This window comes from Amblyomma mixtum, chromosome 1, assembly GCF_055824585.1.
Source record: "Amblyomma mixtum isolate Tamu chromosome 1, ASM5582458v1, whole genome shotgun sequence".
Classification (NCBI taxonomy): domain Eukaryota; kingdom Metazoa; phylum Arthropoda; class Arachnida; order Ixodida; family Ixodidae; genus Amblyomma; species Amblyomma mixtum.
The window spans coordinates 126538000-126610088 of record NC_143012.1 but is presented as its reverse complement, the minus strand read 5'-3'; the positions used below and the strand labels follow the sequence as shown (position 1 = coordinate 126610088).

General features: G+C 47.0%; 2 pseudogenes; one reads left to right on the top strand and one right to left on the bottom strand.

Moving 5' to 3' along the window:
- Window positions 1–6631: 6631 nt before the first annotated feature.
- On the bottom strand, window positions 6632–16000 carry LOC149367574 (uncharacterized; annotated as a pseudogene).
- A 14138-nt stretch (window positions 16001–30138) lies between these two features.
- On the top strand, window positions 30139–55088 carry LOC149367573 (uncharacterized; annotated as a pseudogene).
- Window positions 55089–72089: the final 17001 nt, after the last annotated feature.

Sequence of the window (72089 nt, the reverse complement as noted above, 5' to 3'; positions counted from 1 at the left end):
ATGCTACGTGCATAATTGTGTTATACTTCGACATAATTTTGACAGAACAATAGAGTGGGATAAGGTTCTGACGATGTAGCACGTGTGTGTTCGTGCTTTTCGGCCTCTTCATTAATTTCCATTTGTGCATTATGGTGGCCAACCTACCTCAGATGTCAGTTTCAGTGTTGTGGTACCAAGTGTGTCTTCATGTTGAAGTACCTGCTTACTGGTTTAGTGGCATTAAATAGTAAAGGACAAAGCATTGTGTATGCAGAGCATCCTAGCCTTACCAAGAATGTCCACGTGCATGGTTATGCAGACATTTAGAGCCTGCATTGACAGCAATTTTTTTAGAACGTACAGCACATGCACTCATCCCCTGTGATAATGGCTGCAATGCTTAGCGTGGTGGTATAGTAGTTTGCATATATGGCACCAGCAAAACCAACTCCATGGAATTCTAATTGCCGCATAATCTTGTGTAAGGGCCGCAGTAATAAATGGGGTGCGCCTCATTTTGAACTCGATAATTGAGAAAAACATGGTTATACGTTTTTTAAATTCATATACAGGCCCAACCTTCAAAATTCACAACCAAATTTAAAAAAAAAAGTGCGGCCCTTACACGAGTTTATCACAACCAAATTTTACGCAGAGGTCTGTCAATAACGAATAGATTTTTCTCTCAGTGTTTACATGAAATATAACAATTCAGCTTGCGTCCTGCAGCCACAGTTTCCGTTGTTAGCTTTTTTCTTTAGTGAAGCATTACATACAGTTTCCAATGTGTCTCTTTCTTCTGAAAGTCCATTTATTGGTGATTGGTTTTGGTGTGTCTATTTGTTCATTTTATGGCATTGGTGCCCATGTCTTCTGTTTTAGCAGGTGCAACATTCAGGATTTTCGATACCACGGAAGCATGCATCGCAGATGTCACCAAAAGGTGGCTTATGTTCGCGGGGGACCAGGAGGGGGGCCGGGCCGCAAGGCGTTGTGCAGCCATAATGGCTACATCCGGCGCATGAAATAGCGCTGTTGTTTATAGAAAAATAAATCCATGAAGTGAATGTACTGCCTGAATGTAGCTGTGTATTTCGTAGTGCTCATCTGTTGCCTATAGAGTACAAAACAATATTCCTGACGGATGTGCAGAAAAATCATGGGAACATTATTGCAGCTATACAAGCTAATGAATAGCAAATCTCGGGCTGGATGGTTATGCCTCACTCGTACATGCAGTATTGCAGCAAGACTGCCTGCTTCTGGAACGTCAATATCTGTGACTGCCTGTGTACAGGGCTGTTGAAAGCACAATGGCTTTTTTCTGCCTTTCGATGCCTGCTGTTAGTCCCCTTCGCCTATTTGTACACAAGGTTTGTTAATTTTATATTGCACAAAGTTTGATTACAGCATTCGCAGACATCTTTTTTTTCCTTGTTTATCTGAAAAACATCTTTCATCGAGATACAAGACATCTCATGAATTATCTGTTGCTGGTTGGCTTAAGTCGCTGCAGATTTCTGGCATTCAGTGGGGCAGTAAGAATACAAAATGCAACTGCAGCATAAGACTCCAGAATGAAAAAAAAATGCATTTGCAAGCGGTGTTCCCACAGTTTTTGATTTCACGGTGCCTTACCACACTGAATAGCGTTGTAACTGCGAAGCAAAAAAGAGATGCGTACAGTCTTCGGCAGTTTTACAAAAATGTGGAATTCTTAGTATGCATGGTCCAAATAGTACTTTGCACCTTTCTTTGCAGAAGTCTTTTGCAGCAATGCAATCAGCTGCTATACTGCTGCATTTCTCACTATGCTGTCCAGTGGTGATATTGGCGTTTTTTTGAGAACGTCATCTCCTAGAAGGGATTCTATATATTTGAGATATTTGACAAGTGATGACCCCAAACTGCTGTACAGTTAATGCCTCAAAGAAATGACCAGGGAGCTAGAAGCAGCTGCAGTTGCTGAAAAACAGGCGCTAGGAAAAAGCTAGAATATTGATGGGCCAACATGATTGGCCTAAAATAAAAAGAATTGCTTGGATTTTGCATGGTGTTGCAGTTCAGGCCTTATGATGATCCAAAGCATTCCCAATGATTGTCCATGCTTGGCCTTTTGTAGAATTGTAAACGGTTGGCTTCACCACATCCAAGTACAAACATTGATTGATGTCCAGCATTTTGCCAATTATGGAAGCACTGGCCACTGGTGATTTGCCTTGCTTGTGCCAATGAAATTCTGCTGCTTGGGAAACGTCTATACATAAGAGAAAGTCGCCCATCAGTTCGGCACTCGTTCGTACACTGTTGTATTCGCTCACGAGTGCACATACTTCGTAAGGTAGCGTATTAGCTTTTGTGAATGGCCTTTAAAAAGCAGAAACCCAGTGCCGAGGTCTGAAATAACCCCCTTGGCAACGTATGTAAAATCTTTGCCAAAATTAAACAGAATGCCGGGTTTGCTTCTCATTCGTATAGTAGAGCCTTCACGGCTTCCCTTACGATCAAAAGCTTCTTTGAAGGTGAAGACAAGGGTTCTCCTTACCATACAGAGATTTAGGTCGTGAGGGCTGGCATAATAGCACTCAGAACCAAACAGTGCAGCCTGGTTACTTTTGGCAAAGACTGTACCTACACTGCCAGGCCCCATGCATTCAAGCGGCTTTCAGTGTCTGAGCACTCCACGGGCCAAGCTCGTTCAGCTAGGTGCGCGAAAACAGAAAGCCAAAGACAAGCTTCAGACCGTGACGTCACGGAGATGGCGGCCGCACTGGAGTCATCAGTGACTTTCGTTGTGTAGGCAAAAGCCGATACCGCGTGTCTTGGCTATGCCACGCTTGAGCGTTTTTGAACGCATTTTGCAATATTCCGGCGAGTTGTGGTGCGGGTGGTTGAACCGCAATGCTGAAGGAAGGCAGCGGCACAAGTTTCCACAAGTTTATCGCATTTAGATATGGGCCAAAGCGATGCGCAGCGGCCGTGGAGCGGGAAAAGTTCGGCGACGGATCGGCTGCGCGGCCAGTATTGCAATTCTGCATCGAGATATGATAGTCTGCGTCTCTTAATCCGCATGTTTGCAATCCAGTCGCGCGGCGAAGAGTGCAAGAATCAACGTATGCAGCTTGTTCGCGTTCTCTCGGGCTCTCAGTTTGAGAAGTCTAGACGCGACATGTCATGTGGGTGTGACCGTAAATTGAACGCAGGGGACCGTTTTCAGGTGGCAATCACCCGGACTACATCCTGGGCATCTCTTCGAGCTAAAAAAAAAGAAAAAAAGAACAGCTGCTGCCAGTAGCCTTCAGTATTCATCGGGCCACTAAGCGCGGCATTTGAAGCAGCACAGTAGTCCGGTAGTAGGAATATACGACGCGTAGTTTTTTTTTTCTATTTTCGCTTCCGCGAGCTTCAACATGTACATTTTTTCACCGCCTATCCTAGAAAACGATTGTACGTCGTTAAGGTATCGGCAAAATTATGCAGTGCTATTTTCCATATTACCTGAATTTTACAATTGCTGGTCAATCAGAACCTGGCGAAAACAGCAAATACAAGACAAAAGACTGGTTATCAAGCAGAATAAGGCCTGCAAGCAGAATAACTTGAAATATTTAGCTCTGCAGAGCAATCGAAACTTCATTGTAGATCGAGGTAAACTTCTATCCATTCGCCTATGCAGCTCTCTTAAAGCCAAGCGAATAAAAAAGCATTTTTTCAGACATTACCAGTGAAGATCGTGTTTTCATGACTCATTCAAAGTAGCTGCATGGCTTCAGTGTGCAGTAGTGCTCGGCGTTCTCCGCACTGAAGTGGTTAGACGAGAGCAGGCACATCGCAAAGGTTCGTCATTGGAAAAAGCTGCCTCGCGTCGTGCATCTCGTCGTCCTTCTTCTGCGCACTTAGCGATCGGGTATGTTGTATCTTCCCAAATGTTGAGACTGCAGACATTCCTCATGCTTTCTTGGTTTCATTTAATGTCATCCTAGTCGACCGCCGTAGCAGATCCGTTGCTGCCAAGTAGAGGAGCGCAGAAGGAAGCCTATGCAGCGCTTCGCCATATAATTCCGTCTGGCGAACAGGTTGAAAAAGTGCTGAACTGCTCTCTCCGGTCACCAACAGAAGTGTTTCTAACCACAAGCGACACGCTGGCTTTGAAATATGCGCGTACGCGAGTTGGCTTCGAAGGCAGCATCGCTTGGCGCGAGGTGGGCATGCTACGTTTTTGTCTACACTCCGCGCCACTGCCGAACGTAGCGCCACCTTTGTTTACAAACATTGCACTCGTCTATAGCATATCGTTACCGTGTTTATGTTAAAGTTTGCCGTCTTTCAAGAAGCCAGATTTCCGGTCTGGGCTGCGCGCGCCAGAAAACGTTTTAGCATACTGCCTCTCCCGTAACAAGTTACCGTACGGCGATAACGAGTGATGATGATGACTGATGCTTCAGAATTGATTCCTGACAAAAATGTGCATGCATTGCAAGCATTTCCATGCACTGAGATGCTACATACACTTCAATATTATTTTATCTCCATCTAAAGACATACACGCTGCTATACAGCCGGCTGAGCGACTTTTCAAATGCGCCCGTGAAGCAAGCCCCCATCCTAAGCTGGCCATTCGTCAATTTTACTACGCAGTAAGCTTGAGTGCGTAGCGCACGTTGTGTTGCGAACACGGTAAAAAACACTACTACGACATCTTCATTGTGTCGTGCCGCAGCGCTGCTTCCTTGATGTTTGGATGCCAGGTTTGTGTGTATATGTATGTAAACACAGTAGCGCCATCTAGTGAGGGAATCAATGCGCTTCAATTCTTGACCGCAGAAGCTTTTTTTCTGCCTTTACTGACGAATATAGCAAAGACATTACCAAACTGTATTGTTTTTTTCAAGGAAGAGAACTATGGAAGTAGAGGAAAATGTTAAAGATAGCACAAAGCTGCAAAACTGCAGTGTTATTGCTATTTTGGCTATGTACACGGTCGAAAATCTCCAACTGATCTAAACCATATTGGATAGTTGTCACTTCAACTTTGGAGCGTAGGTGAGAGTACGTGAGGTAAAAGTGAAAGCCTTCACTTAGAGCGAGAAATGGCGCCGAATAATGCGGTGGCGATGCTGTATTTGGTCCGAAGCGGCCGGGCAGTGCTCTGCCATGTTTGTTTACGAGCGAACGCTAACTTCCGTAAAGCTAAAAGAGATCGCGTGAAGTGCTACCGGCCCTGTAACGGCTGCTGCTACGCAGATGTGACTAGCCGAGCCCGGTAAACGGCGGTATCGTAAAGACAGTAAAGTTATGCTGTAACTTTCGAATATCACCAAGGTGAGCCGCACACTTTGAGGACATTTTTCCAGTTGCCAACCGCTGATGGGTCTCAGTACTGCGGTACAGAGTACATCATCTAAATATTGTAATTGCAGAATTTTTAACAGAAAATACACGCCGTCAAAACAACTCCGCGATGCTAAGACCAGACCGGAAAGGCCGCCTTTGCCAAACAAGCCTATTTTCATTAGGCGCGCCCACGGGCTGCACTGACATCACATTATTTGCAAAGAGGAACAGGTCCATTCCATATTCGTTTCAGAACTTAAAACAGCTTTCATCGAATCGTATTCACGAAAAAACTGTCGCGATTATTTCGCAAGCCATTTCGGTGGGAGATAAATTTTTCTTTAGGCTCAGTCAAAATCCATTCGTTAATGAGTTCTGTTACGCAAGTAATCCGCTTGTCATAAAATTCACCGTTTCGTAGAACAGAGACAGTCTAATAGGAGAAACGGAAAGAAAAACAAACGATAAGAAAAAAGTCACAAAATCCTTGCTGCTAAGAGAAACAAGAAGCACCTGCAGCAACGTAGAAACTCCTGTGCTCAGCTGCTATAAAAACTATAATTTTCAGCGAAAATATTGACCTCTCTTCTTGAGGTGCGTTCCTTTTTCGGCAGTGCTGCCCAAATATACACGTGCTACCGCGCTTGCTACTGATTCTGTGTGTTCAAAGCTTATAAGGACGAGCGCTTAATTAGTGAAAAAGAAATCGTAGAGTGCAATATATATATTTATTGCCAGAAAAAACACCATGAGGGTCTTGAGATTTAAGTTTGGTTTGGTTTATTGGGGTTTAACGTCCCGAAGCAGCTTAGGCTATGAGGGACGCCGTAGTGAAGGGCTCCGGAAATTTCGACCACCTGGGGTTCTTTAACGTGCACTGACATCGCACAGCACACGGGCCTCTAGAATTTCGCCTTCATCGAAATTCGGCCACTGCGGCCGGGATCGAACCCGCGTCTTTCGGGTCAGCAGCCTAGCACCGTAACTACTGAGCCACCGCCGCGGGGCTGAGATTTAAGTGCCACATTAAGTTCGCGAAAGATGACTGTGGCGTCTGTGCATTCATGAGTAGCATGGAACTAAAGCGGAGCAAGCAGCACGAACACAAAGTAGAAAAAAAAACAACAGAAGCAACTGTTACGCTAAACATACACATGAATAACATAAGAGACCAATGAATGTTCAGTGAAAAGTGGGCAAGTCACACTGCGCTACTGGAATCCAACTACCAACAACCTCAACCAACCTCAACAACCTCACAAAATTAAAAGTGCGAAATAATAGTCGGTGTTGGTGTCAGTAAGGAAACAGCTTTCTAACGCATTTCAAGCTGGTCTACAGCGTACGCCACGCACAAATATTGGCGCAAGTGCAGCCAGCAAAGAAATGGCTGCGCATCGAAGCCAGGAGGACCGCAGACGACGCCTTCCCGGACAACACCGGCGGCTCTCATGAAAGTGTTCATCTCGTCCAGATCGTAAAGGTTTCTTCAGATCACCTCCACTGCTTCTTTTTGACCAACAGACGTTTCTCGGACTTTGGAGACTACTACGAGGTCCGAACCGAGTAATTGGAGAGCATCTGCTCCCGTTTTGTTTTATTTTATTTATTTACACATACCTTACAGGCCTCTGTAGAGGCATTGTGTAAGGGGAGTCAAATACAGAAGTTTGTGTAAAATAGGTTAGAAACAAAAAGCTTACGAAAAGTGCAGCAAAACAGACAAAAACAATTGTGTTCAGATAACATATCGCAGTTCACAAAAATTGGTAAAGGTACAAGGCAACTATGCGTCATAGAACAAAAATGGTGAAATGCACAGAGTTACACAAAAGCAAAAGAAAACATTTCAGGTATACATGAGGGTAGCTGCGCATGAACAGAACCAATGAGGCAAAAGTCTCAAGCAGCTGAAAACATAGCTATATGAATCATGATTATGTAAATGACGTGCTAAGTGTTATCAACGGAGTGTTTCGGTAGATGCTCGCAAAAGTTTTCTGTCGTATCATATCGCGATAAAGGTTATCGCGAAGTCCGCTCGTTGCTTGTCGCGTTCGCCATGCCTTGCTGCGCTTGCGCCGGCAGCTCACCAAGTATATTTAACCCCGTGCGGATGCCATGCACGGTTGTTGTCGGTTCGAGGCTGCCAGTGAGCACCTCGTTATAAAGCTTTCCCGCTCCCTGGCCGGCGTCTGGTTACAACAAGTGGCGACGAGGACAACCAAGAAACCAGAATGGCCGCAAGCGTCGGGAAGCTACCGGAATTCCTGCCGGAAGGTGGCAACTTCGGAGTGTACCTGGAACGCTTCGAATGCCAACGACATCAAGGATGACAAGAAGCTGAAAGTTTTCTTAACGGCTGTTGGCGGAAAAGCCTATGTCACGCGCCGGAGCTTGCTGTTGCCTGCGACACCTGCTAAGTCTTCATTCAAGGAAGTGGTAAGTGCTCTAAACAAGCACTACGCTCACTTGTCACCGAACTCTATCGGTTCAACCAGCGCAAGCAAGAAACCCATGAGACCACTGTGGACTTCTTTGTCGAATTGGAGACTAGCTCCAGCCAGCGAATTTGGCACGTTTCTGACCGAAGCTCTGCGGGATAGGCTTGTCGCGGGATTGCGCTTCGAAGCTATACGGCGCCGACTGCTAGCCCTTCCTGATGATAAGATAACATGGGACCGAGCGTGTAGAGTTGCCATAGTCATGGAAACTGCAAGCTAGGACACGAAAGACATGCTGACGTCGCCGAGCAGCAGAACAGCTTCGCCGGACCACACCGTTCTACTGGACACGAGAGACAGGGAAGCAGCGTGAAGCGGATAATAGAGACGCCTGTGAAGGAAACAGGCAGAGAGTCCAGTTCAAAAAACGTCACAAGGGACTAAAGCTCCATGTCACCGATGTGGAGGTCAACACTTACCGTGAGTTGACCTTTTTTAAACAGCCGGTGCTAAAAGTGTAAAAAAAAGGGACACGTTGCAAAAAAAGTGCAGAACTGAAGTAGTGCTCTCTGTAGAGCCGGATGATAGCAGTACTGAGCTACTGACTCTGTGTCAAACTGCCCAAAAAGCTGTTGCACCTGCTGTTGTCATTGTGGTCACAATAAACGTGAGCTATTTCGATGGAAATTGATACAGGAGCCATGTCTCAACCATGTCGTAAGTCGAGTGGGCGAAACACTTTCGTAATGCCGGTTTAAGACAAGCCAATGTGAAATTGGTGACATACAACGGCATGTCTGTGCCTATTGCTTAAATTATGAACGTGAAAGTGAAGTAAAAGATCAGTGCTTCGAGCTGCCTCTGTTATTGCAAAGGAAACGGAGGGCACGAGAATGCCCACGTTATTCGGCCGAGACTGGATTTCCCAGACTAGGATCAATTGGAACGAGATCATGTCTGTGCAGGCATTGGAAAGTAACACATCCCTTGCAAAAAGATGCAGCCATGTGTTCGACTGAGGTTCTGGCGCTATCAAAGGGTTCAGAGCTAGCATTGTCTTGAAAGAAAATGTTACCAGTGTTTCGTAAAGTAAGCCCAGTTCCTTACTCTTTACGAGAGCAAGTCCAACAGGAATTGGCACATCTGGAGAAAGTTGGCGTCGTGTATCGGGTCAGGCACAGCACTTGGGCAACGCCCCTGGTCATAGTCCCTAAAAAGAACAGCAAGGAGTTTCGCCTTTGCAGCGATTACCGGGTCGCCGTAAACCCAGCAATGAAAGGTGGACCATTCTCCCTTTGCCGCTGCCTGAATATATTTTTGCCACTTTACAAAGCGGAACAGTGTTTTCTGTTCTTGACATGTCTAAGGCGTATCTCCAGCTCGAGCTAGACGAGCAAGCTCAAGAACTGCTTACCATAACCACGCACTTGGGACTTTTTAGGTTCCGTCGCTTGCCGTATAGGGTAGCTTCTGCACCTGCAATGTTCCAAGCAGTCATGGATCAAATACTCTATGGTATGCCGGCTACGGCCTGCATCTTGGATGACTTAGTAATCACAGGCGAGGGCTACAAGCAGTGCTACGAGAGAGTAGAGCAGGTTCTCCGGCGCCTGAGCGAACACGGTGTGCGAGTGAATAAAAAGAAGTGTGCGTTGTTTCAGCAGCGCATAACGCACATGGGCCATGACATTTATAAGGATGGGTTGCATCGCACGCCTGAAAAGGTGGTGGCCGTTAAAAATGCCCCTAACCATACCAACGTGACCAAACTGAAGGCCTTTGTGGGCACGGTGAATTTTTACGTCAAATTTTTTCCAAACTTGGTAACGGTCTTATGAGAACAAAAGTAACTGCGCAAAAGGACGGGACAAGAGAAAGAGAACCACACGGGACAAACGCAGACTGACAACTGATTTATTCCACCTACTCCTCTTTCCTTCAGCAGCAAAGCGCATGCGCACCAACCACAAAAACAAAAAACAGAAGCGACACTCATCTCGTGGAATCAAGGATCTCGAACTCCTTGCGGTACAGGTGTACTGAAGCATCGCTAATGCACTTATCAGGCCCTAACCTCGCGATTTCCAGGGCCTCGATAATTTCTCGTTCTTTCTTATCCCTCGAGCGTCCGATAATCTTAGTCCTATCGAAAAGCGGATTACAATCTCTGTCATCATGCTTGCAAGTGTGACAATGCTTAGGCAGATGCTGCCCCCTTGAATCTTCTAAGGAATTTGCGTGCTCTAATAATCTAATGTTGACGCAGCGGCAAGTTTGCCCTATGTAGAACCTACCACAACTCAGGGGAATCTGGTAAATTACATTGCATGTACACTGGACGAACTTATTCCTGTGGTTAATGCCACACTCAACCTTCTTTTGCTTATCTTTTCTCGCCAAATTGCACAAACGCGACAACTTGCAAGGTGCAGAAAAAATGACGTCAACGCCGAATTTTCCGGCGACTCTCTTGAGGCCGTGCGAGACCCTGTGAACATAGGGCACAACTTCATACTTCCGCCTCTCCTGTGCATCCGCCCCCAGAGGTTTTGAGTTTGGGCGGAAGGACTTCAACAGGGACTCAGCGACAGCCTGAAGAAGGGCCAGCGGAAAACCAGCAGACCTAAGGCGATCAACCTGAGCCTCAAAGCTAATCTGAACTTTATGTGGACAGGACTTGGCTAATGAAGCCCTGAGGCAAGTTGATACAATACCCCTCTTGACCAGCTTCGAATGGCACGAGTTAAAGGGTAAGAGTGCCTTTTTCGACCTAGGCATGTACGCCCAGCAGAGGTGGTCAGGATCGTTAAAAAATAATTTTAAATCTAAGCATTGCAAACAAGAGTTTTCAGGAAGTTCAATGGTAAAATTAAAACTCGGAAAGGCTGACTTAAAAGATGCTAAAACCTCCATTGCCACCTGGGCCAAGTCGTCGTTGTGGTCAATATTTAAAAGGATTAAAAAGTCATCCACGTATCGGAAAACTCGAACGATACGGTCGTCAGATAGTACCCGTGTGGTTCTCTTTCTCTTGTCCCGTCCTTTTGCGCAGTTACGCCCGTGTACTGTGCGATGTCAGTGCACGTTAAAGAACCCCAGGTGGTCGAAATTTCCGGAGCCCTTCACTACGGCGTCTCTCATAGCCTTAGTCGCTTTGGGACGTTAAACCCCATAAACTAACTAAACTAAACTTTTGCGCAGTTACTTTTGTTCTCATAATGTCGTACCAACTAGCCCCTCACCGCACTCTTCTAGATTGGTAACGGTCCTTGAACCACTGCACAACTTGCTCCGTAAAAAAAAACCAGACGGCACTGGTCGTGTCACTGTGACGAGGTTTTCACATTATGTAAAGAAAATTCTCAGAAAAATGAGCAGCTTTACGATAAGAAAAAGGTAATTCAGTGATGGTTCTGTGTACGGGCTGGGCGCAGTACTGTCGCACGTCGTAATTGAAAGTGAAAAACCAGTAGCTTTTGTCTCGTCGTCATTGTCCGCATCAGAGCGGAACCACAGCCAATAAGAAAAAGAAGCCCTAAGTATTGTGTTTGCACTGAAAAAAGTTCACAAGTACCTTTATGGCCGAGTGTTTAAGCCTTGACTGACCATCAGACGCTCACTAGTTTGTTTTTTTTTATCCGAAAAGACAGGGCGGTGCTGTAGTTACTACGCGAGCCAATCATTGGCTCGCATTTTTGGCGAACTATTGCTACCACATAAAACATAAGCCGGGATCTGCTTTCAGTCATGCGGACGCAGTTTCTCGCTTGCCACTACCAGACACGGGTGACCAGTGTGATGAAATGTTTTATTTTTCGTCTTCGAATGAGTTACCATTGACGGCAAAGGATGTGGAACGAGAAACAAGGCGAGATAAACTCCTCAGCATTGTTAGGGAAATGATATGGCATGGCTGGCCAAAAACTGTCTGAGCTGAACGCGCCGACTGGAGCTGAGTATAGACGACGGATGCCTTGTATGGTCAAGCAGAGCGGTCATTCCCGAGTCGTTGCAGAATCTTGTGTTGGGGTTGTTGCATGGGCAACACCCGGGCCAGAGCGGAAGCTTGGGCGAGTTGGGGACGGTTCACTTGACACATAGCGCTAAAGCGTAATCCGTAAATGGTGTTCGACAAAAAAGCTGTCTCAGTGCTTCCATTTTTCAAGGTTTTTTTCCTCTTCTCTATTAAGAAAGAGCTTATATTGCCTGGTTTCATGCAATAAACTTCAGTTGTAAGTTAGCGCCCGTCCTGTGTGTCTCCCTGTGGCCCTGTCTATTTAGCACTATGTGCTCAGTGAACATGTGGACATTTCTAGAATGAAAGCAGTAGCTAGATCCAAGGTATGGTGGCCTGGCATTGATGGCGCTCTCGAGAGAATAGTGCGGAATTGTCAAATATGCCAGTCAGTTCTCTCCTCTGCACAGCCCGTACCTTTGACACCTGGCAACTGTGTGAAAACCCATGGGAATGAGTACATTTGGACTTCGCGGAAGAAAAAGGTAAACTGTTCCTTGTCGCGATTGGTGCTTATTCCAAACGGTTGGAGGTCAAGGTAATGAAAGTGACAACTTCCGCTAAAATGGTAGACTGTGTTGTTTGCGTCACATGGACTGTCTGTGGAAGCAGTAACCGATAACACTCCGCAGTTTCGAGCAGCTGATTTCCGAAATTTTCTTAAATCGGAGTCAAGCACACTCACGCCACCCAACCATCCTCAGTCGAATGGAACGGCAGAGCGTGCGGTGCAAACAGTCAAGAAAGCATTGCTTAAGCATCTGCTGGAAGACGAAGAAAGAGGAACTTCTAGGTCGCTGCAGCACAGAATTGATCATTTCGTCTTCTCTTACCGAACTACACCTCACACTTTCACGGGACAAACACCAGCTGAATTATTACTGCGAAGGAAACTGCGGACTCGTCTCTCGTTACTGAGGCCAAACATGGCGGAGGCATTGAGTGCGAAGTCTGCCAAAATTAAAACATCTGCTGATAAACGCAGAGGTTCGCAGCGAGTCTTTGCTGTTGGTGATCGTGTGTGGGTTCGCTCTGTCAGAGACAGAGTGCTGTTTGTGCAGGCGGACTACCTGCGACGATCCAGCATCCCATCAAATGCAGGATCGAACGTTCACCCACACGTGGACTGAGCCATGCCAGTCTACCCGACCAGCACAGCGAGCAAGCGGCGAGCAACCGGTGCCACTACGAAAGAGCACCAGGGAGCAGCATCCACCTGACAGTTTGACTTATGCTTGTTTTTAGAACTGTAAAGGGGAGGAAGTGTCGTATCGCATCGCGATAAAGGTTATCGCGATGTCTGTTCGTGGCTTGTCGCGTTCGCCATGCCTTGCTGCGCATGCGCTGGCAGCTCACGAAATGTATTTAGCCCCGTGCGGATGACATGCACGGTTGTTGTTGGCGCGCGGGAGTCACGGAGAAGTGTAAAGCATGAGTACTGCCATAAAAGCGGGCATAGCTTCAGTTATTATGTAATCTATGAGTAGGAGGGACGTTGTACATGTGCTGGCGGTGTATCAGTGGCATCGACGCATTTATGAAAGTGAGATAAAAGGGAAATGTCGCGACGAATTTTCAACAGATAGAACGAAAGTTCGATCTTTAGTTGAGTTACACTGAAGTGATAACTGCAATTTTGCGAATTGAGACAAGCACTATTCTGGACAGCTTCCAACTTCTCTATTAGGTATTTCTGATCAGGTGACCAGATGAATTAAGTGTACTCTGGCTGCGGTCTGAGAAAGGTTGTGTAGGCTTGTTCACGCACGTGAGAGGTAGTGCTTTGCAGGTTACGGCGACGGAAGCCTATTGACCGGGCAGCATTAGCGAAAATGTTTTTATGTTCAGCCCAAGAAAGTTTTGGTGAAAGATGAACGCCTAGATACTCATACTGCGTAGTTCGAGCCAATGTATGGTTACCAATGTGTTAGGGGAAATGCGAATTGGGTGGCTTTCGGCTGAAAGAAATGATCTTACACTTAGAACTGTTTAAAGTCATTAGCCACGTTTTACACCAGTCTTTAATGCGATCGAGGTCACTTTGAAGTGAAAGGTGGTCATTAGAACTTTTCTTTGGTCGATAAATAATGTAGTCGTCAGCAAATATGCGTATACAAGAAGAGATGTCAAGTGGCAGGTCATAATGTAAATTAAGAAGAGTAATGGACCGAGGACGCTTCCCTCCGGCACGCCCTGTGTAACGTCAGAGAGAGAGAGGAATAATTATTGACAACGGTTAACTGCTGGCGATTAGAAAGAAAGTTACGGACCCATGACAAATTTAAAGAACCTAATTTGAGCGCAGAAAGCTTAGATATTAGTCGGCAATGTGCTACCGATCAGATGCATTGGTAATGTCCAGAAAGATGCAGTCGGTTTGAGTTACTGTGCGGCCAGTAGTAAACCGTGCGGCGCGGAAAGGCAGCGCATTATTGCATGCAAGGATATCCTGAAAGCGGTCTAGGTGTCTGGCTGCAGCATGCAATCCAGGCGCCTACACCGACAGTATGGTGCAGTTGGTCTTGATATGCAGAAGAACACCAGATGCGCTTTCCCGCTTTGAAGGTTGTACGTGAAAGCACGAAGCCTCTTACTCGAGGTGGCTACATCGAAGAGAAGTCGTGTGGTTCGCTCACAGACACCAGCCCTAAACGACGAGGAAAGAGATGCTGGTGTTGTGCCTGAGAGCGTCCAGCAGCTCGCGGGACTGCGCGGGTTCTGCTAAGAAGTTCATTTCGACCTCTTTCAATGACTTGGTCTCCTTCACGAACTGAGAGAGGATTTCAGCCTGCTCGGCTTTAATGATGTTCACCGAGTACGTGTTGGGCACCCTCACGGTTGACAACTCATGGAGCGTTCGTATCTGCGTAAAACGGCGGAGCATTCCAGCAGTAGATTCTGTTTCGACGACAGGCGAGCAGAGGCTACGAGCTTTCCCTCTATCTAATATGCTGTCTGACAGCGGGTAGTAGTCATAAACTCTTTCGATTATCCATCCGTTGCCAATGCCAGTGTCGCGAATGACGCTGTACGGCTCCCTGCAGACAACGAAGCGCACTTCTTCGATGGAGCCGTTTTTGTTCAAAGCCTGAAAAAGCGCCCAGTTGTCATCCAAGGTGAAAGCGAAAGGCAACCTGAGCTTCCGCAGCGATGTCAGGGTACGCACCACGTGGAAAAGGGGCTGGCCCCTAGTGCATATTTGAGGCTACAAGTCATATTCGTATCCTGGTCTTGAAATTAGCACACGTGTCTCTTTTGGGAACCAGAAAGAGCAGGAAACGTACGCCAGCTGTTCGACTATCCCGCCACTGGATAACGACTTCGCCAGGGTCCAAAACTCGCTGAATTTGGCGCGAAAATCAGTCAGCTGTAAGCTAATTAGTGTTCGAGGCTTCCACCACTTCTGCAGCCGCAGCCACACTCGAGGCGCTCGTTTCGTGCGTAGTCACCAGGTGCAGCGACATCAGGGAGTTTCAGAACTTCACAGAAACGACGGTATTCTTCCTTTTTCAGCATGGTAGCATCTAGGCGGAGGTCGCTGACGATCGCGTTGCCCCTGAGAGCTGCTGTGATGCACGACATGCCTGGTGGCTGCCACCACCTCTACATTGGCTCATCAAGAAATCGCTCGACCGCGAACCGATGTAACTTAGCATTTTTTTACTATCAGCTTTGCCAGGAGAGATGTTATTTCCCTCACTGGCGACGTAGGCTGTGCGGGAGGTGGTCTCCTCGATGTCGGGCAGAGACAATTCCACTGCAAAACTGCTCGCCGCGCCAAGTTGAAAACACTTCCGCGCACAACTGTATACGCTTCTTAGGCGAGTGCACTTGGCCACACCGTAGCAGAAAATGGACAAGTACCGCGGGGAAGTACCGCGCGTTCACGCAGCTGTGATTCGTGAGCAGCCAGAGGAAGAGAAGCGCCGCGCGTTTTTTGCGGCAGTCGCGATCCTCGAAGCTGTCGGAGCTGTCAGAGTTCTCCAGAGCTGTCCCGTATCCCGAGCTGCACGTTGATCTGAACCAAGACTCGTTTCCATTTTTCCAGCTGATTGTACAACTCGCAGCCGTGCGGGCTGCTTGTAATGCACTGCGCCTTCAGGTTGGCCCCGCGGCTCCGCAGTATTGCCTCCAGCTCCTGTAGTCTGGCGTACTCTCTATCGGCGGAAGAGAAGAGCTCCGGGCACGGATCTCTCAAGCAGGCCGCCTGCTCTTTTTGAGCCATCGTACCCTGCAAGAAAGCAGAGCGCGTTCCAATGAGACATTGTTGAATAACGCGCTCTAGACTAATGCACCATTTTTTTTTCTGAGAAAAGATTATCAAAAGTAAGAAAAAATGGAACAGCGAAGCACCAGCAAAAGAAGAGCTGACGCTGTATGCCTAAATTTTGGCACATTTTCTGTCTGGCTATTTAAACTCCGGAAAACTGAAGTCTTCCGAAATTTTTTTCCTAACGAAGAAAAAATTGTACGCCTTGCACCTATTAAAATTTATGCTTCTGTCCCAACATAACAGGGTATTACATCGGCATATGCCGTTCATCAACATTATCATCATATATTCAGTCCATGAAGACCATGTACAGGGTATTGCATAAGGAGGAGGGTGGGAAGCTTCTGCGTAAAAGTACACGAGGTGAGAGATGTTGCAACACTTCACAAATCAAAATAAAATGCTTCCAAAAGTTGCAAACAAACATGGAAATATAAGAAGAAATGAGTTGCTAAAAGGCACTTGTAATCGAAAGGGAATCTACGTAATTATAGAGTTGAAGTGACATAGTAATGGCTCTTTAAACTTAACAGGATCACTTCAATGAACTGAGTATGGTAGCTAATTTCTTTCGTGAATTTCTGTGGGTATAAGTGATTAGTTAAATGCAGAAGCTTATCCTACAACAAAAATTGTCGCAAAGGTACCGGTGCATGTAATTAGCGATGATGTTGTTATTAATGATGATATTAGTGATGTTTCGCGTCAGAAGTGCAATGTGGGAAGATGGAGTCATGGTTGGCTGCTACTAATTTATATTTTGTGGCCAAACTTTGAAGGTTTAAATTGAGCGAGCCGCGAGAATTTGGACAGATTCTAATGCGTTATTTAGGAAAGTAAGATGTAAATACTCAATTGCAGATGTGTATCAGTTTTGTTTGGAAAAATCTTTCATAGGGATAATTCCATGCCAAACGCCCCAGAATTTGCGCTCGAAGCATGCCGACTATTCTTAGAAAATTGCAGCTTGACAGCACTGTCTAAAGTGATTTCGCGCAATATTTCGGGGAGAAAAGAAATTTTGGTCATGCGGCATCTGTTGTGTACGCATTACTCAGAAGCGTGCCGCGGCAAGCACCGGCAACACGGCAAGGAAAGAAAACAGATTCATTCATCCGTGGTCCGTGTACTCGTCAGGCCACTACCGGATTAGACGAACATTTTTTGTTTCGCTACTGCGCGGAGCTTAACCACGCAGTGGTTTGCCGCGTTATGTGTTCATATGATTGTTATCGTATATACTGGATGAAACACTGTTCCATTTGTGTAGCAGTCGGATTGTTGTCATTGTAGTAAACCGTTCAACTACGCCTTCTTCTCAATTTTCAACATCTTTTTCAGTTTTCCATCATCAGCAGCAGCCTGACTACGGCCGTAGCAGGCTAAAGGGCTCTCCCATATCTATCCACTTAAACGGGTACTGTGCCAGCTGCGGCCAATCTATCGCCCGCAAACTTCCTAATATCATCCTCCCGCCTTACTGCTACCCCCTGCTATGATTGCCTTCTCTTGCATTAAATCTGTTGCCGAAAACGCCCGTTGGTTACCTTGCCTTCGCATTATGTGCGCTGCCCGTGCCCACCTCAGCTATCTCGACCTAAGCTCAACCTAAAATAAAATTTGGTGATCTCAGACAACCTCAACGTCAACCGTCACCTCATCATCAAGCTGAGGCGTCCTCCGCCACCCTCACCTCACTTTTAAGAGGCCAGTAGCAACCTCAGTTAACCTCTTATTGTGAGCGGACGGTGGCTACCACGGGAACCAAAAGGGGGGCAGTTACTCTAGAAAGAGGAGGACGGTGACTGTGGAAGGAGGTTGGAAAGGCTTGAGCGTAAAAATACGTATAAACGAAGGTTGGTTACCACGGCAACCATTGAGAGGTTCGATATGGATGAAAGCTGCGGCTTAATCAAGGAAGAAAAAGGGAGGAAATGTTGCGGATGACATTTTGACATTTAGCTTAGTTTCTTTCACGAGATGGCACAAAAGACTGACATATCCAAAAGCACAATCTTTCTGGATACTTACCTCTGATTTGCAAAAAAAAAATGGAGCTTAGAAAATAAAATGTGTCCGCAACATTTCTTCTATTAACTAACGAAGAAAACTGAACCACATTTAGACACGCTATAGCTTCTCAAAGTTACCATGTGTTTCGTACGCACACTGTTACTGCAGCTGCCTTGTCGCCTTTTTACCGGGAGGCTAACGGTGAACGGAAAGCATTTCTGGTGATATTTGTACGTCCACTGTACCTCGCTCGTTAGCTTCATAGATATGTTTCAGGCGTCTCCAAAAAGGCAATTTTCTCTGCTTTCAAAAGATGCATGTGGTTTAACGATACCTGCAAATTTGTTTCAGCTATAAAAGAAAACGCAAAGGTGAAAAATGGAAGTCCAGCTCAACTTGTCTCAGGAAATGCAATGTTGTGAAAAACCTCTTGTACCTAGAGAAACCTCTCTCGAGATACTTTGAGATATGATGCTGATGAGCATGTTTAAGCATTTAAAAATATGTGTATGGGTTAGTTTATTAGCCACGAGTGTTTGAGAAGCGTAGAAAAAACAACAATATAATATGCAACAACTTTTGGGATATGCATTGTCCTGCGGAGACTTTTTTGCACAGTTTGAGATCGTGTAATCGTTCTTCCTTTTTGAAAATATCAATCATCTGCCTCATTTAGTTCAAAAGTTATTCCTAATCAAAATTAGCGTTTTCTCAAAATAGTTGCAAAGGAAATGCTGTACTGTTTGAGGTAACCAGCATTTTACAACTCTGAGATTTTGCGTGAAGAAACTTAGTACTTCGATCTACATGGCTCAGAATTGCCTTTACTCTACGGCTTTTGGGGAATGTGCACTGTCTAGTTGATTCTATCTACTTTTTTCGTTGTCCTTATGAAGGGCACAAGCTCTCGAAACGTTCCGCGGCTTCTTTTTATGCGGAGCATATTAACGTAGGTTTCGGGCCTTCGCGCGACGCCCGGCGGTGGCCACCATTCACCCTGAAGTGGGGTCACGTGACGTCATGTCACGTGACCCCACTTCACGTGACATGACGTCACGTGATGACGTCACACCGGCTGCAGATGGGGCCTCATATCGCGCCGTCGGTCACCTCGCGGCGGTGGCCACCATTGACCTTGAAGTGAGATCACATGATGTGACGTCACGTGATGACGTCACACCGGCTGCAGATGGGGCCTCATATCGCGCCGTCGGACGTCGCCCGGCGGAGGCCTCCACGCTTCGGTTCGCGCCGTCGCGCGTGACGCGGCGGCGGCGCCACCATCGCTGCATCACGTGATATGTGACGTCACGCCAGGGATGAAGCGGCGCGCGCCCGCCGTCGCGTCAGTCTCTGTGCCCGCAACCACGCCAACGTCTTTGCGCCGGGTGTGTATGCGGTCAAGATGCCTCCAAACGCTAAGGACGTTAATAATAGGAATGCAAAACGAAGGCTGCATCGTGCTACGGAAACCGATGAAGAACGCGAAGAATAAGTGACGTGCAAAGCAAGAGCCATGCATTTACGGACCATAAGAGTGTGTTCGTCGGGCTGCAAAGAATAAAGTACGACCATTAGCCTAAAACCACGTCTCCGTTACTTAGCCCCATCCACACTGAGGCAGCTGCTTAACATGCTTCGCATCCACTGGGCTTAACCTTGATAAGCCTCCAATTTTTTCTTCTCAGGTAAATATACCCTTAAAGTATCGAGCTCTCATGCTTTTAATCAACTTGCAACAATTACCAACTAGAAAATCTACAAAATACAATAATAGCAATACCACAGCGACATGCGATAAATGTAGGCTGCCTGGATGCGCGCGCATCCAGGCACCCTAGATGAATGTAGTAAGTAGAGTCATCTACATTAGCACACAAATACTAAATGGTCGCAGTTCAGAAAAATGACAAGTGTGGCGCTGCCGAACACCTAAAATCAAGATGTGTTCACGAGAGGGAACGATTTCCGTACGATATTTGCACGTTGCCCTCCATTTTGCCCACTGTAGTGTGTGTTGAACATATATATACGTTGAACTTCCAAGCAGATTTCCACCATATTGCTTTGCTGGATTTCTTCTTGCGAAAGCAACATTACGCGAGTCGCCGAGCCATTTCGCGGACCTGAGGAAAGGCCATACTTCCCATGCACGAGGAGCAGTGACGTCACACGGCGCACAGATGCATGGCGCGCCGTCACTGCGCATGCGCAGTAGCGGCGCATAGCTAGCGTGCCGGGGCCGCCGCCGCGCGCTCTCCATCGCCTGTCTTTCTCTCTCCCCTCGTTTTTTTCGCCATCCTCTAGGGTTAAACCGCTGCCAATTTTTCACCTGACGCTACGAAATGCATTCTAGGCGTCGTCTTATTTTTCGAGGACAGCTTTGGCATTGTTAAAGAGGGAAAGAAACAGGCTTTCGCTCCGTGCCGCCGGTTGTTCGTTGTTCCGGCTAGCGCTGTGGAGGGGAAGTTGGAGAGCGTTCGATTCGTCTGCACTCGCTGCACTATTTGGGCAAAGCTCTGCGGCGGTGTCGTGAGTGTGTAGTGCTAGTAGCGCTAGTTCCGGCAGTTTGAGCGCAGTTTGGCCCTGTCTGCTTACAAAATGGATGGTCGAGTGCAAGCCTGGTCGTCTGCTAGGCTTGGCGACACCAGTGAATTGCAGCCAGCTGTTTCTGTTCACAGCCCAAATCAGCGGCTGCCAATATCTCGTATCTCGGGAAGGAATGTTCAAACAGCACATCGCAATAAAATGTTGGCATGAACCAGCGCTGACGCGTGCGTGCGCACCTCGTGACAGCTGGCGCGAAACAAAGCGACTGAACTGTGTCGATGTGCATCATGTTGCATGCACATCTTTGCCTTTTACAGTGGTGTCAATTACATGTAGCCGTTTCTTCCGAGAACTCGAGCAGCGTACTAGCTTGTTGACGAGTGGAATTACTTGAGTCTCCGCCTTTTCTCACAACGGGCAAACCATCATCTGCCTCCATGGCGGGTGCAGTTGCGCTATTTCTTCACTAACCACCGAGAAGGTGCGCAAATTTCCTGAACTAGACTCGCACTGCTTTCAAACGAATGTCGCCGTTCAGAGCGCGCCATGTTTCACCGCTGAAATGAAGCCATGTGAGGTGCAGCGCCGCGGGAACCAGTTCGTGTGGTGCAGGTGAATCGAACGCACCTACAAGTCGGGCACAACTCAAGAACGAAGCAGCACATGCCCATCAAAGAAGGTCGCGCAGCCAAGCGCGTCGACCGAACAGTTTTCTGTTCGGTCTCAACGGTGCGCCGCGACAGCACCGGCGGAGACTGAAGCCGCCACGACCGACTGATGCCGAACACGACCACAACGAGAACATTCAGCGCTTTCGCGCGGACATGTGCGAAAGGTGAGAGCCTCCGCAACTGAAGTGGTCAGTGCAGTCGAGACAATAGACAGGGGTGCCATACCTACTACTACCCTCTCCTTTCTCCCTCTCTTTTCACGTTTTTATTTCCCTCCTACCTATCAGTTCGTTCCTCCTGCAGGCGGGCTAGACTGGTAGCGCCAGGTATAAACGGCACAAATTAGAAACGTCTTGCTTCTCGACGCCTGTTTCATCTCTATCGTGTAGCGACCGAAAAGGTGCCTGTTTTTACATATGGTTATTAGGATCGATGGTGTTAGCGTCAACCTCGCGTGAATTGCTTCTGGTGAACCGTAAACAGAGAGAAGGCATGGCAAAGAACCGTAACCAGCCTCCGCCGAGGAAAAAAGGACCGAAAACTCGTCGAGGAAGGGCCAAACTTCCCGCGGCAGCACGTTGTAGGTAAGCCTTTCTTTTGTATTGGGATCATTTCCGATTACTATTTCCCTCTAGCTCCTATTGCATGTTCTGCTTTATATTTAGCGGTTAGCGGTGACGTCGCATTGCGCAGTCCTCATTCGCTCATCCCCATCCCCGCCTTTTTTTTTACATGCGCAAGATAGTTTGTTAAGCAACGTGCAATGTATTCGTTGTCAGGAGGTTGTCCTCGTAAGCCGGTGTCAACACTCATACGAGTGTCAAGAGTTCGGCCCACACAGACCAGATGTAATCAAATTTATAGTTCTCGAAACTCTAGCGATCCGTGCACACGAACGTTAAAATCACACTAGAGGTCTAACACCTTCAGCATGTGCCGTATTGGTTCAGTACTCGCTTGTACCGCGGATTCAATTATTGTTATTCGTTTGTTTCCAGTTCTTTGTTACTTGCAGCAAAGTTTTATTCACTGTATTTTTTGGGGAACGTACTAGCCCCTCGGGTCTCGACGTCCTTTTTCCCCTTGTGTTCAACTGAATTTTTCAGATAATTTGCCTGGAGGTTATAGTTTTGTGTTTGTAGAACGCTAGGCAAAGCCTTGCCAAAGAAAGCTTATAACGTTTCAAGCTGCTACCCTTTGACTTTTTAATTATACCTACGACATCCTATTGTTGAGGTTCGAGGTGCTTAATGTTCAGGCTGCAGTTCCTCAATCTATAGATTCATCGATAGAAACAAATCTCAATCCTAAACGCGCCAGGATGCTTTCTGCTGGCATGCGATGGTTGAAAAGCAGGCGTCGGCAGTATATGCAGAAAGTCGGCTGCTATAGGGAAGCGCACCTGAAGTTTGCTCCCACTGCACCAGCGCCACTTCTCCCCTGCCGGTCATTTTGGCGTTTCCGTCCGGGCACTTCGCCAGCGGAGCGCATTGAGCCAGCAGCCTGTCGACTGGTACGCGCGTACTCTCTCTTTCATTGTGAGCACGTGCCGTCCTGCTCGCGGGCGCACAAAAGTGTTGTTGCCGCTCGCTGTGAATTCCGCGACGTTCTAAGAGTGGTGAAACCTGTTGTGCCTGGGGCTGTCACAATAGTTCTCTGAACATCGACGGCCAAGGACTGCCCGTGGAATTCTGCAGATTTCCTGGAGATGTCCTACATTCTTGGGGGAAAAATTTTAATATTGGAAAATTGTAACGTACAGTAACGGAAATATTGAGGTAATGGTCCACCCTTTCTATATGCAGCAAGATCTTAAATACTTTTCATCGCTCGTATCGAGCAGTTGACGATAGGAAAAACGTTAATACGAAAAAAAATGCAAGCCTATCGATGGGAGATTGCTATAGTGAAATCTTCCAGTATATTAAAAAAATGCGTTCATACACTTTTTCCTATTAAAAAATGTTTTTGCCCGGAATTGTTGGGTATGAACTGGATGAGAACGAGAAACGGCAGGCCTCGGTAACTGCTATGGGCAGGGTGAAGTAAGCTTTTTCCTGTTGCTAAACACGTTTGGCATGTTGCACGCGTAATATTATTTCTGAGCAGTTTTTGCAGTAATTCACTAAGCATGCAGTGTTTAGTAAAGCTCGCGCTAACGAAACTCATTTCTTTTGCCATTTTTTATTTTGGAGACTGACAACAGCTAGCAGCATTATGCAGACGCGTGTGAAGCAAGGTCAGTGATCGCCTCAATGTTCCGACTTGTGACGCCTGGCTCAATTTTCGAGGTTGCTTTACATGCAAAAAATTTCTAAAAACGAAAATAATCAAAATGTTTGCTTGCATATGAATGAGCGTTTGCATATGAGCGATGGCTCTGCAAATAAATTGTTTTGGGGATGCGCGTGCGCTGTAATCAGCATTAAAATAAATATACCAACCGCTTATCTCCGTTGTAGCAATTGACCAAACTAGAGCATTTTTTCTCTTTGCCGTATATAGCAAGAAGCTGGTAGGCGCATTTCGTGAGTGTTTTCGTTTTTCTCCTCAGCCTCGCGTGTCACCTTAAGGCCACTTTATTTTAAGTTAAAATAAAAATTATTTCCATTATTATTCAGCGAAACAAGTAACAAAATCCTTATTATTTGGCCAACAAACCTGCATGCACCTAACTGCTCAGCCACCCAACGAAATTAAGCATCTTGCGAAGATGGCCGCCCCCCCAAAAAAAATGGTATTTACCTCGAATTCCACGTCTTAAATGACCTCGTCATTTACTTGCGATACACATTTAGCCGTTACGGTACCGGCTTTTTCGTCAACAATCTGTTTCATGTAGTGGGCCTGACCCACTAGCAGTTCATTTTTCAAGTTTGCGCAGCGAAAAAAAAAATTCACTGTCGACTATTTCTTTTAACCTACATCTCAGAGCGTACTGCCGCGACAGAAAGAAATGCAAACAGCGCAGTGCCTAGGCGCTCGGCTGTTGGAATTTATTTTCGTCACGCTTATACTTGGCTCGCAACACAAATACGCTAGAGACATCCGTGATACAATAATGTATCACTCTAGCGTCTTTTTGTTACTACCGAGATAAAAACGCATTGAAGATAAATTCCGACTGCGCAGCGCGTGGGCGCCGTGCTGTCCGCATTTTTTTTCTAGCGCCCCTGTACATTTTGTCAGCTCGTCAGCGTTCAAGCACGAGGGAAAAAGCTCACGACTGCACAAAGAGATTTGCAGGCTGGCCAACACGTGCAAAGTACGTGCAGAACTGGCCTTTTTTTTTTTCAGGAGAAAGCGCGCTGCTCGCGCAGCTACTCAATGGGAGGGAGACCGGTTTGCCCGGACAAAAGTGCGGAGTCGGCCGGAGAGGGCGCTTTTCAGTGGCGTCCGCAGCGCCCCCCTGCTTTGCAACCGAAAAGTGTCTTTCCCAGACGACACTCTTGCATTCTTTTTACAAACGTAAAGGCTCAAGTTAGTTCGGGTTCGGGCCAACCCGAAAGCCCCAGCCGGGACATGATCTATCTTGCCGGGCCAGGGCCGGGCCCGGGCCTGAATTTGCGGGCCCGGGCTCGGGCTTAAAGCTGCGGACCCGAGTCGGGCTTGGGTCCGTACAGAAACGGCTGGTGTCCGACTATTCATTCACTATTGCAGAGTTAAGTACATAACTGCGGCATTGGAGCAGCGACACGGATGAGCTATGGGTTATAGTACTCGCTGAGAAGAAGACTAAACTTTATTCATTGATTTATTTATTTCCTTATTTCCACACCGCGGTGGCTTAGTGGTCAAGGCGCTTGATTACTGAGCCGGGGAACCAGGGTTTACTCCTAGCCTCGACGGCCGCATTTCTATTTATGCGGCAAGCATGACAGCCATGCAATTTGTAGTATCATTGCTCGTTGAAGAAACCCAGGTGGTCGAAATGATCCGGAGCCCTCTGCTTCGGTGTCTCTCACAGCCTGACTCCCCTTGGGCCCTTAAGCATCAAAAACATAGCTTTTATTTTATAGCTACATTTTTTATCATGTGAGAAAATTCACAAACAAAAGCGCGTTTGATTTTCTTTTTGATCAGCTGACCGGAACTTCTCGTAAATGAAATAGCCACAAAAGCTTGCGAGAGTTTGTAAATCTCATCTCATAACCACATCTATCCCTCCTCGCTTCTTCAGCCTGGTTGTCATGACAAGTGTTTTGCCCTGCAAGTTATCACGTGGTTCGCGCATTATCTTCTGCTCAACCGGTAAGAGTAAAATTCAACCGGTCTTAATTATCCATTGATCGTTCGTCATCTCAAAACATACCTATACACCATTAGAAATGCATACGGGAAGAACATATTAGTTTAGGACACTTATAGTCTTCAAAACACACATTGTGAAATACTCAAGCCTTTTAGCTTTTCGTTTCTGCTGAAAGCCGACCAGTTCGGCTATGAGTTCAACATTTGTGATCGCGTTCAATAAAAAAATGTCATCCCACTGGTTGCAATGCAGCTTTAATGTTTGTACATCCGGGTGGCAAAATATAACTGATTAAAATCACGGGGGAATGCAAAGTAGTCTATTGCGCGCGTTTGCAGCCTTTTTATTTGGTTCTCGGAACTTGCGAGTTAATCGTTGCGTACTTACACGAGATCACTGTCCAAAAGACGGGCCTGGCGAGCACTACTCTCAATCACTTCCTTCTGGGTTAAAAAAAAAACTAACTTTCTGCAAGCCAAACTGGTTTCAGAACCTTTGTCGTCCATTTTCTTATCGGTCTAGTAGCAGTCTACTAGATCAGAGTGAGCAGTATATCTCAAGCGGTACTGTGAAACGGGCCGGGCCGGGCCCGGGCCGTGCTTCATTCCGGGATTCACGGGCCGGGCCGGGCTCGCTAGAGCGATAATTTAGCGGGCCTGGGCCGGGCCCGGGCTTGAAGCCGCGCGCCTGGGCCGGGCTTGGGCTTCAGGTCTCGGGCCCGGGCCGGCCTTGGGCCTCAGATTGAGGCCCGTGCAGTGCTCTAGCTCAAGTACCCCTTTCGTAAACTGTGGATTGCCGCAAGTTTACCAAAATGACTCCGCGCTTGGTTCCTAGTAAATGACTGGTTTTGGACGATTCGCAGCGCTTCGTACCTGGAGAGGGAAGGAGGAAGCGCAGCTGCCCCCTTCGGGCACTCCAGGGAGTCGCGCTGTTCTAAACAGGAAGGGAGCGTAACAAATCGGTCAAAACTAGTCGCGCACAAGGAGCGAGGCGCAGGACAACCATCCGTTCCCTTCCTCCGACTGCGAAGGGGTAGCATAAACCATTGTACCCTTGCACACCTGCCTGCCCTTTCGACACTGTCATTGTCGACTGGCGACATTCCAGTGCCCCTGTGTGTGTCGTTCCTTGTCGTCTCGTCCTGTCTCTTGGGCTTTTACGTCTGAGGACATTCCTCAGTTTACGCAGAAGGGAAGCTCAACCCTTTTCGTTTCCACAAAGAATGTGAGGGTGTCCTTGGGAACAATACCTTTTTAGGTAGAAACCAAGCATTGCGGAGAAGCTGACTTAGATTTCCGCAGATGGTTCAATTTGGTTGCGCTTGAACCATGAATCTCTTGCCCAAACATACTCGAGTAACAGTATGTGATTGGCCTTTTCCAGAAACAAACCCTACGCTCAAAGGTAGAAAATGCCGGACTGTTACATGTTGAAGCACCCCGACCCCTCCCTATCCTAACTTATGAATGACGTAATTCGCATTCATGCTAACAGCATACTGCAGAAAGGGCCAGAAGAGAAAAACGACAGGGCGAGTGCTAGTTTTGACATGTTTCTAATCTGCGTCGGCTCAACACTGTTCTGTTATTATCGTAATTATAAACGTACACACATCCTTAGCCCGTGTCTCACAACGTTCATATAAGATAGCAATGTATTTGCTTTTTCTACAGTCCCTTTTTTTCCGGCGCGGTATTGAAGTGTCGTGCTTACTAGCGCAGTCAGCCCTTGTCATCTACAATTCACACGAGGTTTACCTAAATTGCGATGCTGGCCAAAATTATTTGGCATCTTTGTTTGCCTTGTCACATTTTAATAATCTGTTTGTTTCATTCCTCACAATGTGCTTTACAGAAAACAGGCAGCGCTACCGGCGAACAGCAGCCCTGCATCAAGCAGAAAGCACTGCACATCACCACAATCTGCGTCATGTGCTACCAGCTGCGAAATCACAATGACTGACCACTGGGATGGCCTAGGAATCCGTCTTTCAGAGGGACTGCAGCTACCCGACAGCGCAGGATGGTGGCATATGTGGAAGAAGAGTTGTGCCTGTGGACCACTTCATAAAGGCGAACACCGCTGCTCTTGTCCTAATGGAGGGCGCTCTGAGTATAAAGAGGAAAGAAGGATCGGCCTGTGGTCGGAGTTCGAATTCCAGTGCAATGGTTGCCATGAACTCAGAAGAGTCGCTACCGACCCTTTTGCAGAGCAAACGCCTCTCACAGACACGGTAGCTCTTGGCATAAACGATGCTATCGTGTGGGCATTCACAAGCATCGGGTCCAGCCATTCGCATCTGGAGGAGGCAATGGCGGTCATGGAGCCAGATCCCTGTCATGGGCAAGAGAACGTTCCTGCGTCGAGAGGAAGCACTAGGAAAGGTATGAGCACCAGTGGCGGTCCTAAGGGGGGGGGGGGGGGGGGGCGGAGGGGGCGGTAACCCCCCCCCAAAAGCCTTTGTACATTTTCCCGAACGTTCGTTTTCGGGCTCTCATTGGGCGAAAAGTGATTTTTGACGTAGAAATGGAAAGCTTTCTCGTCTGTGAAGCGCCAAGTAGTCCCCTGCTTTGTACGTTCACCGTGTTAGATGCCTTAATTATTTCCCTCAATTCTACGTTCTAAAGATTTATTGATTTATTTATTTTAGTCCCTGAATTTCCCCACACAAAGGGGCATTACATGAGATGTGGGTTTACTGAAATATTAACAAGAAAGGAACATATTCTGTACAATGCAAACATCAAGGTTCAAAATACAAATTAGACAGGCAAACAGCTCCGAAAATTAAAATGCACAACGCTCAAATGCTTTCGAATACAAAAGAAAAACAAGACAAGAATAAAAACCAGGAGGAAGCGCTGAACGGGTAAGAATTCAATAACGGATTACAGAACAGTAAAAACCGCATAATAAAACAAAGCGCAATAGGTCAGCGTTTGAGGGGAAAGGTACACGAAAACCTAAAACGTGCCTAAAGATTTAAGCTTATCTTTGAATTCAAGCGTTTCTTCTATTACTACAACGGCGTTGGGAAGGCCGTTCCAATCTTTTACTGTTCAGATGAAGAAAGACTGCGCATATGTTGGTTTTTGGGCAAGGGTATGACACCTGCTGACTGTTTTTGTGACGAGCTAAAGACAGGGAAGCTTAACAGGGAGCTTAACGAAAATGAATACTAGAAACGATGAAAAAAGGCTAAACTGTCTAGTTTTCGACGGTGCTTTAATAATGGCAAGCTGGATCGGTTCTTAAGATCGGTAACACGTGTGTAGGATGAATAATCGGCATGAACAAATCTAATGGCGTGATTTTCATAGCTTCTATGCTCCAAGAAAGGAATTCCTCATTTGGGTTCCAAATGGCGGCTGCATAATCTAATTTTGGGCGCATTAATGTGGTGTAGGCTAGTAATTTACTATATGCTGGGGAAACTTCATTGAGCATTGAAGATAGCCATAGGATCGGCTGTATGCTGCAGTGATGTGATTGATGTGCGTTGACCACGTAAGATCGTCAGACAGGTGCCTTATTTGTATGCTTTAGTAGCATGTAAACGAGAACCGCAGATAAAGTAGCTATGTGGTATTAAGTTAGAGCGTCTATAAAAACGCATGACCTTACACTTAACAATATTTCAAGACATTTGCCATTTTTCACACCAGTTTCCTGCTGCTAAAGTAAGTCATGCAAGCTAATACTCTTTTACAACAGTATTAGTTATATAACAGGTTGGTAGTTATACGAGTTCAATTCGTACGTGACTGTCGAGGTATCGTGGTCGTGTCGTAACCTCACAGTTACTCTTGCGCTTCATGACTGACACAATCATTCAGTTGGAAATATTGTGAGATAAATATATCTGTTGTGTTTGAGTTTAACGTCTCAAAGCGACTCAAGCTATGACGGACGCCGTAACGAAGGGCTCCGGAAATTTCGACCAGCTGGAGTTCATTAACGTGCACTGACATTGCACAGTACGCGGGCCGCTAGAATATTTCCTAAATCGAAATTCGACCTCCTAGTAAATATACATGAATTATATAAGTTAATTGTTACGTGAGCAATATTCATACATAAATCATAAACAGATATGAATTACATATGAATATTGTTAACGTTGCCGTTAGCATTCAAAGCATGAGTTATGGTATAACATCGTATCGTAAATAAAAATCGCTTTTTTTCTATTTCTTTTTCATGTTTTGTAGGCGAAAGTCAGTGCGCCGCCCCCCTTCCCCCCCCCCCCCCCTCCCTAGAACCAATCGCTGGGACCGCCACTGACGAGCACTGGCATATTCCTAAGTTTTGTTTCCATGCGACTTTGTATGTGTAGTGCGGAATATTCCACTGTGTGCAGCTGTTGCTCTCTTTGTCTTTTGTTTTGTGGTTCCTGCCTGATTTCGAACTATAAATGTTTTAGGTGCTGATGATTCACATTACATCTTTTTGCGCTGAATTAGAACAGACAGCCAATGCACATATGCGATAAACTTGCGAAGACCTCAGCACTCATAAGTTTTATCAAATTGAAGCACCGGAAAACATACACAAGAAAAGAAAATTACCGCCACACAGATAATTCAGCCTTTTCGTTTGTTCCAATGCACGAATCCTCTCAAAAGGCCGTCATCTTAGGTAAGCGCACAAAAAAGCTCCTATACTAGGGGGGAGGAACAAACTGTGCAGCACTTGTGAGTTCTTTGCCAGGAAAAGGAAGAAGCACACATGCTACAAAACTGGGACCAAAGCTCAGGTGTCCTTGTTGAGGGTTTCCAGCGAAGCATGGAGATGCACGGAGTTCACTGCCACACCTTTATAGGAGATGGAGATTCGTCTTTTTGCTACCAGATGCAGTCAAAGGTTGGCTACGGTCGTTTCATCCGAAAGCATGAGTGTGCTAACCATGTTGTCAAGTGTTACACTTCCCGCCTCTACGCCATTGCTAAGGAAGCCCGGGTGGTCGGCCAATGTTATCAGGCCCGATAATAAAGCGCATAGAGAATGTTGTGCGCAAGGCTGTCCGTCACTATGCCGAAATGTTGCGAAAGGATGCTGCTGATGAAAGACAGCTTGTTCGTGATTTGGCCACTGACTTGAGAAATGGCCCAAAACATGTGTTTGGGTGTCATAATGACTCTAAAAGCTATTTCTGGGACCCCACCAAGGGTGAAGACTTATTCTGGACGCTCCCTACCATGCTGAAAACAAAGATAATGACTGCAGCCAACAGTATTGCGGAAAAAGCGGACACAAGCAACATTGCGGCAGTCCTCATGTCTCTTGTTGCTAAGCTTTATGGCGGCAAGCAGATCAACCGGTGCCAAAAGGGTACTTATGAGCATCGCTGCGAAGCTGCTGGGCTCACCTGGGGGCCCCAGTGGCACGCACAAATTAGTAAAGCTATGATTTGCCATATCCCCGGCGCTGTCTACATGAAGTATCCCAAAAAGAAAATGGCTGCAAAAGACCGGCGATTGCCTAGGAAAAGACGACTTTTTGACAGCCAGCATGAACAGAAGATCCGTGCCGCTAGCACCTCATCACCTCATTATGGGGCCAATTGCATGAAGCCAGACATGTCACCTGAGGAGTTAGCTGAGAAAGCAGAAAGGCAGCTACAAGAGCTCCAAGTTGATAAGGAACGATGCGAACAAAATGAGGCACAAACACGGGGGCAGGCAGACAATTCGAATTGGTTCGAGCAAAAGGGGCTTCGCCTCACTGCTTCAAATTTCCACGTTGTATGCGTAAGAAAGGACTGCGCACCCTGTGGCACACTGGTCAAGGCCCTGCTTCACCCAAAGAGCTTCACAAATTCTGCCACGGAGCACGGCAAGCAGCATGAGAGCGTTGCACTCCAGCTATATAGTGACGAAGACGAAGCTGGCAGTGGCGCGGGACGGAGCGCTCGCGCTAGGCCAGCGGCCATTAAATCATCTCATAGCCATGGTTCACCACGTCTCATTCTTCGGCTGGCCGCCGCGTAACATTTGGTGTGAGGTGCTGGGGTCCCTTCATCGCCATCCTGGTCACGGAGCTTCAGCGTCCTGGGCCTGCCGTGGACGTCGGCCGTGAGTACCTGGTCAGCGCCGCACGGCCGTGCCCCAGCCCGCCCGACCTGAACCGACCTCGACGCTGACCCCAGCCCCGTCCCCCGCCCGGACCACAGTACACGACGACCCAAGACCCTACGGACCCAAGACCCCACCGACCCAAGACCCCACTGACCCAAACGTGAAGACACCGTCCCCCTGCCTCTGCCGTTCGGTGCGTCCAGAGACCTCGGCCGTCAGCTCCTGGCACCCTACGGCCCGGATGCTTCGTGGACCGGGACTCATTCTCTCATCTTTCTCATCGTGGCGGCCAGCACTGCACCATCTTCTACATCCTGTTCAACCCCCCCCCCCCCCCCCCCCCACTCAAGACCATCGCCATTTCGCCGTCTGTTCATCACCGATCGGGACGATCGCTCGGAGGCCCCGGGTAGTGTGACGAAGACGAAGCTGGCAGTGGCGCGGGACGGAGCGCTCGCGCTAGGCCAGCGGCCATTAAATCATCTCATAGCCATGGTTCACCACGTCTCATTCTTCGGCTGGCCGCCGCGTAACAATATGGAGCACAGATGAGCAGAGTTGTTCAACCATGTATGCTTTTTGTTGGCCTTGAGCGTGGATTCCTGGCAGCGTCACCTGACAGGATAGTTGACGAGGACCGAATAGTAGAGGTGAAATGCCCGTTAACTGCAAAGGAATATGAGCCCCAGGAAGTAGCGCAAAAGTTTTCAGAGAAAAAGCAAAAAGAAGGTGGTCCAGTGCTTAGACGATCGCACAGATATTTTTACCAAGTGCAGGGCCAGCTTCATGTCACCAGAAGGAATATCTGTGGCTTCGTAGTGTATACAAGAAAAGGAATACAAGTGCAAGAGGTACGCCGAGATGACAATTTCTGGGCGGCGAAAATGAAGCCATTCCTGGTACATTTTTATAGAGACTGCCTTCTTCCAGAAATTGTAGACTCCCGCGTTGCTCGCTCCATGGAAGTGCGCAGCCCAGGCTGGAACAGAATTGCTTTTGAGGCCAGGGAAAAAGGAAAAAAAGCACTGCCTGAGGTAACCAGCAGGCAGCCCAGCAGCTAGAATGACTGCCTTGCCTCTTGACATGCCCTGCCTTCTGTGACAGATGTGGTGCGGCGGAAACGGCAGCATAATCGCGCGGCAGCATAATCGCGCAGAAATGTTTCCATGACTGATAAGACTGAACTCTGAAATCGCTTTGTGGCACCCGGAAGTTGTTTAAATGATCTTGGACAGGTCAGACATACGAAAAATTTTAAGCAATGGCGAGTTTTCAGCTTTTCGTGCAAAAATGCGGCCGTTTCGAACCCAAACAAATTTCCATCCAACCTCGCGTTTTCGCGCCACCGCGCTTCCGAGGAGCCTTTTCAGCTGAGGACACAGATGCTCATTGACATAGACGGTGTCAGAAGTGTCTAGACCAAGGTCAGTTCCCACAATGTTAGCTTTACGAGCCTTTTCCAAGACTGCGTCACGTTTCTTGCGGTGTACAAACTGGACAACAATGTTTTCATGGCTAGACTTTTTGGCAACTGGCACACGGTGCACAATTTCGATGTCTGATGCATCGATTGGCTCGCCGGCCTTTTCGCCAATCTTGCCGAGAATGTCTGCAAGATTTTCCCATTGTCGCACAGGGACACCTTTGATCTCTAAGTTGCAATTTCGGGAGTATTGCTCACACTGAGTCAGCCTGTCCTCATCAGTTTCCAGTTTCGTTTCGAAGGCCTCATGCTTTGCGCTCAGGGATTGATTTTCTTCTCGCAGTTTTTCATTTTCTGCTTGCGTAGACTCCAGCAATGTTTTACTTTCCTCGTACTTTTCACTGAGGAATTCCACTGTTGCTTTAAGCTCCGCTATTTTATCTTCCATTTCCTGTTTACACTGTGCAAGGTTTTCCTCGAATTCAAGCCTTAACTCTGCAATAGCAGCCTTCGACATATTAGAGGTCTACAGCAGGTAAGAAAGTTTCACACAACACTGTCAAGAGTTTGATGTGCGGGGAGGCTGCTAAAGGCTATGCACAGAAAGTAACATGGAAGCACAATCAGGCAGCAGCAGCAGTGGCGAAGGTGCACTAAAACAGACAGAGTAAATATAAGGTCACAAACCTGCGATGTGCAGAGTGAATGGGTCAGGTATACAGCGCAAGTGCTGTGCCCGCTGCCACTGCTGCCAAGAAGCGTTGACAGTAGATTTTCCGGTTATATAGCGGTAGTCCAAGATGCCACCCACTGCAAGGGCCAATGGGCGTTTCAGCTGCCGGCTGGCAGCGCCGCAGGACGGTTGAGAGCTACCGCTGGCCACGGGCAGAAACAGTCGGCGTTCCGTGGGATAGTTCCGTGATACGGTGATGCTTCGCTATCAGGAATCCGAACAGCCTGCGATGTGCAGAGTGAATGGGTCAGGTATACAGCGCAAGTGCTGTGCCCGCTGCCACTGCTGCCAATCGTGTGCCCGATATTCCTACCACCGTATATCTGTTCTCTCTCGCGGCAACAAAACGTGCATTATTCCTAAGCCCGCCATGATTGAACCACATGACGTTGTTTTTCCCCAGGAAGGGGGGAACTTTGGTTTTTTCCATTGTAATGTACAATCTGCAAGGACATATCGCAATTTCTTAATGAATTCTCTTTTAAATTTCAGATTGTAATGTTAACTGAAACTTGGTTTACAACTGAATATGATGTCTTGACCCTACCTGGGTACACTACCTATTATTTAAATAGGCAAAGCAAACGCGGTGGAGGAGTACTACAACTAGTGGAAGCCGGATTGCCCGCAAGCTTACTATCAGATTTTTCAATCTCAAATGAAAATTATGAGGCACTTTCTGTCGTTTGTGGCTGCAATATGTTTACAGTTATATACCGCCCACCTTCTGGAAATCTAGATGCCTTTTACCAGTTCCTGGAAAACATGTTCTCTTTTGTCAATAGCAACCAATTAAAACTAGTTATAGGTGGTGACCTAAATATTAATCTTCTTAAACATAGTACGGCATCACAGGATTTCACATTACTCCTTGAGTCACACGACTTCAAGAACTTCATTACAGAGCCAACACGCATCACAGTAGAATCAGAATCACTAGTAGATATGCTCATCACCCAACGTTACATAGACGATATAAAGGCTGGTGTTATTGCGACTAGTATAAGCGACCACTTGCCAATATATATGTTTTGGAATGCTAATACTCAGAATAAAAGAAAAGCTATTCTAGAAACGTTCACAGTTGAGGACATATCTCCTAATGCGCTTGATAATTTTCGGACTCAAATTTCCTTAACAAACTGGGACGCCGTGTTCGAATCTCGCCAAGCAAATGAGGCATACGATATTTTCCTCGATATTTTCAAACGCGTTTACAGGGATTGCTTCAAAATTAAAAATGTTAAAAAACCTAAAAAGGTACGGAAGCCTTGGATTACGGCTGAATGCCTTGCTATGATCCGTAAGAAGACGTCCATGTATGCGCAATTCATAAAAAATAGGAACCCAGCAGACCTCGCTAATTTTAAAAAGTACAGAAATTTCGTGAGACGCTTTCTTCGAAATGCAAAACAGGCTTATTTTAACAGCTTACTTGGCAGGGCAAATAATCGCAACAATGAGCTATGGCGCGCTCTAAATACCATGATGAACCGCAATAAATCGAGAAATGACGATATTCAAGTAACACAAAACGCAAAAACTCTCGAGAGCTTTCAACTCGCAGACGCATTTAACTCCTATTTTGTTAACTTAGTAAAAAGTGGTCATGATGAACGTGTGACGAGCTACTTGCGTAATCGTAACGAACATACCGCTTTTTTTTATCCAACTTCTGAGAATGAAATACGTTCGGTCTTTACATCACTAAGCAATAGCAACACAAGAGATATTGATGGTCTTAGAATTACACCGATCAAGTTTGTCTTAGACTACATTTTGCCTGTGCTCAATCACATATACAACTTATGTTTGTCATCAGGTGTATTTCCCGATAGCATGAAACGTGCTAAAGTGACTGTTATTTATAAATCAGGCGATAAAAATGCATTTTCAAACTATCGCCCCATATCTGTCCTTCCCGTTCTCTCAAAACCGCTTGAGAAGTTAGTATTGCTGAGGCTGGACTCATTCTGCAATAAGCATTCATTAATTTCCCCTTTCCAGTTTGGCTTCCGAAAAGGTATGTCCACAGAGTTAGCCTTACTAACACAAAAAGAAATCATCCTTAATTCATTTTTGGATAAGAAATTAATAATGGGCACTTTCATAGATTTCACAAAAGCATTCGACAGTTTAAATCACCAAACGCTGATAGCAAAATTAGAATTTTATGGGTTTCGAGGCATTGCCTTGGAATTTCTCAAATCATATCTTTCAAACCAAAAACAGTGCGTTGCTATAAATAACAATTTTTCTTCTCTTATGAACTTGAATGCAGGCGTTCCTCAGGGCAGCATATTGGGGCCACAGCTTTTTAACTTGTATATAAATGATATAGGGAATATAGCCGAGGAATCACAACTTATTGTTTATGCCGATGACACAAGTATTTTTGTTCAATCAGATAATCCCAGTGATTTGTGCAATAACGTAAATTTGACACTACAAAACCTATACGAATGGAGCAATAGAAATTCCCTGCAGATCAGCAGTGCAAAAACCAAAGCTGTCCTGTTTACACCCTATCAAAAGCCAATTATCTACAACTTTAACATTCGACCAAATATTTAGGGGAATCCCCCAAGGTGGAGAAGATTTGTAATAAGGGAGTAATTACTCATTGACGTCCACCCGAGCGCAGCCATACGGCCACAAAGGAAAGCTATACAGCTTTCACAGAAACTTCGTAGTTAAAGAAAAATTCGTCCTGGTCCGGGGTTCGAACCCGGGACCACCGCTACACCGGAGCAGTCGCTCTACCAATTGAGCTAACCGGGACGGCAAGCTTATGGTAGGGCGAGAGCGAATTGATCAATAACTCGAAGTGGGAACAGTGTTGACCAAATATTTAGGGGAATCCCCCAAGGTGGAGAAGATTTGTAATAAGGGAGTAATTACTCATTGACGTCCACCCGAGCGCAGCCATACGGCCACAAAGGAAAGCTATACAGCTTTCACAGAAACTTCGTAGTTAAAGAAAAATTCGTCCTGGTCCGGGGTTCGAACCCGGGACCACCGCTACACCGGAGCAGTCGCTCTACCAATTGAGCTAACCGGGACGGCAAGCTTATGGTAGGGCGAGAGCGAATTGATCAATAACTCGAAGTCAATGAGTAATTACTCCCTTATTACAAATCTTCTCCACCTTGGGGGATTCCCCTAAATATTTGGTCAACACTGTTCCCACTTCGAGTTATTGATCAATTCGCTCTCGCCCTACCATAAGCTTGCCGTCCCGGTTAGCTCAATTGGTAGAGCGACTGCTCCGGTGTAGCGGTGGTCCCGGGTTCGAACCCCGGACCAGGACGAATTTTTCTTTAACTACGAAGTTTCTGTGAAAGCTGTATAGCTTTCCTTTGTGGCCGTATGGCTGCGCTCGGGTGGACGTCAATGAGTAATTACTCCCTTATTACAAATCTTCTCCACCTTGGGGGATTCCCCTAAATATTTGGTCAACACTGTTCCCACTTCGAGTTATTGATCAATTCGCTCTCGCCCTACCATAAGCTTGCCGTCCCGGTTAGCTCAATTGGTAGAGCGACTGCTCCGGTGTAGCGGTGGTCCCGGGTTCGAACCCCGGACCAGGACGAATTTTTCTTTAACTACGAAGTTTCTGTGAAAGCTGTATAGCTTTCCTTTGTGGCCGTATGGCTGCGCTCGGGTGGACGTCAATGAGTAATTACTCCCTTATTACAAATCTTCTCCACCTTGGGGGATTCCCCTAAATATTTGGTCAACACTATTCCCACTTCGAGTTATTGATCAATTCGCTCTCGCCCTACCATAAGCTTGCCGTCCCGGTTAGCTCAATTGGTAGAGCGACTGCTCCGGTGTAGCGGTGGTCCCGGGTTCGAACCCCGGACCAGGACGAATTTTTCTTTAACTACGAAGTTTCTGTGAAAGCTGTATAGCTTTCCTTTGTGGCCGTATGGCTGCGCTCGGGTGGACGTCAATGAGTAATTACTCCCTTATTACAAATCTTCTCCACCTTGGGGGATTCCCCTAAATATTTGGTCAACACTGTTCCCACTTCGAGTTATTGATCAATTCGCTCTCGCCCTACCATAAGCTTGCCGTCCCGGTTAGCTCAATTGGTAGAGCGACTGCTCCGGTGTAGCGGTGGTCCCGGGTTCGAACCCCGGACCAGGACGAATTTTTCTTTAACTACGAAGTTTCTGTGAAAGCTGTATAGCTTTCCTTTGTGGCCGTATGGCTGCGCTCGGGTGGACGTCAATGAGTAATTACTCCCTTATAACTTTAACATTCATATCGGCAATAATCCTATTGAAGTGGTTTCAGAAGCAAAGACACTTGGTGTGACATTTCATCAGCACTTATCATGGAACTCACACGTGCAGCATATATTAACCAATCTTGCCAAAATATCAGGAGTACTCTGGAGGCTTCGTTATATTTTACCACTGAAATTTAAGCTATTAATATATAACGCGTTGTTCTATGCTCAACTAAATTACTGCGGACTTGTATGGGGCACAACGTCAAAAGAAAACATAAATAAGATTTTTTCTCTGCAGAAGAAAGCCCTTCGTCACGTAGTCAACATTCCAAGTGAAAGCCCATTACATAATACCTATTATGAATACAAAATTATACCTTTTCCAACATTATATGACTTTAACCTGTCGATGAGATATAAACATAGCTTAAAAACTAATAGCAATGCATTTTTGTCTTTATGTAGTTTAAAAAGCCTTCCTGACAGGGGGTATGTATTTCGGAATAAAGGAACATGGCACGTGCCATTCACCAGGCTAACACACGGGCTAGATAGCGTCGAAAATCGCCTTCCGAGATTATTGAACAAATTATTAATGATGGAAATCGACCTGCAAACAGCCACTAAATGTAATATAAAACTTCATTTCATCAACCAGTTTCATGGCGTTTAACAGTGTCAACCATCTTCATAACCAAAAACAGAGCTTTTGTAACACGTCATTTCATCCCAGAGTACTGTAGTTGTGTCCATTTGTCTTTACTATTTCTTTTTCCTTATATTCAGGCGAGTTTGTTTATTAACATTGTCATTTTTCAGGTCTGCTATCACGCGAGTGTTTGTTGCATTTTGTTGTATTTTTTATATTGTAAAAGACTGCATTTGTAACATTATTCATTTCCTGCGCGAAAATCGCATGCGCTGTAAATTGTTCTCTTTTAAACACTCAACATTTCATCCATAACTGCTGCACAAACTGCCATGTAAAGGGGGTGGGGACCCAGTCAAGCTTGCCTCAGAGCAGCTTTTTGTCCCCACTCCCTGCATTTTTATTTGTAGTAAAAATGCAAAATAAAGATTTATTGATTGATTGATTGATTGATTGATTGATTGATTGAAACTCTAGAGCCCCTGCTCCTTCAATGTACCGCGTTCGCCGATGCTCGTCGTGACATGCTCGCGGCCTACAGGGCATTCTCCCAGACGCTCTCACGATGCTGTTGTGCCCGCCGGACAGCGCGCGCGTCAGTGAGCGAACAATGGTGAACCTCTCTGCATTCCTCGAAAAGACGGGCTTGACGACCCGCCTGTTCTCCGCCGGGTAGTTACGTGCAGTGACCGAACGTTCCGCGTGTGCCACCTTGAGCGATGAACAGCTGGACGCCCCACTCCAGCTGTATTGTGCTTTGTTTCTTGCGCCTGTGTTTGTACTGCAAGACCTCCACGCGCGTGCCACCTGTATATTTGTAATTATGTTAATATGTAAATATTTAAATAGATTTATTGCCAGTGTACCTCTCCCCGTGACCTTTCTACTATCCCCACACTTCTTTCATTTCACTTCTGCACACTGCCTGCTATTATTTATTTCCGCTGCCCCAGCTCAGGTGCTTCGAGCAGCGATAGCAGATGCCGGGGCTAGCAATGATCTTTTTCCTTCCATTTACCATGTTTAATAAAACCACTTTCCTTACCTCTGTGGCATCGGTTGTTCTATTCATGAATTACCAGGGGGAGCCGAATAACCACTACGATGAAAGTACATGCCGTCGACAGCTGAAGCCTAGAGAGTGCCGTCTACAGTAAACTAACTGGTTTGACCAGCAAAAACTGTGCATGTAATCGCTTTCGCCTTCATTTTACTTGATAAATTCGTTGAAAAATTGGCGCACTCCAGATCCGACAGAATGCGATCTGGTCGATGCGTCTAATCATTTCGTATTTACTGAAAAAAAATTGCTTCGCAAGCAATGGACGGTATTGTGTGGAATAAAATCGGAAGCCAATTATTTTGCTGCGAATATGTGAATGCATGGCAACTGCCCCATCTGAAAATGATTTGCTTCCAACCCAAGAAACCAAAGGGCGGGCTCAACACGAAAGTACAGTCATAAAATTTTTGAGCATGAACACAGCAGCGCGTGGCAGATAGCCTCGAACCCTACTTGTGGCGATACGCGGCGGCCGCCTTCATAAACAAAGTGCAAAGGGAGGTGTGACCTTCGGCTTGCTGGAAGCAGGCAAGGCGGCATAGCCTTTTCCACCACGTTGATAAAAGCAGCCGCCACGTGTCGCCACAAGTAGGGCTTGAGGATACTTGCAATGCGCTCCCGTGTTCACGCTCATAAATTTCATGACTGTACACATGTTTCTTGCGTGTTTCCTGTGCAATAAATACGACAATACACTCCGGTTACATTCAAGTAATGAACAGTAGTCCGCTCAATACACTGGTTCGGAAACTACCAAGGCATGCACTCTTCTTTAAGCCCGTGCATTATTACGGGAAGTTGAAGCAAGACAGGAAAGCAGCTGCAACTGTTCTTCCATGGCTTGCCAGTCTTGACATCGCGTTTCAGAGTCGAATAAAATACCGGGGGGAAAAAGAATTTCCAGAAAATGATTACAAGCATGTTATAGTCGCCTGACAACAGGCAGTGTGTAAATAACAGCTGTCCCTTCAAATACCAGGTACGCGCGCGCGAACACGCACACACACACACGCACGCAAGCGCGCTTTTTCTATCTTTGATCCACACAAAATCGGGGCAAATCGACGCAAGGCGGGGAAGATATATATTTCAGCACGCGATGGAAAATTCTAGAGGAAATAAGCAACCTGAGAATGTAAACTGGACACAAAAAAAATCGCACTGGCTTAGCTCTGGTTAAGCCTGGATATACAAGCGAAAAGCTGCCTTTATGCTTTGTTTGACGTCGTGGCTGACGCAGTTCGCGCACAAGGCACTGGGAGCACCACGAGAGCGGTGTAGATTTTGAGCCGACTCCCTCGCTATCACTTCTGGGTCTTCTTTTCTTATATAAGGCAGAAAGCTGGGATAGTTGGTGTTTGGATTGAGAGGACATAGTAGTAGCGCTTAAAAAAAACAAGGACGACAGGGTAGAGAAAGACAACACAGGCGCTAGACACACAAAGAAGGGGGGAAGACAGGGCCCAATGAACTAGAAAGTAAGACATTTAAGGCAAGACATCTAGCGCCTGTGTTGTCTTTCTCTACCCTGTCGTCCTTGTTTTTTTAAGCGCTACTACTATGTCCTCTCAACTTCTTTTCTTCCTTCCAAGGCGAATGTCTGCGCCTCTTCTACGGCCGCCGCCGCCGCTCACGCGTTATCGCAAAGCCATGCGAAAGAACCTTCTCTTGGTACGGCGGCAGAGACCGCGCGGCAGCGGCGAAGGGTAAACCGGTGGCGAGGAGGAGAACGAAGGGAGTGGCAAGGAGAGGAAGGGCGCGCCACGGTGGCTCCCAGGGGTGGCCCACGCGAAGCGCGGTGTTGACGAGCCTAGTGAAGCTTGTCGCTTCACATAAATAAGTGCACGCAGCTGAGGGTTCAAACGGAAGAGGGGAGGAGGACGCCTAAATTCCTACTGCCAAAGGACGGCCAGAAGGGCCGTCCTTTGCGCGTATGCCCATATTGTCACGTTTTAGTGACGGCAGTCCAGCGGTCAGGAAGACAGCAACGAGACTTGCAAACGAAGCTCTTTATGTGGCCTGACTTGCGCCCGCAAACGAAATGAATCACTCGGCGGCGGCGTGGAAAGCAGCAGCACTCGACAGCAGCGTGGAAAGAGAAGTTTACTTTTTTCTAAAGGAACAAAAATAGCAAACAAAACAGTTGAACTGAACTCTGATCTTTCAAGCACGTGCGCAGTGACGCAGCACAGAGCATGTCAGTATGGCAGTAAGAAAGCCGACACTCGACCGCCGCGCAGGGCGATAAAGTATGTCGACCATTTGCGCAAGAACTCAGCCTCGCTCATTGACAGAGCGTCCACGCATGCTTGTTCAAAGAGGCGCGTGCGGAGGCGCTGCAACATTGGAAACATTGTTCTTTGCGGACGCCCATTTAAGGAAGCCGCTCCACGCTGACGCCACAAAACGAACATGCCGACACACAGGAGCATATTTTGAAACACTTCGGGAGAACTAGTGCGCGCTTCCAGGCGGGTTAAAAACATGCGTGACACTAATATCCAAAAGGTGCGCGAAACTACACACTCAAACATTGCGTGCTGCAAAGTTTCAAAGAGACCGCACTGCGGGCATCGGGCGGAGGGCGCCACGCCCCATGCCGCAAGGCGGTCTCTTGTGGGCAGGACCCGCAAGCCTCGCAGCCAGCCGAAGTCCCTGACATCTGCAGGAAGCGCCGCTGAGGTCAGTTGGCGCCAGCGTGCCCGTCTCGTTTTCTGGAGTTGTTCGCGGGTCAGCGCAGCGACCGTTAGTGCTTCACACATCCTGGAGGGCGGGGTTTCATCAACATCCAGATCGGGCGCGCTGGCAGTCAACGACGCCAGTGTGCGACGCACGTTAACGAAAAATTCCGGCGGCTGCTCGGCTGTAGGGCCAACCACGTGTTGTGTAAAAAACACGTTACGCGCTGTACCCAGAAAGTATGTGAGGAGTGTTCTCCCGGGATAGTCTGGGTTGCGTACAAGATCTCGTACTCCTCGCAAGGATCTCGTACTCCTCGACTAGCTGCCCGTGATGACTGGCAGAGTAACACGTGGTAGCGTGCTTTAAGTAGGCACAGGTAATCGCTCATAGCAAAGGTTAACGGAGCTCCCCTTTGCACTATACGGATGCGCTTGAGGGTGTCATTAAGTGCGTGCGTTACACGGCGTCTGCGGTCTTGACCGGCCGCCACCAGAGTTGCCTGCCAACGAGTGTTGAGTGTGTCCCAAGAATCAGTTGCAACGAAGCTCTTGCACGATGCGGCCAACGCCGTACGCAGCGACGCCACGCTTTCCGGGTCTGCCAGTAGGCTCGTGTCCATGCGCCACGCAACAGTATAAGTGGGGTGTCTTCACCAAAGTCGAGCCTGACTGACAAGGGGTGGTGATCGGAAATCACTGGCGTGCCTACAGGGAACGAGAGAACCCCGCAGCTGACGACAAACGAAGCGAGCTCTGGTGGAAAATAGAATTTGTCTATCCGACTGGCTGACTGTGCTCTCTCCCACGTCGCTCCAAAGGCATCCCCGTGAAGCTGAACCCACGCGTCAGACAAGCGGAACTGAGTCACGAGATCGCGGAGCGCGGGGGCACCGCAATAACGGCGACCGTGACCCTGTCCGCGGACGTCTCGGTCAATGTTAAGAACACAATTGAAGTCACCGACTATAAATGTGGGGTAAGGATCAAGGAGGAATGAGTCTAGGCGCTCAAAAAAATCAGAACGACTAGACTGCCGTGCCGGCGCGTATGCAACCAACGCACGTACTCGCCGCTGGTTTAGCGTGAAATCGACCGCAAGAGTGCGGCCATCCAGCCCGAAAGTGCAATGAGCACCCGCGCGCAGGCAGGGGTTTACAAAAACGACACCGAAACCGCACATGTGAGAATCAGTCAACGAAAAATAAGCAAAAACAGAAAACCGGGTGGTGAAATTCAGCACATCAAGTGAAGTACGGAAGTTGCATTCCTGTAAAAACAGGATGTCGACCCCTTATCCCTGGCAAAGTGCATCACCTCTCTCTGTCTGTCTACGGATTGAAATCCCCGAACATTCAGGGAGAGTAGATGCACAACCGCCATGACTACCAAGAGCACCGACGGCATAACATACAACCTAAAGAGCGCTGCCATGGGCGGCGCTTGGCGCGCGCGGCACTTTTTTGCTAGAACGTTTGTTAACAGTCCCTTCTGATTCCGATGATTGGGGGTGGGCACGTTTGTAGTCGGGTCTTGAGAAGTCCATATTTTCGGGGTCGTCGGCGCTTGTGGCCTCGCTCACCGGTTGCTGCGTGGTCTTGGCGACGCTCGCAGCTGAAGCCGATGCCGACGCCAGGGTCGCCGATGGGAGGGTGTGGCTGGCTGGTGACGGGAAGCGTGCGTCGTCCGCACCTCCAGGAGTGGTCGGTCCTGACACCTGGCCGCACGTTAAGTCGCCTGTCAGGCGAAGCGGCGTGACTTTGTCCGGTACGTCCACCAGGTCGCCCGACGCCACGCTCGACTCGTCGCTGCTGCTCACGGTGTCGTAGGTGTCTGTGCCGGGAAACGGCGCCAAGGGCTCGGCGAAAACTGCAGCGAACGGTTCCACCTCGTTTGAAGGTGATCCCTCATGGTGCTGCTCTTTCTCAGGCACCTCGGTCGCGGGGGCGGATTCGGGCTCCCTCGGGCGGCTGGTCTTTGGGCCTGCGTCGGCAACAGGCATCCGGACGGTTGGTGGGCTCCGCGTTTCTGCGGCCACGTTGTCCTTACTCGGTTCCTTCCTCGAGGCGGCGGCCTCCGCATAGGACCGTGGCCGCAGGCAGTTCGCTGTGGCGTGGCTTCCACCGCAGCGCCTGCAAGCCGCTCCGCATCCGGCCGTGTCGTGGCCGAACACCTCGCAGCGAGCGCACCGCGGCGTTCGACACGCCGCGCCGATGTGGCCGTCCTGCCCACAGCGGGAACACACCTTCCGGACGCCTCGGTAGTCAAACATGACGCGGTGGCCCTGGACGGTCAAGAAGTTCGGCACCGCCTGCTTCATCTCGATCCGGACCACGCGCGTCCCGTTGCCGACGTGACGACGGCCCTGGAGGACGGGATGGGTGATGTCAAGCACCTTGCCGTAGGAGCTGAGTGCCGCCGCCAGCGCCGCGTCTCCCACGAACAGCGGCACACGAAAAGCCGTCATGTGGACCACGGCAGGACCCACGCAGGCTACTGGGACGGAAGTGCCGTTCACGTTGAAGGCGCCTTCCACGAGCATCTTCTCCGCCGCCGCAGCCGAGGCCATGGCAACGCAGAACTTCATGCCTCCATGGTGCTGGAGGCTCTCTAGCCCTTTCGGGCCGACAACCGACTCGATGCCGTCGACGATGTCGTCAGCTGTCGCGTCGGAAGTAACTGTGAACGAAAAACTGTGCGCCTTTGGGGGCGGCGCACGGAACACCGGAGGGGCAGCAGGTCCCGGGCCTCCCATGACGTCACGGGCGGCCGACTGGGCTGCTGCTTGAAGGTCTCGAAGTTGCCCGAGCACCGGCAAAGGTACGGCGCCTGGGCTGGGAGGCTGGTTGCGGAACCTCGGGGTCGCAGTGGATCCGAGGCCCGCTGCACTTCTCAAAACTTCTCAGGAAGCCAGCGCCGAAAAAAACTTCGCTGGTTCTGGACGAGCTCGGGCAGCAACAAACGTGCTCGTCAGTCGTCGAACTACGAATGCCCGCCGCTCGCTGCATCGCTCTATTTAAAGCCCGAAAGGAAACTTAGAGATAACAGGTCTACAGTAATCTGGGAAAACGTAGAGACAACTCTTCATGGCTGTGATCAATCAAGATTACTGCGGTCCCTTCTTCGGTCACGAACCAAAAACACCCCTTTCCGGCAGCATTGAGCGCGAACAAATGGACAATACAATGCGAGGGAGGCATGGGCGCAAAGGAAAGGGAAGGTGGACAATCGGTTACTGCAGTTTGGCGAATGGGCTGCATGTTTCCTCCTTTCCCTGGCGAGGGTCTTCACTTGCCCTCCCTAACCTTCGCCTCTCTCTCCGCGATCGTCAGCGGGGAAGGCACGCAGCATGCACACAATTCTGACAGTTCTCAAGCGCGCAAGGCACGCCGCGGTTGTGTGCGCGATGCCGGGAGGCAGCGACGTAAACCACGCGTCAAGTGCTGCGATGCTCTGTGCGCATTCCGGCGTTCACGCTCGTCCGTCTCGTGGTTCGCGTCCGTCGGGGAAACACGTCCGTCCGTTGCCATAGTCCCGAAGTGATAGCCGTCTTTAGCAGCCAGCGCCTCCTGTGGAACCACGTGGAGTACACCTGCTTCCCTGACCATGCCTTCTCCTCACGTGAGTGAAGCAACCCATTTATTGTACCGTAAGCGTTATTATTATTGTCAGTATGAAAGCATTAGAAGGCTATGTTGACGCCGGAAGTGTCCGCAATACGTGTCGTCGGAAGTTGGTACCCTGTGACTGCGTCCGTCATGGGAAAATAGTAGCTGCAGATAATTCATTAAAAATAAGATTGGTGTCTAGGGCGCAGTCGAACTCGGGCCGCCGGCGTGCGAGATAACATTAGAGGATGACTCAACTTTTATAAAGTGATGACATCATGCCCAAGCTGGTTCACAATCGCTGCCACGTGGAGATAGCAGAAATCGATCAGAAATGATAGAGACGCGCGGCGCAAAACCGCGCCCGCCGAAGCGACGACGCTTGTTCGAACAGGAGATACCGGCAAGCGCCCCTAAAGTTTATCCTCATTTTGGGGAGGAGGGATAACCGCAAACTTGACAGGACTGAAGATCGAGAAGAGGACAGGACGAGCGGTAACTAGCAACTGAAGTTTATTGAAAAAAGACATGTTGCAGCAAAGGTTGCATCTGCGCATAGCGTACGGGAACTAAGATAGTAACACGTGGTCAATGACTAAACGGGTCAATGTCTAAACGATAGGCTGCGACAGCACTTCCGCTCCTTGAAACCTGATAATGGCGCAAATCTGCCGAGACACTGCAGGGAATGCGATGGCTGCTACCCACAGTTCAACAAAGCCACCATCATCGGAAGGGGCCGGTCGAGGCTCGAAAGGGAGATTTTAGAAGCGGCACACATGCGCAAACTTGGGCTTGAAATGTGTGTGAGTGAGCCTTCCGTGGCGCTTTTAGATAAAGAGACCCGGTTTCTGTTAAACCTGTGACGGGCATTTCTTTGTTTTTTGTTCGTTTCTTGTTCGTTTCGATGTATATCATTAATTATCTTGTGTGTTCCACGTGTTACTATCTTAGTTCCCGTACGCTATGCGCAGATGCAACCTTTGCTGCAACATGTCTTTTTTCAATAAACTTCAGTTGCTAGTTACCGCTCGTCCTGTCCTCTTCTCGATCTTCAGTCCTGTCAAGTTTGCGGTTATCCCTCCTCCCCAACATGTCTGACCAACTGGCCCAAAGCTTCCCCTTGTTGAACTTTATCCTCATTGCACCAGCGTCGCTTCTCCCCTGGCGGTCATTTCCGAACTACTGTCCGGGCACCTCGCCGGCGGAGCTGCTGCTGCTCGCACCGCTGGTATACCGCTGGCACTCTTTCATTGTGAGCATGCGCTGTCCTGCTCGCGGGCGCAGAAAAGAGATGTTGCCGCTCGCTGTGAGTCATCTTCTTGCTGTGAGTGAAATCTTCCAGTATATGAAAAAAAAATGCGTTCATACACTCTTTCCCAGAACAGTCAAACTAAATCGCTAAAATGTACTCAGTTTAACGTCCGGAGCATTGTGAACAAGTCTGAGGATTTGGAAAGTATAGTAGTGGCGCATAAACCGCATATCATTATAATCACCGATACCTGGCTGCACTCTGATATCTCTGACGAGAAATTACGCCACCAGGATACAGAATTATGTGCAAAGACAGGACTTCTCGCGGAGGTGGTGTTGCAATTCTTTTTCAAGAATCTTTCCAAGTAATCAGGCTACCTGACATACAAGGAATTGAATGCGTCATTTGTAAACTAATTCTAAATGAACTTAGTCTTGTTATTGGCGCGTTTTACCGCCCACCACGAAGTGACGGTGCTTTCTTTGAGAAACTCAATGAATTCTCATGTACTACGAAAGCACAATCAAGTAAGGTACTGTTGGCTGGAGACTTTAACATGCCGCTCGTCAATTGAGACAAACAGTTTCCAGAGCCGCTCTGCACATCAGCCGAACTTCTGGTAGACATCGTACTTGATCACGATTTAACTCAATTAGTAAAGCACGCAGCGCGTATACAAAAGGATAAGAAATCCATTCTTGATCTTTTCTTCGTTAGTAACGGTGTCTTTCGTCGCGGTCCTCTACTTCAATATTTCGAAGGCATATCAGACCATGTTATGGTATCTTTAAACATTCCATTACTTCTTCCGAAAAATAAAAAGAAAGCGGTACGTGTTGTGCCAAACTTCTCGCGTGCTGATGATGTTGCAGTCTTACACTTACTTGATATTTCATTCTCAGATTTTGTGGTTCTTTACGAATCCTGCGACTGCTCAGTAGAAAATCTCTGGGCTTTCTTTAAGAACCTTGCTCTGAATTTCATTTCGCGTTTTGTGCCTACCCGGGTAATTACCCTACGCGCTAGCAGCCCTTGGATGACGAGGGAACTTGTACGCATTGGACGAAAGATTAAGAGAGTTCGCAAAAAACTTCGGCGAAGACAGTCCGCAGTTGATGCAGCTAAACTGTCTGATATGCGCGTGAACTTAAAACAAGGTATCAAAAAAGCAAAAGAGTAGCGCTTTAACGTATCGATGCAAAACTTTCTTGTTTCGTCCCCTGCAAAGTTCTGGCGGCAGTTATCAAAGAAAAAGAAACCTGTGTACAGCGTCGTCGTTGACGGTGAACTGGTTACTGATGCGACACAGATTGCTTCGTCTTTCAACCATTTCTTTTGAACTGTGTTTACGCAAGATGATGGTAGAAAGCCCCACTTTAACTCAGCTTGTCCGCCTATTACTGATTTTTCTATAACTGAAGAAGGTGTTTTCTCTCTGCTTCTCAGTTGTGACGCAAAAAAGACTCCGGGAATTGATGACGTACCAAATACGTTTCTTGTGAGATTATGCCGAATGGTGTTCCAAGTACTTAACGCTCATATTTAAGAGGTCTCTGTCAAGCGCCGAGCTCCCGGAGGGCTGTTAGCACGGAAAAATTATTCCCATTTCCAAAACTGAAAATTCATTTCTACTTAGCTCGTATAGGCCAATATCTTTATAGTTTACTTCTTCAAAAATACTTGAACATATACTTTTTGGGCATATATCAGCCTTCCTGGAAACCAATCACGTAATTGACGACCGGCAACACGGTTTTCGCAGAGGCTTCTCTACAGTGACCCAACTTCTGGAGACGATTCAGGATTTTGCCGCAGCCATTGATAACCGGTGTCAAATTCATGTCATTTTTTTAGATTTTGAAAAAGCATTTGACCGCGTCTCACACAGAAAGTTCTTGCTAAAGCTAAAGACTATCTTGAAAAACGATCTACTGTTGGCGTGGGTACAGGCATATCTATCGTCTCGATCTCAGTCCATATCAATCGGCCAATGCATGTTCGAGCCCAGCTTTGGTAAGCTCCGGTATCCCACAAGGCTCAGTACTTGGGCCATTGTTCTTTTTAATTTTTATAAATGACATTGTTAAAGAAATTCCTGTCAAAATCAAGCTGTTTGCCGACGATTGTGTATTATATCATGAAATACGAACTCCTGCTGACCAGCTTTTTCTTAATAACGCCTTGGCTAAAATTCATGATTGGTGCTCAACGTGGCAGATGAGTAAAAAACAGTTTCGATGTCTATCACGCGGAAGAAGTAGCCATTAAGTTTTGCCTATACTATTAATAGCCATCCCCTGTCTACCGTGGACAGCTACAAGTACTTGGGATTAACGATTAGCTCTGACCGACGGTGGAACAAGCACATTTCTAATATTAAAAATAAAGCTATGAAAAAACGTGGCTTTTTAAGATCTCTCCGGTACTCCACGCAGGAAATTAGGTTACTAGCTTACAAAACTTTTATCCGATCTGCTTTAGAATACGCCTCTGTTGTGTGGGACCCTTATACTAAAGAAAACATTAAAACACTCGAAAATATTCAAAGACAGTCAGTGCGATTTATTTATAATTGATACAGCTGGCATCCGCCGCGGTGGCTCAGTGGTTATGGTGCTCGGCTGCTGACCCAAAAGACGCGGGTTCGATCCCGGCCGCGGCGGCTAGAATTTCTTTGGCGGAGAAATTCTAGAGGCCCGTGTACTGTGCGATGTCAGTGCACGTTAAAGAACCCCAGGTGGTCAAAATTTCCGGAGCCCTCCACTACGGCGTCTCTCATAACCTTAGTCGCTTTGGGACGTTAAACCCCATAAACCAAACCAAACCATACAGCTGGCAGACGTCCCCTACCATGCTACTTGGGAAAGCAAATTTGGAGTCTTTGCAGCTCAGGAGATACCGCGAGAGGCATGTTCATGGTTTTTCACAACAAATTAGGAATTAACATCAGCAAGTACATTGAGCTCGTCCCGGGTCGTTCGACACGATCCTACCATTCTCTAAAAGGGAAGGAATACTCATGCCACACTGAAACATACAAGAATTATTTCTTCCCCCGTACTGTGCGGGAATGGAATGTCCTCAAAACGAATATTGTAGAGGCTTCTACTGTGGAGTCGTTTACGGCGTCGCTTAGGAATTTGTAACAATTTTGCAGCATTCAACATTTCCTTTTTTTTATTTGCCCCAGTGCTCATTTTGACGCGAGATGTCGTCTAATAGTGTATAATGTTGTTTCTTTTCGTCATTCATTTTTTTCGGTATTGTGTGCTGAGTTGCGTGTGCCTCAAGGCGGTTTTCTTTTTGTCAAAGTGTATTTTACACCCACTCCTGCTAAAGGCTTTGCAATAAAGCCAGCAGTCTTCTGTAAATAAATAAATCAATAAAATGCTTTTATCCGGAGTTGTTGGGTATGAAATGGATGAGAACGAGAAACGGCAGGAATCGATAACTCCTGTGGGCAGGGTGGAGTAAGCTTCTTTCTGTTGCTAAACACGTTTGGTATGTTGCATGCGTAATATTATTTCGACCAGTTTTTGCTGTAATTCACTAAGCATGCAGTGTTTAGTGAAACTCGCGCTAACGAAGCTCATTTTTTTTTGCCAGTAAAGCCCTGCGGCGGTCAGATCCAATCCAATGGAATGCAATGTAATCTAACGTAATGTAATGTGGTCTAGTTTAATCTAATCCAATCCAATCTAATACAATGTAATGCAATCAAGGTGAAATGAACGTCAATGGTGGTCACCGGCCGCGGCACGGCAAAGGCGTGAAAGTGCAAGTAGTATTGCTTTCGCAATAAAAGTTTCGGACAAGGAAGAGCGACAGGACAAAGGCAAGAGTAAAGCGAGTGGGGAGAAACGGTGGCTTAGCTGCGGGGTGGAAAGTTCCGGTTGCAGGAAGCGTCGGGCTGCGGAGGCACGCGGGGCTGATGGGGGGGAGGGTTGCGGATACGGGCGAACTTGGGCCACGCGTCTTCGGGGCCGCCGTCGCCGCGCTCTACGCGTCAGACACCCGCCTACGTTCATGCGTCCGTACTCTTTCTCATTCAAAATGCTTTTATCCGGAGTCCATGGTAGAGAGAGGGTGTGGTAGATGGTCCTTGGCGATCACAAAATGAACAAGGGAGGGGAAAACCTCAGGTTGCTTGAGCCAACGTTTCGACAAAGCGACTTGTCTTCGTCTGGGCAAAGCGTTCATCATTGGCAGGGATTAAATAGGGCCTTCGCTCCGAGGAGGAAGGCCCCGGGTGGGGGAAGGAAAGTGGTGTGAGAGGGGATGCGTGTCAGGAAGAGGGAGGTGAATCTTGATTCGTTAAGATGCTATAGCGGAAAAAATTATATGCGGGGGGTGTGTAATGAACAAAGGCTTTGAAGGGGCTGCGACGGGGGGGAGGCGCTGGGTGGGCCTGTAAAACTCAGATAAGAGGATTAGTCAGCGTGGCACAGGGAAATGAGAACAAGGCCAACAAAATAGGCTGGGACTGGAAGGAGAATGAAAGGGGGGCGGGCATTTCCAAGGAAGGACAAGGCAGGGGGGGGGGGGGGGGGAATGGCTCGAGTTCAGAGAAAGCCAAAAGGGGAGGGGCGGAGGGGTTAACAGGAATGTCATGGTTTCATAGAACTGAAAGTAGGGGATTAGGGGGGAAAAAAGTGAACAAAGCGTGAGGGTGAGAAGGCCGGAAATCTGGTGGAAGATATGACGTGGGAAGGGTGCAAGGAGCGATAATATACTTATGCGAGGTTCTAGGAAATGGTCTGACCACGTGCAAGACATTTGTTAATTTAAAATTATGCTTACCCTGGAATGTACCTGAGAGATTCCAGGTTTCCTCTGGACATGTTAATCCCTGTTGGTTGCAGTGTTTTAAATTTGTGGATTAGGAATGCTCTGTATTTTCTGTCCCTAGTCGATTTGAAGCCTGACTGAAGAATGAACAATTTCAGTTCGTCGAATTTGTGATGGCGTTGATTAAAATGGGTCGACACTGCCTTCTGTTCATTCCATGTTGTCAGCCCGGTGCCCGTTTAATCTGGCACTCATTGTTTGCCCGGTTTCTCCGATATATTGTTTCTGGCAGAAGGAGAACTGGAGCATGTAGATAATATTGGACGATGTGCAGTCAAAACTGGTCTTTATATCGAAACTGAAATCGCTTGCCGTTCTTTTAACCGTAGTGTCCCTTTTTAAATGTTTGCATGTCTTGCATCTAGGTCGAGAGCATGAAGTTACTGTCGGTGGTGGTTTCTTACCGAGCCTAGCATGCACCAGAATGTCCTTCAGGTTTGTGTTGCGCCTGTGTGTTACCCTTGATGCGTCGGGAAATATTTTCTTGAGACGGTCGTTACCAGTTAAAATGGGGTGGTATTTCCGCAGAATATTGTTTGTTTGGAAGCGCGTTTGAATATTTCGTTATAAGTGCAGGAGGTCGTTGACTGTTAGATTTTGTTCGTTTTTTAAGAACTACATCTAGTTTCAAAGTGGTTGCTCGTTGTAACGCATTATTAAGGGTTGTCTGTGGATGGTTTCTGGTGATTAGTGTCTTTTTTAGCGAGTGGAGGTGTTTCAGGTAGTCATCGTCGTCGCTACATATTCTTCTTAGTCTCGTTGCCTGTCCTGCGAATATACCTTGTTTGCAGTGTCTTGGATGATGGCTAGTGAAATCTAAGTATTGCTGTCGGTCAGTAGGCTTCCTGTAAAGTGTGGTTTTGAGCTTGTTATTTTTTAAATGGGCAGTGGTGTCAAGGAAATTGACTTGCGTTTTCGAGGAGTTGAAGGTGAATTTAATGCTGGAGTGGCATGACTTGAAATGTGTGACGAATGCCTTCTGGGTCTCAGCGCCATGCTCCCATATTATGAAAATGTCGTCTATGTAACGGAGGCATATAAGTGCTTTTTTTAGACATGAATTTAGAAGTTTAGATTCTAATAGCCCCATAAAAATGTTCGCGTAGGTGAGTGCTTGTTCCAAATACTTGAAGGTAGTAAGAAGAATCGAATTCAACGTAGTTGAGTGTTAGTACCAATTCAAGTAGCGTGAGGTACACTTCAGTTTCGTCCCCGCAGGGGGGCGTCTGCAGCATGCAGACGTTGATGAGTGGCGACACCACGGGGTATCCCGAGCATCCGCAGGGACATCCCCGCCGGGGGATGATGGTGAGCATGCGTCACCACGGACCCGAGCATCCGCGCTTAGCCGTGCGTGGCATCGCCGTGTCCGGGGAAAAGGGGATCCTGGTGGTTGAGCCGATGCCGAGCGTTTGGACCCTTAAGGCCCCTCGGCGGAGGCAACACACCACTTTGGCCCCAGCTTCCTGTAGACGGCACCTCCGGCCTGACCCGACCGGGGGAAATCGGCAGTCGCCTTTTCCTGTCCGCCCCTCTATCTTTCACTTTCCTATTTTCTTTCTTACAACTTTCCTGTATCCTCCTCTCTTCTTCGTTTTTTCGTCTTTTTCCTGGCGGCGAGGGTTAACCGTGTGTGACCAACTACCCTGAGTTGAGTCATATTAGGTTATAGTTAAGGTGTACAGCTGGCGTGGGCAGGACTTTCTTTCAAGTTCCTGTCACGTCCCCTTGTTGGACTCCATGGTGGGTGGCTGGCACCATGACCGAAAAACATCAATTTTTTATGGCTCCCCCCCTTTCAAAACCTGATCGCCCTCTCAAAAGAGGGCGGACCGATGCAACAGCTCAGTTCCTCACCAGAAAAGACACGTTCCCAAAGTATCATGTTATTCATAGCGAAATAACAAAGCAACCAGCCAGAAAGATATCGCCATTCATAGTTACTAAGAGTCTGTCAGATGCCTTGGGCCCCGGCTACAGGGTAACAAAACTAGCAAGTGGTGACCTATTGCTCGAAATCAAAGATAACACGCAACATGAAAAACTGCCAAACATTGTGTCTTTTGGGGAGGTTGCAGTCTCTGTCACTGCACACCGTTCCCTGAACATTGTCAGAGGTGTAATTTCTGAAGATGATCTTCTTTTGCTCACCGAAAAGGAAATGTTGGAAGGTCTTAGTGACCAAGATGTTGTAAATGTGCACCGAATAAAAATCAGAAAAGATGACAAGGAAATAGCAACCAAACACTTAGTACTCACTTTTGCCTGTAGCACACTCCCTGAATCTATTCAAGCTGGCTATGAAAAAATCCGAGTTCGCGCCTACATTCCAAACCCGCGTCGGTGTTTTAATTGCCAGAGGTTTGGTCATAGCTCCCAGAGTTGCCGTGGCCATCAAACATGTGCAAAATGTGCATCAAGAGACCATAAATCAGAGAACTGTCAAGCATCACCACACTGCACAAACTGCGAAGGCGAACACCCAGCGTATTCTAGGTCTTGCCCATCATGGAAGATGGAAAAGGAAATCGTAACTTTGAAAAGAAATGAAAACATATCATTCAAAGAAGCACGTAAACGATTTTCACAGTCTAATCCATTCGCCTTCACAGCTAGGACAAACTTCGCAGATGTGGTGCGCTGGGGCGGTGCATCACACCGCAATCAGGCGCCTGCCCAAGTCTCGTTTACCGGGACGCAGGCAGCGCCATCAACGCCCCAGGCAGGGACAGCGAAAGCTGCCCTGTCGTCTCCCAAAAAGGTCCAGCCGTCCCTTGAGTCGGCGGACAACCAGGCTACTCCCCGCCGTGGGAGGCCTGAAACCCGCACACGCACGGTTTCCTCGCGGGCTTCCAGCACCTCCTCCGAGGTGATGGATGTCACCCCTGGCACGTCCGTCCCGCTCGGGCGGCACAGCTCACTCGAGCGTCGCAAAGGACGGGCCAGAATAACGGGACCCGAAAAGCCAGAAACTTAGGTTTCAGCTCAATCTTTCCAAAAAAAAACAAGAAAAACAACAAAAATGGCATTTTTAATCCAATGGAACTGTAGAGGACTTATAAAAAACTACAGTGATGTAACAGATCTTTTAATTTCACTTTCCCCAGTCATTTTTGTTTACAAGAGACCAATTTAGGCCAGCAACACAAAAAGATTCTGAAAAAATATCAAGTGTTTCGTTGCGACCGACAGCAAGCATGTCGGCTCTCTGGAGGCGCTGCTATCGTTGTTCAGAGTGGTGTTGCAGCTCGCGAAATCAAACTTCAAACCAAATATGAAGCTGTTGCAGTCACCGTTCTTCATTTTAAAACGATCACATTATGTTCCATCTATCTTGAACTACATATAACAGTAACACTTGAGGACATGGAAGAACTTTTAAAACAACTACCAGAGCCATATCTTTTAGTCGGAGATTTTAATGCCCACTCCTCCTTCTGGGGAAGTGATAAAACTGATACTAGAGGTCGCATTTTAGAAGATTTTATACTGTGCAACAATGTGTGCCTACTCGATACAGGAAAGCACACCTATTGCTCTCCAAGTACTGGAAAAACTAGCCCCTTAGATTTATCTTTTAGTTCACCATCAGTTTTTACAGATTTTAAATGGGAAGTCCTGGACAACCCTTATGGAAGTGACCATTTGCCGGTAATTATCAGCATACCATCGTCACCTTTAATCATCCAAAGTAAACCTCGCCGTTGGAAACTACACTTAGCCGACTGGTCACTCTTTCGAGAAAAGGCCAGCCTGGATAATATATACTCCGATAGCTTTAGCGTTGACGAACTGAATGAAATCTTCACAACCTGTATCATAGCTGCTGCGCGCCTAGCGATTCCTCAGTCCTCGGGAGTGGTAAGACAAAACCACAAGTTCTGGTATACACAAGAATGTAAAGAAGCTAAAAAGGAACAAAATAAAGCCTGGGGAATTTTTCGACGATACCCAACACAAGAAAACCTTATGAATTTTAAAAAGGCGAGAGAAAAATCACGTCACGTACGTCGCGGTGCTGAGAAAACTTCCTGGCAGAATTATATATCATCCATAAATAGTACAATCACTTCCAAAAAAATGTGGGAGCAAGTTCGTAAACTAAATGGCAGCTTCTCCCCATTCACAATTCCTTTTCTGACACCCCCTGGTACCCAAACAAGCATCGGTGAACAGGCAGACCTACTGGGAGAACATTTCTCTACAATTTCCAGTTCCTCGCATTATACACAGTCATTCTTAAAGTATAAGAACACAGCCGGAAAACAGACTCCCAACAAACAGCAGTACCAAGGAGCCTTACAATAACCCAATTACTCTTCAGGAAATCCATAAAGTACTGTCCGCCGGTAAAATGACTGCACCCGGCCCAGACGAAATACATTATGAAATGCTAGCTCATCTCTCGGAACCTGCCATAGAGGCACTTTTAAGATTTTTTAATAAAATATGGGTATCAGGAAAAATACCGGACACCTGGAAAAAAGCAATAATTGTCCCTCTCCTGAAATATGGAAAACCGTCAACCTCCCCTGATAGTTACAGGCCTGTAGCACTCACAAGTTGTCGTGCAAAATGTTTTGAAAGCGTATTGAATACTAGATTAATGTTCATCCTCGAATCCCGTGAACTTTTGGACGTCCACCAATGTGGATTTAAAAAAGCACGCTCAACAACTGACCATCTTGTCCGCCTCGAAAACACAGTACGAGAAGCTTTCATTCATAAACAACACTGTCTGGCAGTCTTCTTTGATATGGAAAAAGCTTACGACACTACCTGGAGGTTTGGCATTCTCCGCGACCTAGCAGATCTAGGTATCCGTGGAAGGATGCTGAACTGCCTGAAAGATTTTCTGTCCGACCGTTCATTTCAGGTACGCCTGGGTTCAACACTTTCGAGGAACTTCATTCAAGAAAATGGAGTACCGCAGGGATGCATTCTAAGCACTACACTCTTCGTCATAAAAATGAATTCGCTAGCAAACTTCATTCCAAAGTCCATTACGTATTGTCTATGTCGATGACCTTCAGATTGCATGTACATCCTCCAGCTTATCAACCTGTGAGAGGCAAATACAACTAACATTAAACAGACTAGCTATATGGGCAGATAGAAATGGTTTTAAGTTTCCCCCACAGAAAACAGTAGCGATTCTTTTCTCACTAAAAAGAGGCTTGCAGAATGACCCTACCCTACATTTGAACAGAACTATACTACCAGTAAAAGGAGAACATAAATTTTTAGGCATAATATTCGACAAAAGACTTACATTCCTACCGCACATAAACACACTAAAAAATAAAGCCTCGCAATCTTTAAACATACTCAAAGTGCTCTCAAGGAAATATTGGGGGTCTGATAGAACATGTCTTCTGCACATATATCGCCGGATGGTACGTTCATTCTTGGCAGAACTGCAGATTGGGCTAGTTGGTGTAGATTCATAGTGATGGTTCAACAGCGCAAACACACACAGACCAAGAAGGAGAGCAGACACACACAGCGCTGGGTGCATTGTGTACGGCTCAGCAAGACCATCTTACCTAAAAAAATTAGATTCAGTACATAACTCAGGCTTGCGCCTCTCATGCGGTACATACAGGACATCCCCCATAGTAAGCCTCTATGTAGAAACAAATGAACCCTCACTAGAAATTACAAGAACCTCTCTAACGTGTGCATATGTCCTTAAAGTACGGTCACTACCAGAACACATCTGCTATCCGGTTGTAACAAAATGTCCTTCTAGAATAATATTTGCAAACAAACCTCAAGCTACCAGGCCACTGCTCTTGCGTTTTGAAGAGATGTGCCAAAATCTCGATATGCAGGACACACTACCTGACGTTGCCGGAAGACGAGACCCACTACCTCCATGGTACAATTTTCCTGTAATCTGCGACTTCACACTTACATTGTGGGTTTTTTGCGCAAAAGACACGACACAAAGGAACGAGGTAGACAGGACAAGCGCTTCCACGCAAGAGATGTAAAGAACAAGTCAGGTAGCAAAATGATTGGCCATATTCGGAATTGCCGCAACTGCACTCCCGCGCTCGAAAAAACTTCAGTACTGCGCCGGTGCAAGACACAACTTGGAAGAGAGATAATTGAGGCCAATGAGATAGGAAAATCGGGTAACTCGTGTGTCAGCAATCCTTCAATTTTGCTCTCAAAAAAAGAAATCAGTTATCTTGCGCAGAATTAGAGCTCGAAACATGCATTCACTCGTGCGATGGTGGGATCTGTGCTGATCTGATATATGTATGCTAAGTCTCTTCTTTCCCTTTTCGTGTTTGATAAGAGCAGCTGCTGTATTTAAGCAAATGTTATGTCAATAAACACCTGAGTTGTTAGTAAGCGCTTGTCCTGTCTACCTCGTTCCTTTGTGTCGTGTCTTTTGCGCAAAAAACCCACAATGCTTAGGCACCAACTAGCCTGCAAAAACATACTCGCGTCACACTTACACAGTTCCGTAAAAAGAAAACTCCACAACAACATATCACACAAGAATTTCTTGCACTGAAAGAAAAATACAGTAGCTTTTCAGAATTTTATACTGATGGTTCAAAAACAGATAATTATGTAGGAAGCGCGGTAGTACGAGGGAATTGGGAGGAAACAGTAAGACTTCCACAGTGTACATCTGTTTTCACTGCCGAATGTTACGCCGTATATGTTGCCATAGAAAAAATAGTAAACGAGAACCTCAAGAACAGTATCATTTATACAGACTCCTTAAGTGTGCTTACAGCTCTCCACTCTCGAAATGCTATCACTCCTCTACTCGGTGACATCATACACAACATAGTAACATCCACAGCTAAAGGACACAGCATAAAACTATGTTGGGTCCCGAGTCATGTGGGAATAGAAGGCAATGAGAGAGCAGATTTATGCGCTGCCCAAGCACGTGACAAGCAAATAAAAAATGTAAATGTGCCGTATCGAGACTGCATAAACTTAGTAAATCTTAAAGCAAGGCAAAAATGGCAATCTGCTTGGAATAGTGAAATAAACAATAAACTACATTTGGTAAAACCTGTTTTAGGAGAATGGAAGTCATGTGTACACCAAGAACGTTTCAGAGAAGTCATTATCTGCCGTCTCTGTATAGGTCACACGCACCTTACACACAACTTTCTGCTCACGAAACAAGATAAACCAGTTTGTACATGTGGAGTTGAACTTACAGTTAACCACATTTTATTTTCATGTTCGAAACTCGGAAAACTAAGGAAAAAGTGCTTTTCTCTGTTTCACACACAAACCATTCCTTTCCACCCAGCGCTACTCATAGGCGATAATGCAATTGTGGACATATCTTGTGTTTTTAAGTTTTTAACTGAAGCAGGTTTTCTCAACAAAATATAAACCATGACCCACAGCTTCACATGATGTTCCTCAGCCACTTCCTCACTCATGAAGAAAAGGCTGAGGCTTTTATTTGATTGGTCGGGTTCCTCGACATCCTCGCCCAGCCAAGGATGGCCGCTGAGGCTACCTGACCTTTGTAAAGCTTTTACCTTTAGCCATTCTTAAATCTCTTTTTCTCTGTTATTAGTAGATAGGTAAATTTTTAGGCCCTTTACACCACTGATCACCTTTTCACATTTTTATTAAATCGCACAGAAATTATTATACCTTGTGATGGCCTTAGCTGCCTATGTGCCATTAAACCCAACACAACACACTTCAGTTTCGTGCGGGTGAGGACTTTGAGTTAGAATTTTGGAGAGCGCGTCGATACCTTCATTTATGGGAATATTTGTGTACAAAGCGGCGACGTCAAGTGTGACAAGTATGGTATCTGCTGGGATAATGGAAGCGTCATTCAGAGACTCTATTATGCCGAGAAATTGCGGTGTATCCTCCACAAAGGAAGGGAGGTGGGTGGGAATATCTGCAAGATAGTTGTTCAGAAAAATTGATAAGTTCTGTGGGCGTGTTCTTGTTTGAAACGATAGGTCTGCCGGGGATATCTGCGGTAAACAAGTCTTCTGCGGAAACCGTATGGATTTTGGGAGGTAGGTAAAAGCGTCCTGCCTGTTTTTTAGCTGATTTAAGAAGTGGTAGTCGGACTGCGTGATTAGTTCCCTTGATAATAAGTTTGCCAGTTTGTTCAGAATCAATTTGCAGAACTCTGAAGTGGGATCTGAATCTAATTTCCTATAATGACAAGGGTTGTTGAGTTGCCTAAAAGCTTCTTTTTGTATTTTTCGGCCGGCAGGATAACTATGCTACCTCCTTTGTCTGCACGCTTAATAACTATATCGGTTCTAGAAGCTAAGTGGTTCAGAGTAGCCTGTTCCGTTGGGGTAACGTTTCTGCGTTTTCGAGCTTGCTTTGTTTGGTCTATAATTTCTTTCGAGACAGATTTAATTTACAAGTCTAATTCAGGACTCTGCTGCGCTGCCGGCGTCCACGTGCTTTCGGCTTTGAGAGGGGTGGGATTAAGGCTAATTACTTCAGTAGGGTGAGCACGTGTTAACCACGTGTTACAGGAAAGAGCTAGGTTAGGAATCGGGGTGTTCGTTTTTTCGGTAAAGAATTCCTTAATTTGCAATCTTCGCGCAAATTCTGTGAGATCTCTGTGAAGTTCATACTCGTTAAAATTATTGTTAGTTGGACAAAAAGTAAGGTCATGCTTCAGAATCCGTTTGTCGCTATCACTTACGGATTTGGAAATATCGACAATGTTGCTGTCAGTGTCCTGTGGCGGAAAAGGCGTATCTTTTGTCTGTATCGAAATTGGCGGGCGGTTGTTAAACTGTCCAGATGTATTCGTATCTAGAGGAAATTTATCTCTAATTTGTTTACGCTGCTGTTTATCGTGCAGCTTGCGTTCCTTTCTGGCTACAAAATCTGCTAGTGCCTGGCTTTCGTCCGATTTTAGTTCTATCTTACTAAGTTGATCATCGAGGGAATTTAACTGCTCTTGACAATGTTCTTTTAAAATAGCTATGAATGAAAGGGATGCGTCATTTGAAACCTTTTCCCATCGAGCGAGGAGTTCAGGCCTGAGCGCACCGAGGGAGCACTTAACATTAACTCGAAGTCCTTTGGGTATTGTCCTCTGCTGCGAGTAGGATTTGTAAGTGTGCAGGTGGAATCGGTAGTTAGTTTGTTTAGTGGCTAGTTTTCTGGCGACCAGGAAAATTCTTCTTTTGTGTTCGGGACGATTGGTGCTGCCAGATGTAAGTCATCTGCGCTTGTGCCGAGTAGACCTCTTGACGGGTGTTGTGTGTTTAGGGGACTTCTCTTTGAGGGTGGTATCAGTGTCGAGGTCCGCGTTGCTGAAAATCTGAGTGCTAGTGTGCGTCACTAATCGCGTAGGTGTCTGTGTGAAGTGGTGGCTTTGTTGTTTAGTGGCTACTTCCGGTGGGATTCCTACGTGCTGTTCCGCCGGTGTGGGAGCCACTGTTTCCGTCTGTGTGCCAGCGTCGCGAGTCTCTGGAGTGAACTGTGTGGAGGTGTCCTGGGTCCTAGCGGGGGGAGGCTGTGTTCGTTCCTGGGTGTTGCCGCTTTTGTGGGTGGTCTGTTGTTGAGTGTTGGCCAGAGTGGGAGAGGGAGCATGAGTGGGCTGTAGCGTCCGCTTAAATGTGTTTCTCAGCCGGTACTTTATGTTGTCTGCCATTACTTGGACGCCAAAAAAATTAGGTTGAAGTCCATATGTGGCCAGGAGTGCCTCAGGGTCATGATGAATCTGAGCGTGGTGGATGATTTCAACGTCTTTTTGGTAATGTTTCATGTCCAGCAAAAAATTGTTGAGCTTAAACGAGTCCTGTGCGTGAGCTGCGAGTTGGCGGGATTGTGGCATGTGTCTGTGGTGCAAGTTGACTACTCTAGGAAGCACGGTTGTCAGGAAAGTTTCGTGTTTGGTCTGTTGGCATGGACCTCGTGTACCAGTGTATTCATAGCCTCAATGGTTTGTTCCGCACTGCTGTGTTTCAGGTTATTAGTCCCGCAGTGAATGACGAAGTGCGTGATGTTCTGTGGTGCCGCGGCTATCAGTTTCCTTATGTCATTGGTATTGGCGCCGCTCTGAAACCTAATGTATGGTGCATGTTCTCCGGGAGGAAAATGATTGTGGATGTGCTTTTATTGACTATCACCTATCAACGCTACATGTGCCAATGAAAGAAGGGGGAGATGCTTACCATGTTCCGTCATCTTCCGTTGATTGGATTTCATGGTAGAGAGAGGGTGTGGTAGATGGTCCTTGGCGATCACAAAAGGAAATGGATGAGAACAAGAAACGGCAGGAATCGATAACTGCTGTGGGCAGGGTTAAGTAAGCTTTTTTCTGTTGCTAAACACGTTTGGTATGTTCCATGCGTAATATTATTTCGACCAGTTTTTGCTGCAATTCACTAAGCATGCAGTGTTTCGTGAAACTCGTGCTAACGAAGCTAACTTTTTTCCCAGTAAAGCCCTGCGCCGGTCAGTTAAAGCAAAAAATTTTTTTGGAGACTGATAACAATAGCTTCGGCATTATGCAGACACGTGTGAGGCGAAGTCAGTGATCGCCTCAATGTTCCGACTTGTAGCCGTACCGAAATCTCCCAAGCCAACTAACCCGCTCGCGGTTTTCCCGCCGCCGCGTTGCCGCGGCAAACCAACAAACAAACAAAACCATCAAACGAATCCTCTAGGCGCAGTGCGCCAACGATTTGCAGATGTTGAGAACGGGGGGGGGGGAAAGAAACACGAAGAGATTGAGAAGGGACGCGAGGGAAAGCCACTTCCTCACGAGGAGCGATGCTAATTTGCCAAGGTCGGGAAGGGTGCTAGGGCATTCAACCGGCCACTTCCCGTCCCCACGTCGTGCAATCGCTAGCTTCCCGGCGATAATCCTGGGGAGGGGGCGGAGTAGCCTTGACCGTCCAGTGTCGCGAGCGGTCTACTGCCCTCACGAGGGGTGCAAAATCGTTGCCGCCGCATTGCGAAATGCCTGCGAACCACTGGCGCCGTAAAGAGAACGCATGCACGCACTTTGTGACAATTATGCAGTGGTTATTTGGTTAAAAAACGATATTGGAGAATATTTATAAGAACAAAAATGCAATTTTTCTTTCAACGTAATTCATTTATTCACATACGCATACCAAATTATTGCCACAATACAATACACAATAAGTGTCGCAGTACAATACAAAAATGCACTTCAAGAAGGTACTATCGCGCTCAATATGAGTTGCAACGCGCGGTCATCGACCGGGGCTCGTTCCGTGGTGTGCCTCCTCCAAACAGTCGCTCGGAATTCTGGGAGAAACTGCTGTTCAAGGAAACAACAGCACCCCCGCTCAGGAAAAAGTTCCTCCCAGTAATCCGAGGGACTGTTTGGAGGAGGCACACCACGCAACGAGAACGAGCCCCGGTCGATGACCGCGCGTTGCAACTCATATTGAGCGCGATAGTACTTAACATCCACAAAACAAAGTTTTACATCAAATGTAGGTTATGGTTTATAAACAATGTTTTGCTGACTTTGAGTGAGCTGTGAAGCCATACAAAATTAGTGTCACAATACAATACACAGTTAGTGTCACAGTAGAATATAAATATACACTTCAACAAAGTACTTAACATCCACAAAACAGAGTTCTACATCAGATGTAGGTTGTGGTTTATAAACAATGTTTTGCTGACCTTATCAGAAGTGAGACGATTTCTCCTTTCAGTGCAAATTTGGCTGGCTTTGGAGAATATTCTCTCACAGGGTGCACTCTTCGCGGGAATACAAAGCCTTTTTAAAGCCAGCGCATACGAGTGCGGGTAGGTGAATTTTCTACTCCCCCCACTTAATTGGGTCATTGCTACGGTTCAAGTACGTCTCGTTCAGGTACTTATCAACCTCAACGACAGCCTGCGCTGTAGGGTCTTGGTTGCCTTCCAAGGAACTCAGACTAGCGTAAAACTCATCCCATACTGAGGAGGTCTGAACAAGCGTCGCGGGCTCATTGCTTGGTCCGGGCTCCGTGCTTTGTATAGTCGCTTTTTCCCTCAAAACAAGCGCTTTCTTAATCGCCTTTAACTTCGCATCATCCCCAAAGCCTTGGGACTTAAACCGTGGGTCCAAAAGTATTGACTGCAAAATTAACTCGTTTGATTCTCTGTTACCAAATCGCCGTGTCAGACCGTCGATGAGTTCGTTTGCAAGCTTTACAATCGTCTCGGGAGCGTCTGTATTAGTCTCTAGATACTGATTTACTTTTCTCGTCTTTATCCTGGAGAAAACCATCGTTTTAGACAATGACACATTTGCTTCGGCAGAAATTTCTGCCGTTACATGACTAAACACTGACAAGACCTTAACAGCATGGGCCAGTTCTGTCCATTCTAGTTCTTCTAATTGATCTTTTCATCCAAGTAACGCCAGAGTTGAAACAAGTGGCTCTTTTTTTCAGTAATCTAACATATCAAAGGTGGAATTCCATCGAGTGGGAACACCTTGCTTCAATTTAAGTTTATCTTTATTAAGTGAAATTTGCCTCTCGTGAACTTTCGCGAGTGCCGCGCGGCTTGGCTTGAAGTACTGGACAATGGACTTCGCTTTATCAAGTTTTGCCCCAATAGATGCCGAAATGACATCTGTGACGACCAAATTCAAAGGATGTGCGAAACAACCCAAGTGCCGAAGAATTAGTTCCGTCACAGCTGCTTTCATATTAGCTGCATTGTCAGTGATAACTGCACAAATTTTATTTCGGATAGCAAATCTTTCTAAAACTTCATTTGCCCAGGCTGCTATATTGCGACTGTCTGTCGGAAAATTCTGAGCATTCAATAAGGCACGATCGCAAGCAAGTTGCCTGATCAATGTAATCAGCAGTAATGGCATAAAAGCCAACATTGTTAACATTAGTCCATCCATCACACGTCAAGCAAACAGCTGGGGCATCAAACAGAGCTGATTTAACTTTTTCTAGGAGTTCGCTATGAACAGCGGGCAACAAACTATTTGTGAGTGTTTTACGGTTCGGTAAGCTATAATTTGGGTTCAAAACATTCAGTTCTTGAAACTCTTTATCCTCAACCAATAAAAACGGGTCGTACTCTTTGAAAACAATCTTGTGCCATTGAACATCAATCATCCTTTTTTTCTGCGCTGACACTGGTCTAAGTGCATCAACGTATCGAGTCAATGATGACTGCGATAACAGGCTTGATCTAGGCCCAGGCGTGGAGAACGGGGTTGACGAAGCCGTCGAAGACGAAGCTGGCGAAAGCAAACCATCTTCTGGTATATCAGAATTGTCCGGTAATTGGCTGAGGCCCCTTGAAGGGCGTGGCAACGGCGCCGAGGCAGGAGCAGCAGGGTAGTCGACACTCACGCCTCTCTCGGATGGTGTTCGGGAGCGCTTGGGTTCCACTCGGCCGAGGGGCACTGGGGGGCGCTTCTTCGTCAAATGCCGTATAAGATTTCCGATCGAGCCAGACGACATTCAGAGCACAGCTTGACAGTATCTGCATTTCGCCTTGCAGTCCGTCAATTTTTCGAAGTGGTACCAAATTTCGCTGGTTGAGCGCTTTGCTGACATCATTAATCTAGGAATGAAATAGAAAGGGAGAACGCGTCTGAGGGGGAGGGCGTGGCTGCCACGCAATCCAGCAATAGACGATCGATTGTCCCAGGCCACTCTTGCGCATCAAACGCGACAAGCCACGCCTTATAGAGGCGTCGAGGAACTCTATCCGCCGGGTATCCCGTGCAGCGGCTCAGGACATCGCTGCCTACTCTAATGGTACCATCATCCGTCCAATCACAGTAGCTGTGAGTAATCATGAGCAGGTATTTCTCTTACGGCACACTGAGCGTGGCTACATAGTCGCTGGTGACAATGGTAGCGAAGTACGGGTGAAAATTTCTCGTGAAGTCTTCCCGCCTTCGCCTCAGTAGCGACATTGCTAGGACACTTCTCGGTCACCTGCGTCACCAGAAAGCAATCAGCTAATTAATGCGAGCAAATATTACAACACTGCGCTTCGCCAGAATTATGCTCAACTATATATACAGCATGGCCACTCTGAGAGCTCTGCAAATAATCTGTGCAGCGCCGCCATATTGACCACAGCGCCATGGCGCAAGGCAGAACGAGCGATGCGCCAGCTCACGAGCCAGAGGCACGTTCGCTGCCGCATAGAATGCTGCGTAATTTTCAGGCGGAAGCCTTTAATGCCCCATCGTTGTAAGCAGGAGTTGTTGACATAAATGTCACGCTTTTCAATTGGTCGTGACGTCACAGTGCGCGAATTTCAAACGGGGCCAATTGGACTTTGGCTAGCAACCATGCAACCAATTAAAGGGATCTTATAGTGATGCTCCAAGTAAGTGGGACTTAGTTTAGTTAATTGCTTAGTTGTTGCTTAGTTTAGTTAATTGGGTAATTAACCCAATTAGCCTAAATAACCTTTGTATTCAGGCCAGATAAATAACTAAAAGCGAGTAGGAAATATGTCGAGTTCGAGAATCGAACCCCGGTCTCCGGAGTGCGAAACGAGCATGCTAACCACTCCTCCATGCCAGCTCGATGGTTTGGAATGAACAAAGGGGCGTCAAGTGAGTATGCTGTCTTCATTAACTACTATCTTCCTCCCTTCCCGTTACGGCGAGGTTCAGGTAGGTGTCCACCGAGATATGAGAGGCAGATACATTTCCTTTCCTGAAAAAACAATTTACCGACGAGCACGGCGGAGAGCCGACCGGGCGATAGCGTTCTGTGGACTCCCTGGCATCGTTGGAAGACGCTGGCGCGTTGCACTCTTATGGCCGTTTCACATGATGCGACGCGCACGAAAAACTTCGGTCAGTCGCAGCGGCGCCAGTCGCGACAGCCGTTTCAAACAACTGCTTTTATTGTTGTCCTTTTGACGCGCATAGAGAACTCTTGGCAGCCATGCGGGGGCACCGCGCACCAGATAAATTTTGGCATGTTTTGTATTTGTACACAGTGTACGTAGCCGCCCCGCATCTTGCCTTTATTTCTATCCCTCCCCTTTCTTTCACTCCATGTCCATTTAATCACGCTAGTCGCAGCTCAGGGTGTTTCAGGTTCCGATGGCAGATGCTGCAGCTAACATCTTTCCTGTCTATTGTTATTTTATTAGTAAAGAGCCGCTAATAATAATGATAACGTTATGAATTCTGCGGTAATGACATTCAAATTATCCCGGCGTTTGCATCTACTTGGCTGTAAAAAGCAACGTTTTTATAGCCAAGCAGGAATATTATTATTGGTGGATACTTTAACGTTCCGTCCATAAACTGGAGCATTAAGTTCCGTGATTCCTTATGCTCATATATATTTTTAAGGACCTATTGCGATTAGTTACTGAACCAACACGAATACGAAGTGCTATCACGTTTATTCTAGAACTTTTCATTGTTAATAATGTCATCATTCGTCACAGTCCCGAAATACATGTTCTTAAAGGTATATCTGATCATAAGATTGCAGGCTTAATTGTCGATCTGAAATGCACCAGTATACTGGAATCTGTGGTACCGATCATTACACGGGCTGATGATGTGGGTGTACTAGACATACTTGATATCTCGTTTTCAAACTTCCTTTTCAAAGTGGACTGGCGATTCTTTCCTGTCTCCTGTAAAGACGTTGTGAAAACCATCTGGGAGATGTCTTCCTGCCTGACGTCCTTCCTTAATGGGTTTTTGTTCCTTTATGGAAGCCAATGGTGGCTGTGCATCCGCTATAGATACCTTTCGATATTCTTACGTATCACACTTTCACACCCTAGTTCCGAAATTGCTGTGTGGCTGCTGAGGTTTCGACTAAATCAAACGCTTTGCTGTAATCTATGAAGGCTACATGTAGGGGTGGATGTATTCTGCCCATTTATTTGTCGTCCGATGATTGCGCCAATGTGGTCTTATTGCCTGCTACCCTTTATGAAAGCCAGCTGCCTGTGTTTTGGTTGACTAGGTTCTAAGGTTGACCTGATTATATTAGCGACGAACGCTCATAGCTGTCACCCTCTCTTATGATCATCCTTCGTCGAAATCTACGCAGACTAACTTGGAAACGATTCCCATTTCCCGCACTACTGTTCCGCCTTTGGTGGGGGATGATAGTACGTCTGGAAAAGTGCTCCGCTCTACACTGTCTTCCAATTTAACACTACCGTATCCTTGGCCCCGAGTGGTATCGCAGGTAATCGGCGCGATCATGCGTAGCCCGGATAGGAAACTCACGGACTCCTGACGATACCCAGCCAAGCGCAACCATTCTCTTGCAACCGATCTATAGTTTTTCAAAAGACGACCCTTTGGAATAACCGCATGGCAGAAACGGTTTGCCCACCTCGGCGTCAGCAGTCATATTTATTACTTTCCATGAACTTACAACTGGGACTTCTTTCCATTTCTTCTCCGTATCTCCGTGTTCATGTGCTGCAGAGAACGTAGAGTTCATCATACCTCCTCAACAGTTCAACAACGTCGCTGTCTGCTTCAACGGTGCAGTAATGTGCCATACCAAGGTATCATCGAAAAATTCGTTAACCGACACCAATGCGGTCAGACGGCGTCTGGCGGTTGTCACTTGACGGTGGCTGCCTCTGTTTAATACGCTAACGTCTTGGAGGATACTTCCAAACCTCTGTTGGCAGTGACTGCAATAGTAACACAGAACACTCGTTTCATCGGCACGCTATGCCAGGATAGTCTTAACTGACATGAATTGTTCCTCTGCCTTGAAATTTTTGGTGCCCATATGAAGCTCTAGACAGTGGAGTCATGAATGACTTTGCAGCGTACTTTGCAAGCTGAATTCTGGGAAGCCTTCGCAGACGAGTTTTTTAATTAGAAAAACTGAGGGCACTAGAGACCTCTTTTGTTGCCACTTCGATGCTTCTTTGCCATTTTTTATGCGGTGCGGGGTTGCCGCTGTTTTTCTACATTAAAGGGATACCGAAGCAAAATCTTAATGCTGAACAAAAACGCTGAAAATAGATTCACGGAATGTGATTACATCGAAATCTAGGCGCCACTTGGCATATTTCTCAGTTGATCATTATATTTTCGACGTTTTATGAGCGCGCGCCAAGCACTCCCGGCCGGCGCGAGGTGAAGAGCGTGACATCATGACACCCTCGTCCGACAGGCAACCGGTCGCGTCACTCGAACCGCGATGTCGCACTGCAGTTTGAGTAAACCAAGAGATAAGGCTCCCAACCTCCGACGCTGCGGGCGCAATACTGGCAAAACCGGCGAGTAGCGATGGCAACCGTGCTCCTGCGGTAACAGTGGGCGCGCGGGTGTTATGACGTATAGTTGCAGCTTCCACAGGCGGCCGCCAGGTGCAATGATACGGCAATAAATCGCGAAAAAGAAACGTGCTATCCGCCTCCTTTATCAATTCCAGCAGTCAAGCTCTTGTTTACATGCATAACAGCAGCTCCGAAAGTTTGGTTCAGTATCCCTTTAAAAGGGCTCGCTAAAGTATGAGGTCTTCATTCTCTTAGTATGGTCAGTATCATACCTTCATGCCACTAACTGGCGACACTGGCTATTGGAATGACCCTTCGCCCTGCATTCGTCGCACTGCAGTATCTTTCACACCACCCGGTGGTGACGACGTGGCAGCGTGAAATCGAACTGCTGCCTCAATTTAATTCTCGGGGCTAATGAGAACGCTTTTTCTAGGGCCTTCAGCCCGCAACCTCGGGAGACATGGCAGGCATCTGCTGCGCACAGGGCACGTTTTGCCTGTCCTGCTGTAACATACCGCCCCTGCAAATGCACGAATGTTATGGACACTATAGCAACATCTCAAATGATGCAAAACAGTTGAAATGCGTAAACAACCAAAGTGCATTTCATGATGGAAATGTCTGGCGGCACAGTAAACGAGGCACAAAGAAAAAGAGGACACATGACACGCACCATATAAAGTGTATTTCAGTAGTAATCACTTCAGCATTCCAGGTTAGAGTGCCGATGTATGCATGCAGTGCCTTTCCGATAGATTTACCACTTCTTGACCGCGACAAGGTGCTATTTCCAGTTATGTACAACTTTGTTCTCTTCAGATTGCACACATTTGCTTGCCTTGATGAAACAGAAAGTCCATGGATTCGTAGTGAGTCGAGTATTGTTTGGATTGATTCATCGATTGTGGCAGTGAGTGTGCCATCTGGTTTAGCTATGGATGAAATTGTGATTAGTTTTTAATTTTATTAGCTGCAATTTTATAAGGAAGAGTGAATGGGTTATTGTTTGGAATTCGGCCGCAAAAATATTGCCAGGATTTGTTGCGGCTGGTGGTGATATTTTCTTGAAATTTTTCAAGAGTGGCTAATTATGTCGTTTTGAAGTGGTCCCTTAGTGTAGGATGTGCTTTCTGATATCGTCGCCTGTGAGCTCTGACCTTCTTCCTTTCGATTTCCAATTCCGTATTCCACCATGGGTTTGGTTGGTGGTCGTTTTTTGTTGCCCTTGAGTATTTTTCATGAGGCGGGAAATTTTGGTATAGGAGTGATTTATGACATGTTCGAGGCGAGTGATGGCTTCTATGGGTGTTGTGGCGGTTGCTTGTAGCCATTGTTATGAGCTTGTGTACTCCGTTTTGTGTGAGTCTTTTCTGTTTTGTTTATTTGCCAACGGAGATTTCTGTTGATATGTAGTTGTGGTCGCAGTTATTTTTGTAGTCTGACTTCCCATGAATGCATGTGCGGTAGTAATGTGGGTGTGGCGGCTGTGATGTCGATCCAGCTTCTGCCGTTGGTTGTTTGGAAGGTTGGAGGTGAGATTGCATCGTTTAATACTATGAGGTCGGCTGCGTTTAGGAATTCAATAAGTGAATTGCCTCGTTCGTCGACTATTGTGCCACCCCATGTGGGTTTCCTGGCAATAAAATCCCCCGCAATTAATATTTTTTCGTCGGAGTTCCTAATTAGTTCTTCTAATGGTATGAGAGTTGTGTTTATGTTATCCTTAGGCGGGGCGTAGCAGTTTACCAACAGGATTTTTTCGACTTGCCAGGTTATTCCTGCCGCTATTATAGTGGGTGTAATTTTGATGGGGAATATTTGTATGTTTCTGTTGTGTATAATGATGGCTGTTTTTTGCGCGTGGTCTGCTTCTATCATTCTGTCTTTGAGTGAGAATGCAGTAATTTTGTTTTTGTAGTGATATGGTTCTTGAATGATTGATATGTGGTGGAAGTGTTGTTTCTGAAAGACGTTAAGGAGTTCGTTTGCTCTTGTCGAGTGGGCTAGGTTTGCTTGTATGAGTTTTAGTGGGTTAGTTAGTTTTGGGGCTGATTTGTTTGTGTTTTTTCTGGGCTGAGATGTGGGGTTTGTGGGGTTAGTACGGGGGTTAGTGGAGTTAATGGATGTTTGGGGTTTGAGTTGTAATGTGGGGTTAGTGGTGTGGTTAGTGGGGTTAATGGATGTTGAGGGTGATTGGATTTCGGTGTTCGTGAGCTGTGTAGCGGAGTTAGTGGGATTAGATGTGTGGTTAGTGGGTTTTGGGGGTGCTTTGTTTTTGTGGGTTGTGCTGTGTGGTGGTGTCATGGTGCGAGGTAGTGAGGGGTCTAAGTGCTTTGTGCGGTGGCGGGTTTCCCTGAGGTGGTGTTTGGTTCCTAGTTCCAGTTAGCCTCCTCTCGTGTTCTCCGCTCGTGTAGGATTGTGCACATTTCGCTTCCCATGTGGTCATTTACTTCTGCTAGGTTGGCTACCTTCCAAGGATTGCTTGTTGGGATGTCGTTGCGGCATTCCTCGTGATGGTGGGTCCCAGCGCATCTGGTGCACCGGCGGTGTTGATTGCGGCAGTGTTTGGCCACGTGCCCGTATGAAGCGCACTGATGGACAATGGGGGTGTTCACGCGTAAGTAGAGGGGGTAATTGTGCCAGCCAATGGATATGGAGGGTTTGGTTCTGAGTGGTCTGTAGGCGGAGATGGAGGTTGTGAGGATGATGACTCTGGTGCTTTTGAAGTTTTTGTAGTCGG